The sequence below is a fragment of the Salmo salar genome, unplaced genomic scaffold (genome assembly GCF_965601325.2).
Source record: "Salmo salar unplaced genomic scaffold, fSalSal1 ptg000858l, whole genome shotgun sequence".
Classification (NCBI taxonomy): Eukaryota; Metazoa; Chordata; class Actinopteri; order Salmoniformes; family Salmonidae; genus Salmo; species Salmo salar.
The window spans coordinates 199,765-271,853 of NW_027675524.1; the positions used below are offsets into that span (position 1 = coordinate 199,765).

The 72,089-nt window shown below is 39.9% G+C and overlaps 3 protein-coding genes across 3 annotated transcripts; all 3 read right to left on the reverse strand.

Moving 5' to 3' along the window:
* Positions 1 to 5,062: 5,062 nt before the first annotated feature.
* LOC145877316 (uncharacterized) lies at positions 5,063 to 16,470 on the reverse strand. The gene is made up of 2 exons (XM_082972630.1): positions 16,446 to 16,470; positions 5,063 to 6,030 (listed from the first exon to the last, which is right to left on the reverse strand). The coding sequence occupies exons 1-2, from the start codon at positions 16,468 to 16,470 to the stop codon at positions 5,207 to 5,209; spliced, it is 849 nt and encodes a 282-aa protein (XP_082828756.1). The 3' UTR covers positions 5,063 to 5,206.
* Positions 16,471 to 23,061: 6,591 nt separating this feature from the next.
* On the reverse strand, positions 23,062 to 34,493 carry LOC123734133 (uncharacterized). The gene is made up of 2 exons (XM_082972631.1): positions 34,469 to 34,493; positions 23,062 to 25,137 (listed from the first exon to the last, which is right to left on the reverse strand). The coding sequence occupies exons 1-2, from the start codon at positions 34,491 to 34,493 to the stop codon at positions 24,005 to 24,007; spliced, it is 1,158 nt and encodes a 385-aa protein (XP_082828757.1). The 3' UTR covers positions 23,062 to 24,004.
* Positions 34,494 to 41,825: 7,332 nt separating this feature from the next.
* Positions 41,826 to 46,461, reverse strand: LOC145877315 (uncharacterized). Its single transcript, XM_082972629.1, has 2 exons — positions 45,828 to 46,461; positions 41,826 to 42,737 (listed from the first exon to the last, which is right to left on the reverse strand). The coding sequence occupies exons 1-2, from the start codon at positions 46,168 to 46,170 to the stop codon at positions 42,121 to 42,123; spliced, it is 960 nt and encodes a 319-aa protein (XP_082828755.1). The 5' UTR covers positions 46,171 to 46,461; the 3' UTR covers positions 41,826 to 42,120.
* Positions 46,462 to 72,089: the final 25,628 nt, after the last annotated feature.

Below are 72,089 nucleotides of genomic sequence, written 5' to 3' on the forward strand. Positions count from 1 at the left end.
TTAAAAAAAAATCCAACGCGTTTCGGCTGCATGGCCTTCGTCAGGGAGTACAAAGAAATAATACAATGTCCTCTTTTTAACAGCTTTTCCAATCAGCCCTAATTGGAGAGGGAGTGGTTACAAAATTGATTGGACACACCTAGTAAGCAATACTATACACATTAAAAAGTGAAACACTGTGGCTGTGTCATCACAAAAAAGGAAAGGTAATACAACTCCAAGCTAGAGGCACTAGAACACCCAGCAAGGTAGTTCCAACCCTAAACATGTCTGGGAGAGAAGTCAAGAACAAGAAAGCAATCTATTCCCTAGTACACTTGAACCCAACAAAACATGAACAACAGTCTAAACATAGCTGAGGGCAATTGAGAAGAAAGACCACTAGATGATAGCAAATGGACCTATCACAACCCTACAGGAATGGACCTATCACAACCCTACAGGAATGGACCTATCACAACCCTACAGGAATGGTGAGAAATCCATATCTTCATGTAAACCTGGGTATTTAGTGGCCTGTAGTTTGTAAATCCATATCTTCATGTAAACCAGGGTATTTAGTGGCTTGTAGTTTGTAAATCCATATCTTCATGTAAACCTGGGTATTTAGTGGCCTGTAGTTTGTAAATCCATATCTTCATGTAAACCAGGGTATATCTAATAGAGGCCGGGATATGATCAATACCCACAAAATACAGTACTGAAGCAGAGAACATTAAAATAATCAATAAAAATAATTGGGGAATTATCCAAAGTGATACTCTACTACGCCAAGTCTTTCCTGTGCCACCAGTCATAAGCTTTAAAAGATGTCCTACCCTAAATGATAAATTAGTACACAGTTATCTTCCGGGTGACTCTCAAAAAACTTGGCTTGACCACAAACCCAAGGGCTCTTTTAAATATAACCACTGCAGAAATATTGCACAGAAAAAGTATTTTGTTGATACAGCTTCCAAAATGGAGTATTACGTCAAGCATTTCATTAACTGCAAAACCACTCATGTCATCTATAGATTGGAATGTCCACAGTGCAAGGTGTTCTACATTGGACGGACAAAGAGACGCCTTCAAGACCGCCTAGCGGAACACAAGTACGCCATACGGGTAGGCAATGACGACTACCCCATGGCAAGGCACTATAAGTCCTTACACCAAGGCAACCCTGCCTCCATCTCTTCGCCCCAACCCGGCCTCAAACCAGGGACCCTTGCACACATCAACACCTGACACCCCACGAAGCAACGTTACCCATCGCGCCACAAAAGCCGCGGCACTTGCAACGCAAGGGGAAACCCTACTTCAAGTCTCAGAGCGAGTGACGTCACTGATTGAAATGCTATTAGCGCGCACCACCGCTAACTAACTAGCCATTTCACATCGGTTACACCTACAAGCTGTGGGTATTGATCACATTCCGGCCTCTATTAGAAAAGGGGACCGTCTTAAACAGTTAAACCAAAGGGAAAGTTTTGGGATTAAATATTTATGTCCCCTTAGTGGTTCATCACGTCAGCAAAAGGGAATATGTTCCATTTATGTTTATTTAGTGCAAATTGTCCTCTGGTATTGCTGTATGAAAGTGAATTTCCCCCCAGGCATACATACATGTTTTTTGTTATTACCCGAGCCACTGCCTGTTCACCCCGCTATCATTCAGAAGGCGAGATCAGTACAGGTGCATCAAAGCTGGGACCGAAAGACTGAAAAACAGCTTCTATCTCAAGGCCATCAGACTGTTAAATAGCACAGAGAGGCTGCAGCCTACATATAGACTTGACATCATTGGCCACTTTAATAAATGGAACACTAGTCCCTTTAATAATGTTTACATATCATTTCTCATCTCATATGTATAAACTGTATCTCAGTCTATGCTGCTCTGACATTGTTTATCCATATATTTATATATTCCTAATTCCATTCCTTTACTTAGATTTGTGTGTATTAGGTATTTGTTGTGAAATTGTTAGATATTAATTGTTAGATATTACTGCACTGTGGGAACTAGAAGGACAAGCATTTCACTACACCTGCAATAACATCTGCTGAACACCTGTATGTGACCAACAACATTTGATTTATTATGAAGGTCATTTGTGTCAAATTTACTTTTCCCCTCATTCACCCCACCTCTTTACATTGCTGATGCATAATCAGTGGCCTGACTGTGTCAAAGGCCCATCCTGGTAGATCTGAACCTAATGCAGCTTGGAGTGATCAGATGACAGAAGTCACATTTAGGTGCCAGGTGTAACTGAGGCCATAGATGCTCCATATCCATTACTTTGAGTGTTTTATATAATATGACTAAATGTGTTTCTGTGTTGCAGGGACAGTCAATAAATGGAACAGCAAGGCCACAGAACATGACATAAGCAGAGCTGTGGGAGACCACCTCAAGCCCCTGGTAGAGCCGGGGGTGGTGTTTACCACTCCACCACGCCTTCAGCAGGCTGAAAAAGTGGGATTGATCTGGTTGATCCATTTGTTTGTTTCGGTTTGCAGTAGTTGAATCCTTTGACGTATTGTTTAATTAAACATTTATCTTCAACAAATGCACTGGGTTGGTTGAAAAGTGATACTAAACGTACATACCAGCACTATTTTGACATAGTGGGAGATATACTGAATTTATCCTGTTTTCATAATAAGATGGACCAAGATATGTATTGGTTTTCCAAGAGTCTGTTGATTGTCAGTCATTGGGTTAATTTCTTTTGCAATATGTTCAAATCAAGCTTTATTTATACAGCACATTTCAGACATGGATGCTTCACAGGAAAAAAAATTAAACAATGAAAATAAACAGAAATATTTACCACAACAAACAGAAGATTAACAACTGAAAGACAGATTAGCATTCTAAGGAAAATCCATTGATTAAAATATTAATTGGATGCAACATCCAACCCAAAATATAAGCTTGTTTTATAGGAGGGGCTCTGAAATACACTATGGGGGTGTCCACTGGAAGTTGACTAGTAACAACAACTGGGACCTAAAAGACACCCACCATGAGACCCACTAAATCTGCCCAAGAAGAGGAAAACAAAAGAAAAACCCACACCAAACTTAAAGACAGGAAGCAAACCAAAAAGGTGGAGCAACTAAAGGTGTTGACTCTCCACATGTATCAAGACAACTGGAGCACTGGGCCAGACACTCTTAAATAGAACCTGGACCAGCTCAGGTGAAACACCTTCCCACTAACGAGATGGACAAGCCAGCACAGGTGTAACACATACTGACTAACGAGGTGACACCAATCAGTGCGTCCTACGTGCTAACGAGCTAGACGGGCTAACCAGCTAGACGTGCTAACGAGCTAGACGTGCTAACGGGCTAACGAGCTAGACGTGCTAGACGGGCTAACGAGCTAGACGTGCTAACGGGCTAACGAGCTAGACGTGCTAACGAGCTAGACGTGCTAACGGGCTAGACGGGCTAACGAGCTAGACGTGCTAGACGGGCTAACGAGCTAGACGTGCTAACGGGCTAGACGTGCTAACGGGCTAGACGTGCTAACGGGCTAGACGTGCTAACGAGGTAGACGTGCTAACGAGCTAGACGTGCTAACGGGCTAGACGGGCTAACGAGCTAGACGTGCTAACGAGCTAGACGGGCTAACGGGCTAGACGTGCTAACGGGCTAGACGTGCTAACGAGCTAGACGTGCTAACGAGGTAGACGTGCTAACGAGCTAAAGTTCAACCTCAAAACATAAATGGAAAAACCAAAGCCTGTAACACCTTCCCCCTTAAGACAACAAATATATCCTATATTTCTTTTGGACAAGTTTGCTCACCACCAACAGAAAACAACTTCCATTTCACATTATAATCAACTAAAATGATTCCCTTCTACAATATAAACATGGTGTCTACTGGCTTTCAACAATTAAAAACAAGAAAAAAAATGTCTAAATAATATACAGCATCTTTTCTCCTTCATCTTTCGTTCTATACAATCCTTCCTTAGCTTCTAGAACTCTCGTCCTCTTGGAACGAGCCCAAACAAAACTCATCTCCAATAGGACACAGACATGTCTGATTTCAAGAGGAAACTCCTGCAATATCCGTAGTAACTTTCCACCTCACTGCAGAGCTTCTCTCTTTTCAGGGTTCACTAGATAGGCATGTTGTTGGATCGGGGCCCAGTCCCCAATGTCATGCTCTAGTACATTTGGGTTGGCACATCTGAGAATGAACCCTGATATTCTAAAAACAGGGCAACAATGTCAATATAATTGTACCAAAAAAATTGTCAGTTGGTTGCATAAATAAATATCATTACTAAATGTTACATGAAATGAAAATATGAAATAGCCCCAATGTCAAAACACAGTTTTAACGTGTCCAAATCAATAACCAATATGCAGAAACAGTTTGGGATAAATTGAAAACCTAAACATAACATGTGCTATATACACAAACATCTGCCACAATAATCATATTACTTGTATTTTTTTAAACAAGCACCTTATAAACTGTACAAGCACCAAAAACACTTGTTTTAACGAGTAGCAATAAATCACTGATATCGATTAGGGGGGAAATCAGGTTGTACATGCTGTTGAAACTAACACAACTAAAAAACACATGGAAATGGGAGATATATTTTACCTCACTGGTTAGAGGACAACCTGCAGAAGACAGTCAGCTACATTTTGGAGTGATGCATTTAAATGTCGGGGTCACGGAACAAAGGAACACAACACTGATTTTTCATAACTCATCGATATCATGTTGAGATCAATTGCGTGAGAGGAGGGAGATGAGGTTGCACGTCCTGTTAAAACTAACAGCTCAAAAACCACACGGAATCTGGGAATAATGTGTACATCCCTGGTTAGAGGACAATTTATAGAAAACAGCTATCTACATTTTGAAGTGTTGCATTGTGATTCAAGTGGGTCACCAACATGGTAAGTGTAACACAGCTCTTTTTTTGTTAGTCACTTTTTGTTAAATCTCATAAATAGTACTCTTCCATTTCAGAGCCTGGATTTCCCCCTGAGGCTAATATCCATATCATGTTGAAATCAATAGAACAGGGGACAAACGTTTAGGGTTCTACATTGTGACATAATTAAAATACTCCTTCTACAATGTTAAAACATTCTACATTGTGACATTAATTCATTGATATCATGAAACAACTCCTTCATGTATTTTCTGATGTTTGATCAGAGATCTTTAATCAGATTATCTCTGGTCACAGCTATAAGGTTTCTCTCCTGTGTGTGTTCTCTGGTGTTGAGTCAGATGGCCAGATCTACCAAAACTCTTCCCACATTGATCACAGCTATAGGATTTCTCTCCTGTGTGTATTCTCTGGTGCACTGTCAGATTGCTAGATTGACCAAAACTCTTCCCACATTGATCACAGCTATAAGGTTTCTCTCCTGTGTGTCTTCTCTGGTGTAATATCAGACCCCCAGACTCAGTAAAACTCTTCCCACACTGATCACAGCTATATGGTTTCTCTCCTGTGTGTGTTCTCTGGTGTGATGTCAGATTGCTAGATTTACCAAAACTCTTCCCACATTGATCACAGCTATAGGGTTTCTCTCCTGTGTGTGTTCTCTGGTGCACTGTCAGATTGCTAGATTGACCAAAACTCTTCCCACATTGATCACAGCTATAAGGTTTCTCTCCTGTGTGTCTTCTCTGGTGTTTAGTCAGACCCCCAGACTCAGTAAAGCTCTTCCCACACTGATCACAGCTATATGGTTTCTCTCCTGTGTGTGTTCTCTGGTGTGATGTCAGATTGCTAGATTTACCAAAACTCTTCCCACATTGATCACAGCTATAGGGTTTCTCTCCTGTGTGTGTTCTCTGATGAATTTTAATGCCTGATGAGGAGGTGAATCTCTTCCCACAGTCAGAGCAGCAGTGAGTTCTCTTCCCTGTGGGTCTCTGCAGGTGTTTCTTGAGGAGTTCTGATCTGGAGAGACTCTTCTCTGCCTCGTCAGCATCATGAGGTTGTTGAGGCTCCCCAGAGGATCCACGATAGTCCCATATCGCTCCTGTGTGAACAACAAAGTCAGACAGATGGTTAAAGGCCCACAACAGCGGAAATCCACTGTAAAAGGTGATGCCAACAGCGTAGCCATGATGTTGGACAACAATTGACGTCTGTAATGAATGTTAAAATTATTTGATATTTGCCTTAAAATGAGCAAGAATAGTCATATTTTGTCTTGTTTTCACATTCGTAGTAACATCGATGATTGTAGGCTAGAAATAAGTTATTCATGTTGTTGAACCTCTAAGCAGTGTGCCAGACAAGTTTTGGTCTCCAATATAGGCCCCTTTCTGTGTTTGCTAAAATTGCGGCACGAGGGTAATTTGATTGCAGAAACTCCTCCCTGCTAATGAGGAAACCGATAGTTACGGATGTACGATATCTGCCTGGAGCAAAAATGGTGAGCAAAGATTTTAGTTTTTCACAATGTATTCTGAATGTGAATGGGGGAAACTCAGGGGAGTAACATCCATTTCCAGGTTGATGATGAGTTCATTTCACACTACCTTGGATTATAATTGTAAGGATATTTTTGAATGTCCTGTTTAATAAAATGTTTGCTAAAGCATTAAGAATTATGTGTAATTATTGAAGAACTGCGTTAATGACAGTATCCATTTGGGTGTTGTCAATAAAGTTAAGATTTTATTTATTTATTTAACCAGGTAGGCCAGTTGAGAACAAGTTCTCATTTACAACTGCGACCTGGCCAAGATAAAGCATAGCAGTGCGACACAAACAACACAGAGTTACAAGTGGGATAAACAAACGTACAGTCAATAACACGACAGAAAAATCTATATACAGTGTGTGCAAATGGATTAAGGAGGTAAGGCAATAAATAGGCCATAGTAGCAGAGTAATTACAATTTAGCAAATTAACCTCTATGGGCTAGGCGGGACGAATTCGTCCCACCTACGTAACAGCCACTTGAAGCCTGTGGCGCGATTTTCAAAACCTTAAAAATCCTATTACTTCAATTTCTCAAACAAATGACTATTTTACAGCTATTTAAAGACAAGACTCTCGTTAATCTAACCACACTGTCCGATTTCAAAAAGGCTTTACAACGAAAGCAAAACATTAGATTATGTCAGCAGAGTACCAAGCCAGAAATAATCAGACACCCATTTTTCAAGCTAGCATATAATGTCACAAAAACCCAGAAGACAGCTAAATGCAGTACTAACCTTTGATGATCTTCATCAGATGACAACCCTAGGACATTATGTTATACAATACATGCATGTTTTGTTCAATCAAGTTCATATTTATATCAAAAACCAGCTTTTTACATTAGCATGTGACGTTCAGAACTAGCATACCCCCCGCAAACTTCCGGAGGAATTCGCTAATATTTTACTAAATTACTCACGATAAACGTTCACAAAAAGCATAACAATTATTTTCAGAATTATAGATACAGACCTCCTCTATGCACTCGATATGTCCGATTTTAAAATAGCTTTTTGGTGAAAGCACATTTTGCAATACTCTAAGTACATAGCCCAGGCATCACGGGCTAGCTATTTAGACACCCGGCAAGTTTAGCACTCACCATAATCATATTTACTATTATAAAAGTTTGATTACATTTTGTTGTCTTCGTCAGAATGCACACCCAGGACTGCTACTTCAATAACAAATGTTGGTTTGGTCCAAAATAATCCATCGTTATATCCGAATAGCGGCGTTTTGTTCGTGCGTCCCAGACACTATCTGAAATGGTAAATCAGGGTCGCGCGCATGGCGCAATTCGTGACAAAAAAAATCTAAATATTCCATTACCGTACTTCGAAGCATGTCAACCGCTGTTTAAAATCCATTTTTATGCAATTTTTCTCGTAAAAAAGCGATAATATTCCGACCGGGAATGTCCATTTAGCTAAACTGAGGAAAGTAAACAAAGCTTTCGGTCGACGCGGGCACGCGCCTGAGTCTCACAGTACTGTAACCAGCCACTACCCAAACGCGCTACTTTGTTTCAGCCAGAGCCTGCAAAGCCACGATTCAGCTTTTTGCCGCCTTCTGAGACCCTATGGCAGCCGTAGGAAGTGTCACGGGACAGCTAAGATCCTCACTCTTCAATAAACAGAGACAAGAAGAACGACACCTTGTCAGACAGGCCACTTCCTGCCTGAAACCGTGTCAGGTTTTTGCCTGCCAAATGAGTTCTGTTATATTCACAGACACCATTCAAACAGTTTTAGAAACTTTAGGGTGTTTTCTATCCATATGTAATAAGTATATGCATATTCTAGTTACTGGGTAGGAGTGGTAACCAGATTAAATCGGGTACGTTTTTTATCCAGCCGTGTCAATACTGCCCCCTATCCTAAACAGGTTAACACTGGAGTGATAGATGTGCAGATGATGTGCAAGTAGAGTTACTGGGGTGCAAAAGAGCAAAAAAAGTATATAAAAACATGGGGATGAGGTAGGCAGTTGGATGGGCTATTTACAGATGGGCTGTGTACAGCTGCAGCAATCGGTAAGCTGCTCAGATAGCTGATGCTTAAAGGTAGTGAGGGAGATATAAGTCTTTAAAGTCAGCGATTGTTGCAATTCCTTCCATTTTTTTACATTTTAGTCATTTAGAAGACGCTCTTATCCAGAGCGACTTACAGTAGTGAATGCATACATTTTTTTCCTGTTCCAGTGATTGGCAGCAGAGGACTGGAAGGAAAGTCGGCCAAAGGAGGTGTTGGCTTTGGGGATGACCAGTGAGATATACCTCCTGGAGCGCATGCTATGGGTGGGTGTTGCTATGGTGACCAGTGAGCTGAGTTAAGGCGGCCTAGCAAAGACTTGTAGATGACCTGGAGCCAGTGGGTTTTGCGACGAATATGTAGCGAGGGCCAGTCGACGAGAGCATACTGTTCGCAGTGGTGGGTGCTATATGGGGATTGGTGACAAAACGGATGGCACTGTGATAGACTGCATCCAGTTTGCTGAGTAGAGTGTTGGAGGCTATTTTGAAAATGACATCGCCGAAGTCAAGGATTTATAAGATAGTCAGTTTTACGAGGGTATGTTTGGCAGTGTGAGTGAAGGAGGCTTTGTTTGCGAAATAGGAAGCCAATTCTAGATTTAATTTTGGATTGGAGATGCTTAATATTTTAATATGAGTCTGGAAGGAGAGTTTACCAGACACTTAGAATATGTGGACAACAACAAATACCTAAGTCAGAATCGTCCAGAGTAGTGATGCTAGTCAGGCGGCGGGTGCAGAGAAGATTGGTTGAAGAGCATGCATTTAATTTTACTAGCAATTAAGAGCAGTTGGTGGCCACAGAAGGAGTTTGGTATTGCATTGAATGGCATTGAAGCTCATTTGGAGGTTTGTTAATCTGTTATGGATAGGGGGCAGTATTTTCACGGCCGGATAAAAATGTTACCCGATTTAATCTGGTTATCACTCCTGCCCAGAAACTAGAATATGCATATAATTGTTAGCTTTGGATAGAAAACTACCTAAAGTTTCTAAAACTGTTTGAATGGTGTCTGAGAGTATAACAGAACTCATATGGCAGGCCAAAACCTGAGAAGATTCTATACAGGAAGTGCCCTCTGACCATTTCTTGGCCTTCTATAGCCTCTTTATCGAAAACAGAGGATCTCTGCTGTAACGTGACATTTTCTAAGGCTCCCATAGGCTCTCAGAAGGCGCCAGAATGTTGAATGATGACTCTGTAGTCCCTGGGCTAAAAACAGTAGCGCATTTGGATAGTGGTCGATCTGAGAACAATGACACGGGTGCGCGCATGCACGTGAAGACACCATTTCTTCTGTCAGTCTTTGAACGAAAACAATGTCTCCCGGTCGGAATATTATCGCTATTTTACGAGAAAAATCGCATAAAAATTGATTTTAAACAGTGTTTGACATGCTTCGAAGTGCAGTAATGGAATATTTTGAAATCTTTTGTCACGATACGCGCCAGCGCATCACCCTTCGGATAGTGTCTTGAACTCAAGAACAAAACGCCGCTATTTGGATATAACTATGGATTATTTGGAACCAAAACAACATTGGGTGTAAAGTACAAGTCCTGGGAGTGCATTCTGACAAAGAACAGCAAAGGTAATCCAATTTTTCTTATAGTAAATCTCAGTTTGGTGAGTGCCAAAATTGGTAGGTGTCAAAATAGCTAGCCTGTGATGGCCGGGCTATCTACTCAGAATATTGCAAAATGTGCTTTCACCGAAAAGCGGACACCGCGATTGCATAAAGGAGTTCTGTATCTATAAATCTTAAAATAATTGTTATGTTTTTTGTGAACGTTTATCGTGAGTAATTTAGTAAATTCACCGGTAGTTTTCGGTGGGTATGCTAGTTCTGAAAGTCACATGCTAATGTAAAAAGCTGGTTTTTGATATAAATATGAACTTGATTGAACAAAACATGCATGTATTGTATAACATAATGTCCTAGGAGTGTCATCTGATGAAGATCATCAAAGGTTAGTGCTGCATTTAGCTGTGGTTTTGGTTTTTGTGACATTATATGCTAGCTTGAAAAATGGGTGTCTGATTATTTCTGGCTGGGTACTCTCCTGACAATCTAATGTTTTGCTTTCGCTGTAAAGCCTTTTTGAAATCGGACAATGTGGTTAGATTAACGAGTCTTGTCTTTAACCTCTCTAGGCTAGGCGGTACGAATTCGTCCCACCTACGTAACAGCCACTGCTATCCTGTGGCGCGATTTTCAAAACCTTAAAAATCCTATTACTTCAATTTCTCAAACATATTACTATTTTACAGCCATTTAAAGATAAGACTCTCGTTAATCTAACCACACTGTCCGATTTCAAAAAGGCTTTACAACGAAAGCAAAACATTAGATTATGTCAGCAGAGTACCAAGCCAGAAATAATCAGACACCCATTTTTCAAGCCAGCATATAATGTCACCAAAACCCAGAAGACAGCTAAATGCAGCACTCACCTTTGATGATCTTCATCAGATGACAACCCTAGGACATTATGTTATACAATACATGCATGTTTTGTTCAATCAAGTTCATATTTATATCAAAAAACAGCTTTTTACATTAGCATGTGACGTTCAGAACTAGCATACCCCCCGCAAACTTCCGGGGAATTCGCTAACATTTTACTAAATTACTCACGATAAACGTTCACAAAAAGCATAACAATTATTTTAAGAATTATAGATACAGACCTCCTCTATGCACTCGATATGTCCGATTTTAAAATAGCTTTTTGGTGAAAGCACATTTTGCTATATTCTAAGTACATAGCCCAGGCATCACGGGCTCGCTATTTAGACACCCGGCAAGTTTAGCACTCACCATAATCATATTTACTATTATAAAAGTTTCATTACCTTTTGTTGTCTTCGTCAGAATACACACCCAGGACTGCTACTTCAATAACAAATGTTGGTTTGGTCCAAAATAATCCATCGTTATATCCGAATAGCGGCGTTTTGTTCGTGCGTTCCAGACACTATCCGAAATAGTAAAGAAGTGTCACGCGCATGGCGCAATTCGTGACAATAAAATTCTAAGTATTCCATTACCGTACTTCGAAGCATGTCAACCGCTGTTTAAAATCAATTTTTACGACATTTTTCTCGTAGAAAAGCGATAATATTCCGACAGGGAATCTCCTTTTCGGCAAACAGAGGAAAAAATCCCAAAGGCGGGGGCGGTCGGGGTCACGCGCGTAAGCCAGTGTCTCTTGATCGGCCACTTGAGAAAGGCGATAATGTGTTTCAGCCTGGGGCTGGAATGACGACATTCTGTTTTTTCCCGGGCTCTGAGCGCCTATGGACGACGTGGGAAGTGTCACGTTAGAGCAGAGATCCTTAGTAAATGATAGAGATGGAAAAGAAGTTCAACAAATGGTCAGACAGGCCACTTCCTGTAAAGGAATCTCTCAGGTTTTGACCTGCCATTTGAGTTCTGTTATACTCACAGACACCATTCAAACAGTTTTAGAAAATGTAGGGTGTTTTCTATCCATATGTAATAAGTATATGCATATTCTAGTTACTGGGTAGGAGTGGTAACCAGATTAAATCGGGTATGTTTTTTATCCAGCCGTGTCAATGCTGCCCCCTAGCCCTAACAGGTTAAAATGGTGTAAAATAATCATATGTTTGAGAAATTTAAGTTATAGCATTTTTGAGGTATTTGTATTTCACGACACGCGATTCCACTGGCTGTTGACCTCGCCTAGACAGGTTAACCTCTCTCGGGTATGTGGGACGAATCGTCCCACCTAGTCAACAGCCAGTGGAATCGAGTGGCGCGAAATACGAAAAACCTTAAAAATGCTATTACTTCAATTTCTCAAACATATGACTTTATGTGATTCATATGATGTATGTCGTGACAAAAAAAATTCAAAATATTCCATTACGCTGTTTAAAATCAATTTTTATGCTATTTTTCTCGTAAAATAGCGATAATATTCCAACCGGGCGTAGTTGTTTTCGGTCAAAGGCTGAAAGAAAAACATGGCCACTTCTCGGGGCCGCGCATCTCCTGTCTCTGAGCCACCAGCCTGACCCCTCACAAACAGCACTCCTGTACCTAGCCCAGAGACAGCAGAGATCTCATTCCACTTTCTGGCACCTTCAGAGAGCCTATGGGAGCCTTAGAAATTGTCACGTTACAGCAGAGATCCTGTATTTTCGACAGAGATGCTACAGAAGCACAAGAAATGGTCAGAGAGGGCACTTCCTGTATGAAATCTTCTCATGTTTTGGCCTGCCATATGAGTTCTGTTATACTCACAGACACCATTCAAACAGTTTTATAAACTTTAGAGTGTTTGCTATCCAAATCTACTAATTATATGCATATTCTCGTTTCTGGAAAAGAGCAGTAACCAGTTTAAATCGGGTACGTTTTTTTATCCGGCCGTGAAAATACTGCCCCCTACCCTAGAGAGGTTAACACAGTGTCCAAAGAAGGGCCAGATGTATACAGAATGGTGTCGTCTGAGTAGAGGTGGATCAAGGAATCACCCGCAGCAAGAGCAACATCGTTGGTATATACAGAGAAAAGAGCCGGTCCGAGAATTGAACCCTGTGGTACCCCCACAGAGACTGCCAGAGGTCCGGACAACAGGCCCTCCGATTTGACACATTGAATTCTATCTAAGAAGTAGTTGGTGAACCAGGCGAGTCAGTCATTTGAGAAACCAAGACTGTTGAGTCTGCCGATAAGAATACAGTGATTGACAGAGTCGAAAGCCTTGGCCAGGTCGAAGAAGAGGGCTGTACAGTACTGTCTTTTATCGATGGCGGTTATGATATCGTTTAGTACCTTGAGTGTGGCTGAGGTGCACCCGTGTCCAGCTCGGAAACCGGATTGCACAGCGGAGAAGGTACGGTGAGATTCGAAATGGTCAGTGATCTGTTTGTTAACTTGGATGTTGATGACTTTAGAAAGGCAGGGCATGATGGATATAGGTCTGTAACAGTTTGGGTCTAGAGTGTCACCCCCTTTGAAGAGGGGGATGACCGCGGAAGTGTTCCAATCTTTAGGAATCTCGGACGATACGAAAGTGAGGTTGAACAGACTAGTAATAGGGGTTGCCACAATGGCGGCGGATAATTTTATAAAGAGAGGGTCCAGATTGTCTAGCCCAGCTGATTTGTAGGGGTCCAGGTTGTCTAGTCCAGCTGATTTGTAGGGGTCCAGGTTGTCTAGCCCAGCTGATTTTTACGGGTCCAGGTTTTACAGCTCTTTCAGAACATCAGCTATCTGAATTTGGGTGAAGGAGAAGATGGGGAGGCTTGGGGAAGTAGCTGAGGGGGGTGGGGAGCTGTTGGCCGGGGTTGGGGTAGCCAGGAGGAAAGCATGGCCAGCCGTAGAGAAATGCTAATTGAAATTCTCAATTATTGTGGAGTTATCGGTGGTGAGTGTTTCCTAGCCTCAGTGCAGTGGGCAGCTGGGAGGAGGTGCTCTTATTCTCCATGGACCTTACAGTGTCCCAAAACTTTTTGGAGTTAGAGCGACAGGATAAAAATTTCTGTTTGAAAAAGCTAGCCTTTGCTTTCCTAACTGACTGTGTGAATTGGTTCCTGACTTCCCTGAAAAGTTGCATATCGCGGGCAGTATTCAATGCTAGTGCAGTACGCCACAGGATGTTTTTGTGCTGGTCGAGGGCAGTCAGGTATGGAGTGAACCAAGGGCTATATCTGTTCTTAGTTCTACATTTTTTGAAAGGGGCATGCTTATTTAAAGCATCAGACAAGTTCAGTACATATAGTTGATTTTATTAAAACACATGGAGCGATTGGTAGAAAGAACAGATGACTCTTGGTTGACCAAGATGTATTTTAGGTGAGGACAGCACTAGAACATGATTTTGGGGCTCCCGAGTGGCACAGCGGTCTAAGACACTGCATCTCAGTGCTAGAGGCGTCACTACAGGCTGTATCACAACCGGCCGTGATTGGGAGTCCCATAGGGTGGGGCACAATTGGCCCAGCGTCGTCCGGGGTAGGCCATCATTGGAAATAAGAATTTGTTCTTAACTGACTTGCCTAGTTAAATAAAGGTTACATTTAAATAAATAAGTGTTTTTTGACAAACCGTTTTTTACAAACCCGTCAAGGCTCCAAATTTGAGAAGGGTTTAAAACAAAGGTTTCAAACCAATACATGAATGTTATTGAATCTAGGTATGTTTCGCCTTTAATGTAATGACATGAAAAAAATTGGCTGAATATTATACAATGACTTATCAACAGCTGTAATAATTTGACCTGCACAGGAAATCTACACTGGTAATTCTATAATATACTATATAGCCTAGAAACCTGGTTAAACTATCATTATGACATCATGGATGAATTCTAGAATATACTATATAGCCTAGAAACCTGGTTAAACTATCATTATGACATCATGGATGAATTCTAGAATATACTATATAGCCTAGAAACCTGGTTAAACTATCATTATGACATCATGGATGAATTCTAGAATATACTATATAGCCTAGAAACCTGGTTAAACTATCATTATGACATCATGGATGAATTCTAGAATATACTATATATCCTAGAAACATGGTTAAACTATCATTATGACATCATGGATGAATTCTAGAATATACTATATATCCTAGAAACCTGGTTAAACTATCATTATGACATGGATGAATTCTAGAATATACTATATAGCCTAGAAACCTGGTTAAACTATCATTATGACATAATGGATGAATTCTAGAATATACTATATAGCCTAGAAACCTGCTTAAACTATCATTATGACATCATGGATGGCCAGTCTTTGTATTCATAGTGTAGTGAATTCAGGGGATAGCCTGAAGGTTGCTACAATAGCTTTCTCTATGAATTTGAGAGTTATTACATTTCTCCATCCCTCAGCTGTTTACCAAACCACGTCTCTGAGCAGCCATTTTGTTGCTGTTTAAAAAACCCACACATCAATCAACCAAATCTGCAGTTCAAACACTGTTTTGGTAATAAGATGATGGGGCTGGAGAAATGTAACTACTTTCAAACTCATAGACTGACCTATGGATGCAAGGACTGGCAATCCATGATATCAACATCATAGTTTTAACCATGTTGAGGCTATACAGTGTTGATTTACATTATTTCTAGACGTTGGCGTAAAAAAAGCTTATTTGTGGTTATGATGGGGAACAACAGTTGAACTAAGCTCATGAGACATGTGTTATATTCTTCAAGAATCAATGGCTATAAATAACTAATATAAAAGTCACAATATGGATGTAGCTATTGCATATTTCCACTTTAACACCACACATCAGTTCAACAACTGCAGAGTTTGTACCTCTGTATTTAAGACAGTACTTACTAGTGTTAATCAGGGAACGGTTTCTCAAACCCATCTTATGGCTAAGTTCACCGTTAGAACCATTGGACGCCTTAAGTTGCGTTTGGGAAACCGGGCCCAGATGTCCAGTTTCCTCCTCTATCGACGTAACAGTCATCTCCCCCTCTTCCTCTTTCACTCCATAAACTGCATCCTCCTCTTCTTTTACTGTAACATCCTCCTCCTCTTTCACTCTGAACGCGTATTTTTCTTCTTTCACAGTAACGGCCTCACCCTCTACTTCTTGTTTTACTGTGATATTCTCTTCTTTAGCAGGAGGAGAGTAACTCAGTGACCGCATGGTCGGGGATGTTAGTTAGCTAGGCTAATGCTAACTTAACCAGCCTGCTAGCTGAATAATAACAACAACACCGTAAATATGAAATTAAAACGGATAACTAACTAGACGACAGTAGTGGGTTTAAAACACAGTGGCTAATATACACTAACGTGTCTAAAGAGCTTTATTGGTTCGGCTATTTTGTCTAGCAAGCTACCGTGGTGTCTGACTAACTGTTGCTGCTGTTGTAAGAAGCGTTCCGTCCACTACATTATACGTCACACCAACAGCATCGCCTGAAATTCCCATACCGCCATCTGCTGACTGGAGTGGGTAACGCAGTTGAGTAAAAAGTTAAAGGGTAGGAATAAGGAACATCGCTGGTCCTAAAATATTCATTAGCCCCCCCCCCCTAAATAAATCAATATCAGTCAATATATTGTTTCTGTGATTTTTTTTTCCCGTCAACCGTTCCATCGCATCTTAAACTTCTTACCAGGCCGCACTAGGACCGGGGGAGGCTGCTGCTGCACTAGTGACTGTTAGACTTTCTTCAGCAATACTAGGAGAGAGGGGTACCCCTACACAGAACTGAACTGGATCAAAGATGGAGGACAGAAATACTAGGAGAGAGGGGTACCCCTACACAGAACTGAACTGGATCAAAAAAGGTGGACAGAAATACTAGGAGAGAGGGGTACCCCAACACAGAACTGGATCAAAGATGGCGGACAGAAATACTAGGAGAGAGGGGTACCCCTACACAGAACTGAACTGGATCAAAGATGGCGGACAGAAATACTAAGAGAGAGGGGTACCCCTACACAGAACTGAACTGGATCAAAGATGGCGGACAGAAATACTAGGAGAGAGGGGTACCCCTACACAGAACTGAACTGGATCAAAGATGGTGGACAGAAATACTAGGAGAGAGGGGTACCCCTACACAGAACTGAACTGGATCAAAGATGGAGGACAGAAATACTAGGAGAGAGGGGTACCCCTACACAGAACTGAACTGGATCAAAGATGGCGGACAGAAATACTAGGAGAGAGGGGTACCCCTACACAGAACTGAACTGGATCAAAGATGGTGGACAGAAATACTAGGAGAGAGGGGTACCCCTACACAGAACTGAACTGGATCAAAGATGGCGGACAGAAATACTAGGAGAGAGGGGTACCCCTACACAGAACTCAACTGGATCAAAGATGGAGGACAGAAATACTAGGAGAGAGGGGTACCCCTACACAGAACTGAACTGGATCAAAGATGGAGGACAGAAATACTAGGAGAGAGGGGTACCCCTACACAGAACTGAACTGGATCAAAGATGGAGGACAGAAATACTAGGAGAGAGGGGTACCCCTACACAGAACTGAACTGGATCAAAGATGGAGGACAGAAATACTAGGAGAGAGGGGTACCCCTACACAGAACTGAACTGGATCAAAGATGGAGGACAGAAATACTAGGAGAGAGGGGTACCCCTACACAGAACTGAACTGGATCAAAGATGGCGGACAGAAATACTAGGATGGAAGCAAATGTAAGGGATTATAACGTCATAACGAATCATGCAGAAACATGTACAGTTGACAGGAATGTTAGTTAATGTAGAGACAAACGATTATGCTTTTTCTTATCATAAAGTTTATTTACGAAAATCGCGATTTAGCAAGCTAGCTGACTAGCTAACATTAACCATCTAGCTGACTAGCTAACATTAACCAGCTAGCTGACTAGCTAACATTAACCAGCTAGCTGACTAGCTAACATTAACCAGCTAGCTGACTAGCTAACATTAACCAGCTAGCTGACTAGCTAACATTAGCCAGCTAGCTGACTAGCTAACATTAACCAGCTAGCTGACTAGCTAACAATAACCAGCTAGCTGACTAGCTAACATTAGCCAGCTAGCTGACTAGCTAACATTAGCCAGCTAGCTGACTAGCTAACATTAGCCAGCTAGCTGACTAGCTAACATTAACCAGCTAGCTGACTAGCTAACAATAACCAGCTAGCTGTCTAGCTAACATTAACCAACTAGCAGACTAGCTAACATTAGCCAGCTAGCTGACCAGCTTTATGGGTGTTGTGACATGAGTATGAAATTGTCATTCTGGTTGTTTTAGGGACTCCTGAAACAACCAGCAAACCAGGCCGTCGTTTTGTGAAACAGTGAATGTATAGAATCTAGCTAGCTGCAGAATTTACTGCAAATTGAATGTACAATTGTGTAAGCTTGCCTTGCTGATATTTGCCATGCAGATAGATGAAATAACGTAGCTAGCTATGTTCTTGCTTATTGTGCAGTGGATGATTAAAATACCTGTATGCCTATGGATGTGTAGCTAGCTATCTAGCCGATCTGTGTATGGACCCAAACGTTTGGTATACATATTAGTTCAGAACCTATGAACCTCAGCTATCATAGCCAGTTGTATCAACTTCAAAACAGCCTGAATGACATTAATGAAGCCTATGGATTGAGTAGAATATAATATCATGTTGTGCCAAGGATGCAAGTCGTATATACATGTAGTTATTACCATGCATGAGATCCCCACTTTGTAGCCTGTACATTTAATATATTCACTGATCATGTACTCTACCTTGGCAAATAAAGGTGCAGTTTAGGTATGAATGTCTTTGAGATTATTTTTCAGTCATATCCAATACCAGGAGTATCAAATTCCAGTCTTTGAATGACGCTGTGTCTGCATGTATGTATTACAATTATACACTTCAACAGTGTTTACCAATCTTGGTCCTGGGACATCAATGGTTACACATTGTAACTAATAGACTAGAAACAGGATTTAACTAGTTAATTCATATATACAGAAATATAATGTTAAAAAACAGAACACTACACTTCCTATGCATCATGTAAATACTCTAACACTGGTTCATCTCAACATCTAATGCTCTTCATCTGCATTGATCTGATAAACACAGGATAGGTGGAGTATTTCATCACATTACACTTCATTTCAACCAGTAGAGAATGTGAAATGCTTTATTGAAAAGCTCATTATCCAAGTGTTATAAATACAAGTTTAATCTGTACTTCAATGCACATCTGTTGTGCATTATAAAAACAGAGGAAGAAAGAGGAGGTGGTGAGAGAGGTGTAAAAGACAGAAAGGGAAAGAGGTAAGCACATAGGAGCAGGGAAGGCAGCACATGATTAATGAATCACAGTGCTACATAAATATTCTCTCAGTTCATCACAATTACATAATAGTGTCTCTCGTCGGCCCAAAGGTTCTTAAAAGCAGGTGAGGTGGTGATGATGGGACTGGGGGTTGGCATCCTCTCACATCAAAACATACCTGCAGACGAGAGACAGATGGAGAGAGAGAGAGCATGTTTAAACCTTGTGTTTTTATTTTTTATTCTAACATTGTTAGTCATCAATCAGGAGGTGAAATGCAAAACTGACCTGGGATCATTAACTCTGGGACTACTGCATCTCTGTCTGTATTTCAATGTAAAGCATCTCTTTAATAATACTTCCTGTATAATATAAACTGACCTGGGATCATTAACTCTGGGACTACTGCATCTCTATCTGTATTTCAATGTAAAGCATCTCTTTAATAATACTTCCTGTTGACCTGACCAGGTGATCTCTCACCTCTGATCATGCTGTGCCCTCTATGTAGCCAGTTCAGATGCAGGAGGGGTTCACCGACACAGCTGATATAACCTAGAGGATTTAGGGAGAAGAGGAGAGAGGGATGAAGTGAAGGAGAGAGACTGTTATTGAGAAAATAAGGTAGTTAAAGCGACAGTGTTCACAGGAATCTGTGTGTGGCCTCACCTGGTGTCCACACCACACTAAGTGGTTGCAGAGGACTTTATGCTGAAAAACATGAACGGACACACAAGGACAAACAATACAGCGTAGTTATAGAAATAATGAAGTGTCTTACTATTCTCCATGGTTGGCCCTCTTGCCTATTCTTTGATGGTGGAAGGAGCCACAGTTATACACCTGAGCCTGTTTACTGCACAACACAATCCATCAGATTGATACATGAGTGTGTAGGTGTGGGTTATAAGGGTGTCTAATTGTTCTACATTTTTTCAATATGGGTGATTTAAAATAGTCTGTTTTGTTTTTGTACAGACATCACACACCCTTACCTAAACAGCACCCTCACCTGAGAAGTAGAAATCAAAGGGAGAGAAACTGTGAATTGAATAACTGCAGTTGACATAGCTCAGTAAATGGAAGAATACTCTTATTGCAATGTGAATGGCTCTTAAAAGAGCCTTTGGTTGTGCATAGTGTAGTCTATGGTGTTGCCAGGGAACAGCACCCTCTTTGAAGAAGTAGGAGGTGAAGATCTCCTGCACACGGATTGCCTCTCTTGCTGCGTTGTTGGACCCCATCCTTGAAACATCCTGCAGAGCAGCAGACTCCTCCTCTGGCACACGGCGGCGAGCTGCAGATCCCCTCCTGGTCCTCGTGTCCATCCTCATGAAGTTACGCAGGACACAGGTAGCCTTCACACACCTGAATTCCTCCAGGAGGCAGTCCCAGATGACCCTGGTCACCCAACCTTGCAATGCCCTACAAGGTAACTGTAGGCAACCGTTATGAAGGAATCTCCAGTTACAGGGTCTCTGTAGGAATATGGAAGACAATGTAATTATTAGACTGTTACATCACCAGGTCATTGTGGATTACTAAAGTATAATATCCCTGATAACAAATCATGATAACATTGGATTGATAAATGCATGGGCACACATATGTACATGTGTAGCATGTGACAATAACAGAATCATATCAAGGATGGCATCACAAATGAATACATAAATACCACTTGAAGCTTGATGATGAGTTTGAATCATTTGAATCAGCTGTGCAGTGTGAAGGCAAAAACAAAAATGTGCCCCTCTTTGAGTCCCCAGGACTGAGAACCACTGCTCTTCATTGGGACCTCTTCATATGTAGACTGGCTTTCATAGAGCTCTTTATCTGAGGACAGAAAACCTCACAAGAAACAGACTTCATTATAGTCAAATTACACCACACTGAATATTATGTTACTATTATCTCCGTCCTCACTTCTAGGGACAGGAACTACACAAAAGTACCTGCCCTATCCAGAATAGCCTCCTCTCTCACTGACAGTTGGGGCTGCTATCCTTTCACTCTCCTCCATGGCTGTTAGCTAGCTACCTACAAATGCATTTGGAGTTTGCTTTTTACAGTGATAAATAGATAGCTAGCTAATATGAAGTTCGCTAGCTAAGTGAATTAAATATCACCAGCTACCTATCTATCTATACAGTATTTGAAGTTGGCTAGATAGCTAGCTCATTTAGCAGCTCATTTGAGTTAGCCTGCACTGTAGCTAGTTAGCTAATAATACATCGGGTTTTTTTACATTTTCAAAATCTATTTACTTACTTACTTGAATAGGTTCTTCCAGCCATGTGGACAACTGGAAACAGGGCAGTAAAGTTTGTCACCAGAGCGTTTTAGAGGATATTACTATTGAACTATGTACCCATTTAAGAACCAGACCTTCATACAAACTTGCTCTGCTGAATTCTTGACGGAGTCACAATGGGCGGCCTAAGAGGCATCTAGTCCATCTGCTGACTGGACGCAGTTCAGTAAAATGTACATTTTATCTTCAGACAACAAGTTAAAGGGGTCAAATACTTATTTCCCTCATTAAAATGCAAATCAATTTATAACATTTTTGACATGCGTTTTTCAGGATTTTTTGTTGTTGTTATTCTGTCTCTCACTGTTCAAATAAACCATTAAAATGATAGACTGATCATTTCTTTGTCAGTGAAAGTGTAAGTGGGCAAACGTACAAAATCAGCAGGGGATCAAATACTTTTTCCCCCCACTGTATCTCAGTCTATGCTGCTCTGACATTGTTTATCCATATATTTATATATTCCTAATTCCATTCCTTACCTTAGATTTGTGTGTATTAGGTATTTGTTGTGAAATTGTTAGATATTAATTGTTAGATATTACTGCACTGTGGGAACTAGAAGGACAAGCATTTCACTACACCTGCAATAACATCTGCTGAACACCTGTATGTGACCAACAACATTTGATTTATTATGAAGGTAATTTGTGTCAAATTTACTTTTCCCCTCATTCACCCCACCTCTTTACATTGCTTATGCATAATCAGTGGCCTGACTGTGTCAAAGGCCCATCCTGGTAGATCTGAACCTAATGCAGCTTGGAGTGATCAGATGACAGAAGTCACATTTAGGTGCCAGGTGTAACTGAGGATGTAGATGCTCCATATCCATTACTTTGAGTGTTTTATATAATATGACTAAATGTGTTTCTGTGTTGCAGGGGCAGTCAGAAATGGAACCGCAAGGCCACAGAACATGACATAAGCAGAGCTGTGGGAGACCACCTCAAGCCCCTGGTAGAGCCGGGGGTGGTGTTTACCACTCCACCACGCCTTCAGCAGGCTGGAAAAGTGGGATTGATACAGTTTTTCATACTAAGGTGGACCAAGAGTTTGTTGATTGGTCAGTCATTGGGTTAATTTGTTTTACAATATGTTCAAATCAAAACAAGCTTTATTTATACAGCACATGTCAGACATGGATGCAACACAATGGCTTCACAGGAAAAAACTATGAAAATAATCAGAAATATTTAGTACACAAATATGAGGATAAAAAACAATAATAACAACTGAAAGACTAATGAGCATTGTAAGGAAATGCCATTGATTAAAATATCAACAATATGATGCAATATCCAACCCAAAATATAACTTGTTTTTTAGGAGGGGCTCTGAAAGACACTATGGGGGTGTCCACTGGAAGTTGACTAGTAACAACAACTGGGACCTAAAAGACACCCACCATGAGACCCACTAAATCTGCCCAAGAAGAGGCAAACAAAAGAAAAACCCACACCAAACTTAAAGACAGGAAGTAAACCAAAAAGGTGGAGCAACTAAAGGTGTTGACTCTCCACATGTATCAAGACAACTGGAGCACTGGGCCAGACACTCTTAAATAGAACCTGGACCAGCTCAGGTGAAACACCTTCCCACTAACGAGATGGACAAGCCAACACAGGTGTAACACATACTGACTAACGAGGTGACACCAATCAGTGCACCCAAGACACATTTCAGTTGAATGTATTCAGTTGTACAATCAATCAATCAAATGTATTTATAAAGCCCTTCTTACATCAGCTGATATCTCAATGTGCTGTACAGAAACCCAGCCTAAAACCCCAAACAGCAAGCAATGCAGGCGTCTAAGCACGGTGGCTAGGAAAAACTCCCTAGAAAGGCCAAAACCAAGGAAGAAACCAGGCTATGAGGGGTGGCCAGTCCTCTTCTGGCTGTGCCGGATGGAGATTATAACTGAACATGGCCAAGATGTTCAAATGTTCATAGATGACCAGCAGGGTCAAATAATAATAATCACAGTGGTTGTCGAGGGTGCAACAGGTCAGCACCTCAGGAGTAAATGTCAGTTGGCTTTTCATAGCCGATCATTCAGAGTATCTCTACAACTTCCATTTCACATAATCATCTACAAAGCTTCACCTTCTACAATATAAACATGGTGTCTACTGGCTACACGTATTTCTAAATAATGATATACAATTATACTTTTTTATCCTTTCTCTTTCTATAGAATCCTAAAACTCACGAGCTTCTAGAACTCTCGTCCCCTTGGAACGAGCCCAAACAAAACTCATCTCCAATACATTTATTGTATATATACAATACAGTGTGTTCTCTGGTGTAATGTCAGCTGGCTAGATTGACCAAAACTCTTCCCACATTGATCACAGCTATAAGATTACTCCCCTGTGTGTGTTCTCTGGTGCACTGTCAGATTGCCAGATTGACAAAAACTCTTCCCACATTGACCACAGCTATAAGGTTTCTCTCCTGTGTGTGTTCTCTGGTGTAATGTCAGCTGGCTAGATTGACCAAAACTCTTCCCACATTGACCACAGCTATAAGGTTTCTCTCCTGTGTGTATTCTCTGGTGTAAAGTCAGCTGGCTAGATGTAGTAAAACGCTTCCCACATTGATTACAGCTATAAGGTTTCTCTCCTGTGTGTATTCTCCGGTGTAAAGTCAGAGAGCCAGATGTAGTAAAACTATTCCCACACTGATCACAGCTGTAAGGTTTCTCTCCTGTGTGTGTTCTCTGGTGCACTGTCAGCTGTCCAGAATGACCAAAACTCTTCCCACATTGACCACAGCTATAAGGTTTCTCTCCTGTGTGTGTTCTCTGGTGTAGATTCAGAGAGCCAGATGTAGTATAACTCATCCCACATTGATCACAGCTGTACGGTTTCTCTCCTGTGTGTGTTCTCTGGTGCACTGTCAGCTGTCCAGAATGACCAAAACTCTTCCCACATTGACCACAGCTATAAGGTTTCTCTCCTGTGTGTATTCTCTGGTGCACTGTCAGCTCTCTAGATTGACCAAAACTCTTCCCACATTGTTCACAGCTATAAGGTTTCTCTCCTGTGTGTATTCTCTGGTGTTGAGTCAGATGGCAAGATTGGCCAAAACTCTTCCCACATTGATCACAGCTATAAGGTTTCTCTCCTGTGTGTATTCTCTGGTGTTGAGTCAGATGGCAAGATTGACCAAAACTCTTCCCACATTGATCACAGCTATAAGGTTTCTCTCCTGTGTGTGTTCTCTGGTGTAGATTCAGAGAGCCAGATGTAGTAAAACTCTTCCCACATTGATCACAGCTGTAAGGTTTCTCTCCTGTGTGTGTTCTCTGATGAATTTTAATGCCTGATGAGGTGAATCTCTTCCCACAATCAGAGCAGCAGTGAGTTTTCTTCCCTGTGGGTCTCTGCAGGTGTTTCCTGAGGTGTTCTGATCTGGAGAGACTCTTCTCTGCCTCTTCAGCATCATGAGGTTGTTGAGGCTCCCCAGAGGATCCACGATAGTGAAGTTTCTCTCCTGTGTGAACAATAAAGTCAGACAGATGATTAAAGGCCCACAACAGCGGTAATCCACTGTAAAAGGTGATGCCAACAGCGTAGCCATGATGTTGGACAACAATTGACGTCTGTCATGAATGTTAAAATTATTTGACAATTGTCTTAAAATGAGCAAGAATAGTCATATTTTGTCTTGTTTTCACATTAGTAGTAACATAGATGATTGTAGGCTAGAAATAAGTTATTCATGTTGTTGAAACTCTAAGCAGTGTGCCAGACAACTTTTGGTCTCCAATATAGGCCCCTTTCTGTGTTTGCTAAAATTGCAGCACGAGGGCAATTTGATTGCAGAAACTCCTCCCTGCTAATGAAGAAACCGATAGTTATGGATGTAGTATATCTGTCAGGAGCAAAAATGGTGAGCAAAGATTTTAGTTTTTCACAATGTATTCTGAATGTGAATGGGGGAAAGTCGGGGGAGTAACCTCCATTTCCAGGTTGATGATGAGTTCATTTCACACTACTTTGGATTATAATTGTAAGGCTCGTTTGAATGTAATGTTTAATATAATATTTGCTACAGTATTATGAATTGTGTGTAATTATTAAAGAATCGTGTTAATGACAGTATCCATTTGGGTGTTGTCAATAAAGTTAAGATTTTATTTTTTATTTAACCAGGTAGGCCAGTCGAGAACAAGTTCTCATTTACAACTGCGACCTGGCCAAGATAAAGCAAAGCACTGCGACGAAAAAACAACAGAGTTACACGTGGGATAAACAAAAGTACAGTCAATAACACAATAGAAAAATCTGGAGTACGGAGGAAAAGCAATAAATAGGCCATAGTAGCGAAGTAATTACAATTTAACCTCTCTAGGGTCGGCGGGACGAAATCGTCCCACCTACTCAACAGCCAGTTGAATCCCGTGGCGCGTTATTCAAATACCTTAGAAATGCTATTACTTCAATTTCTCAAACATATGACTATTTTACACCATTTTAAAGACAAGACTCTCGTTAATCTAACCACACTGTCCGATTTCAAAAAGGCTTTACAACGAAAGCAAAACATTAGATTATGTCAGCAGAGTACCCAGCCAGAAATAATCAGACACCCATTTTCAAGCTAGCATATAATGTCACATAAACCCAAACCACAGCTAAATGCAGCACTAACCTTTGATGATCTTCATCAGATGACAACCCTAGGACATTATGTTATACAATACATGCATGTTTTGTTCAATCAAGTTCATATTTATATCAAAAACCAGCTTTTTACATTAGCATGTGACGTTCAGAACTAGCAAACTTCTGGTGAATTTACTAAATTACTCACAAAAAACATAACAATTATTTTAAGAATTATAGATATGCACTCGCTATCTCCGATTTTAAAATAGCTTTTTGGTGAAAGCACATTTTGCAATATTCTCAGTAGATAGCCCGGCATCACAGGGCTAGCTATTTAGACACCCACCAAGTTTAGCACTCACCAAAATCAGATTTACTATAAGAAAAATGTTATTACCTTTGGTGTTCTTCGTCAGAATGCACTCCCAGGACTTCTACTTCAATAACAAATGTTGGTTTGGTTCAAAATAATCCATAGTTATGTCCAAATATCCTCTGTTTTGTTCATGCGTTCAAGACACTATCCGAATGGTAAAGAAGGGTGACGCGCACGACGCATTTCGTGACAAAAAAATTCAAAATATTCCATTACCGTACTTCGAAACATGTCAACCGCTGTTTAAAATCAATTTTTATGCCATTTTTCTCGTAAAAAAGTGATAATATTCCAACCGGGAAAGCGTGTTTAGGTTCAAAGACGAAAGAAAATAAAACATGGGGTCGCCTCGTGCACACGCCTCAGTCAGATTGTCCTCTGATAGAGCACTTGCCAAAAGCGCTAATGTTTTTCAGCCAGTGGCTGGAATTACATCATTCAGCTTTTTCCCACCTTCTGAAAGCCTATGGGAGCCGTAGGAAGTGTCACGTCACAGCAAAGATCCTCAGTCTTCAATAAACAGAGTCAAGAAGCTCAAGGAATGGTCAGACAGGCCACTTCCTGTACAGAATCTTCTCAGGTTTTTGCCTGCCATATGTGTTCTGTTATACTCACAGACACCATTCAAACAGTTTTAGAAACTTTAGGGTGTTTTCTATCCAAAGCCAATAATTATATGCATATTCTAGTTTCTGGGCAGTAGTAATAACCAGATTAAATCGGGTACGTTTTTTTATCCGGCCGTGTAAATACTGCCCCCTACCCCCAACAGGTTAACAAATTAACACTGAAGTGATGGATGTGCAGATGATGATGTGCAAGTAGAAATACTGATGTGCAAAAGAGCAGAAAAAGTAAATAAAAACATGGGGATGAGGTAGGCAGTTTGATGGGCTATTTACAGATGGGCTGTGTACAGCTGCAGCGATCGGTAAGCTGCTCGGATAGCTGATGCTTAAAGTTAATGAGGGAGATATAAGTCTCCAACTTTAGCGATTTTTGCAATTCGTTCCAGTCATTGGCAGCAGAGAACTGGAAGGAAATGCGGCCAAAGGAGGTGTTAGCTTTGGGGACGACCAGTGAGATATACCTTCTGGAGCGCGTGCTACGGGTGGGTGTTGCTATGGTGACCAGTGAGCTGAGTTAAGGCGGCCTAGCAAAGTCTTATAGATGACCTGGAGCCAGTGGGTTTGGCGACGAATATGTAGCGAGGGCCAGCCGATGAGAGCATACAGGTCCCAGTGGTGGGTGGTATATGGGGCTTTGGTGACAAAACGGATGGCACTGTGATAGACTGCATCCAGTTTGCTGAGTAGAGTGTTGGAGGCTATTTTGAAAATGACATCGCCAAAGTCAAGGATCGGTAGGATAGTCAGTTTTACGAGGGTATGTTTGGCAGCGTAAGTGAAAGAGGCTTTGTTGCGAAATAGGAAGCCGATTCTAGATTAAATTTTGGATTGGAAATGCTTAATATTAGCCTGGAAGGAGAGTTTACAGTCTAGCAAGACACCTAGGTATTTATAGTTGTCCACATATTCTAAGTCAGAAACGTCCAGAGTAGTGATGCTGGACGGGCGGGTGCGGGCAGCGATCGGTTGAAGAGCATACATTTAGTTCTACTAGCGTTTAAGAGCAGTTGGAGGCCATGGAAGGAGTGTTGTACGGCATTGAAGCTCGTTTGGAGGTTTGCAAACACAGTGTCCAAAGAAGGGCCAGATGTAAACAGAATGGTGTCTTCTGCGTAGAGGTGGATCAAAGAATCACCTGCAGCAAGAGCAACATCGTTGGTATATACAGAGAAAAGAGTCGGTCTGAGAATTGAACCCCGTGGTACCCCCATAGAGACTGCCAGAGGTCCGGACAACAGGCCCTCCGATTTGACACACTGAACTCTGTCTGAGAAGTAGTTGGTGAACCAGGCAAGTCAGTCATTTGAGAAACCAAGGCTATTGAGTCTGCCGATAAGAATACGGTGATTGACAGAGTCGAAAGCCTTGGCCAGGTTGATGAAGACGGCTGCACAGTACTGTCTTTTATCGATGGCGGTTATGATATCGTTTAGTACCTTGAGCGTGGCTGAGGTGCACCTGTGACCAGCTCGGAAACTGGATTGCACAGCGGAGAAGGTACGGTGGGATTCAAAATGGTCAGTGTTCTGTTTGTTAACTTGACTTTCGAAGACTTTAGAAAGGCAGGGCAGGATGGATACAGGTCAGTAACAGTTTGGGTCTAGAGTGTCACCCCCTTTGAAGAGGGGGATGACCACGGAAGCGTTCCAATCTTTAGGAATCTCGGGCGATACGAAAGAGAGGTTGAACAGACTAGTAATAGGGGTTGCCACAATGGCGGTGGATAATTTTTGAAAGAGAGGGTCCAGATTGTAAAGCCCAGCTGATTTGTACGGGTCCAAGTTTTGCAACTCTTTCAGAACATCAGCTATCTGAATTTGGGTGAAGGAGAAGCTGGGGAGGCTTGGGGAAGTAGCTGCGGGGGGTGGGGAGCTGTTAGTGCAGTACGGCACAGGATGTTTTTGTGCTGGTCGAGGGCAGTCAGGTCTGGAGTGAACCAAGGGCTATATCTGTTCTTAGTTCTACATTTTTTGAAAGGGGCATGCTTATTTAAGGTGGTGAGGAAATTATAATTAAAGAACAAGCAGGCATCCTCTACTGACGGGATGAGGTCAATATCCTTCCAGGAGACCAGGGCCAGGTTGATTAGAAACGCCTGCTTGCAGAAGTGCTTTAGGGAGCGTTTGACAGTGATGAGGGGTGGTCGTTTGACCGCGGACCCATAACGGATGCAGGCAATGAGGCATTGATCACTGAGATACTGATTGAAAACAGCAGAGGTGTATTTGGAGGGCAAGTTGGTCAGGATAATATCTATGAGGCTGCCCATGTTTACGGATTTAGGGTTGTACCTGGTAGGTTCTTTGATAATCTGTGTGAGATTGAGGGCATCTAGCTTGGATTGTAGGATGGCCGGGGTGTTAAGGATATCCCAGTTTAGGTCACCTAACAGAACGAACTCTGAAGATAGATGGGGGCCAACCAATTCACATATGGTGTCCAGGGTACAGCTGGGAGCTGAGGGGGGTCTGTTAACAGGCGGCAACAGTGAGACTTATTTCTGGAGAGAATAATTTTTTTAATTAGAAGCTCGAACTGTTTGGGCATAGACCTGGAAAGTATGATAGAACTCCGCAGGCCATCTCTGCAGTAGATTGCAACTCCTCCCCCTTTGGCAGTTCTATCTTCACGGAAAATGTTGTAGCTGGGGATGGAAATTTCAGAATTTTTGGTGGCTTTCCAAAGCCAGGATTCAGACACGGCAAAGACATCAAGGTTGGTGGAGTGTGCTAAAGCAGTGAGTAAAACAAACTTAGGGAGGAGGCTCTGATGTTAACATGCATGAAACCAAGGCTTGTTCGATTACAGAAGTCAACAAATGAGAGCGCCTGGGGACACACAGGGCCTGGGTTAACCTCTACATCACCCGAGGAACAGAGGAGTAGGATGAGGGTACGGCTAAAGGCTATCTGAACTGGTCATCTAATGCGTTGTGAACAGAGAATAAAAGGAGCAGAATTCTGGGCGTGGTAGGATAGATTCAAGGAATAATGTACAGACAGGGGTATGGTAGGGTGCGGGTACAGTGGAGGTAAACCTAGGCGTTGAGTGATGATAAGAGAGGTTGCATCTCTGGAGGCACCAGTTATGCTAGGTGAGGTCACCGCATGTGTGGGAGGTGGGACAAAAGAGTTCTCCGAGGCATGTTGAGTGGGACTAGGGGCTCCGCAGTAAAATAAAACAAAAGTATACAAGGCATATTGACATTAGAGAGACAAAGCGAGGCATAAAGCAATCACAGGTGTTGATTGGGAGAGCTAGCTAAGACAACAACGGGTAAGACAACAGTTAATCAGCTAAGACAACAACAACAGGTAAAATGGTGATGAATGGGCAGAGAGAGTCAGTTAACTACACACAGGGCCTGAGTTCGAGGCTGGGGCCGACAGATAATTAATCACGGAACTCCGTTTTGTTTAACAGTACAGCAGGCATCAGCTATGTAGCCAAGTGATCATAGGGTCCAGTGAACAGCAATATATGAACCAGGGAAGCCGTTAGGTAGTCGTTACTATGCTAGCCGGGAGACGCGCCTGGCTTGATGCTAACTGGTGCTAGCTTCGGGACAAGGGTGTTAGCCACTATAGCCACTCCGGTGCAAAGGTCCAGAGCTTACGGCAGGAATCCGGTGATGTAGTGGCTTCTAGTTGTGTTAGTGAAGAGTCTAGGAGGCATCAGCTGTGTAGCCGAGTGATCATAGAGTCCACTGAGCAGGCCGGGAGATGGGCTGGGCCACTCGGTAGCAGCTAGCTAGCTGCGATTATCCGGTGTAATGGTCCGCTAGCAGTGGCTAACAATGACTAAATAGCTAGTAGCTAATTAGCTGGTTAGCTTCTGATGGCTAGCTGCTGATGGAGTTTCTAGATATAATGTCTAAAAAAATAGCAGATACGTATCACATTGGGTGAGGCGGGTTGCCAGAAGGAATATTTAATTTAAAAATGGAAAAAGAGATTGAAATATATTGCAATATACATTTGAAGTCGGAAGTTTTCATAAACCTTAGCCAAATACATTTAAACTACATCTTTCACAATTCCTGACATTTAATCCTAGTAAATATTCCCTGTCTTAGCTCAGTTAGGTTCACCACTTTATTTTAAGAATGTGTAATGTCAGAATAATAGTAGAGAATTATTTATTTCAGGTTTTATTTCTTTCATCACATTCCCAGTGGGTGAGAAGTAGGAAATACATTCAATTAGTATTTGGTAGCATTGCCTTTAAATTGTTTAACTTGGGTCAAACGTTTTGGGTAGCCTTCCACAAGTTTCCCACAATAAGTTGGGTGAATTTTGGCCCATTCCTCCTGACAGAGCTGGTGTAACTGAGTCAGAATGTAGGCCTTATAGCTCGCACACACTTTTTCAGTTCTGCCCAAAACATTTCTATAGGGTTGAGGTCAGGACTTTGTGATGGTCACTCCAATACCTTGACTTTGTTGTCCTTAAGCCATCTTGCCTCAACTTTGGAAGTATGCTTGGGGTCATTGTCCATCTGGATGAATCATTTTCGACCAAGATTTAACTTCCTGACTGATGTCTTGAGATGTTGCTTCAATATATCCACATGATTTTCCTCCCTCATGATGCCATCTATTTTGTGAAGTGCACCAGTCCCTCCTGCAGCAAAGCACTACCACAAAATTGTTATACATTTTGTCAACGTTTATGAGTTCTTCTGTAAATTAATGTGCCCATTCACCGATAGTTATGGGGAGAAAACATTTTCTGAACGTCATGCGCCAATGTAAAAATTGGGTTTTTGGATATAAATATGAACTTGATCGAACAAAAAATGCATGTATTGTGTAACATGATGTCCTAGGAGTGTCATCTGATGAAGATTGTCAAAGGTTAGTGCTTAATTTTAGCTGTATATCTGGTTTTGTGATGGCTATCCGTGCTTGGAAAATGGCTTTTTTTTGTTGCTAAGGTGCTATCCTACAATAATCTAATGTTTTGCTTTCACCGTAAAGCCTTTTTGAAATCGGACAATGTGGTTGGATTAACGAGTAGAGTATCTTTAAAATGCCGTATAATACTTGAATTTAAATTTTGAGAATTTTTTGGGGGGAATTTCACGCCGTGCTATCTCACTGGTTGTTGTCCAACCAATCCCGTTAACCTCTCTAGGGTATGTGGGACAAAATCGTCCCACCTACTCAACAGCCAGTGGAATCCCGTGGCGCGTTATTCAAATACCTTAGAAATGCTATTACTTCAATTTCTCAAACATATGACTATTTTACACCAATTTAAAGACAAGACTCTCGTTAATCTAACCACACTGTCCGATTTCAAAAAGGCTTTACAGCGAAAGCAAAACATTAGATTATGTCAGCAGAGTACCCAGCCAGAAATAATTAGACACCCATTTTTCAAGCTAGCATATAATGTCACATGAACCCAAACCACAGCTAAATGCAGCACTAACCTTTGATGATCTTCATCAGGTGACACTCCTAGGACATTATGTTATACAATACATGCATGTTTTGTTCAATCAAGTTCATATTTATATCAAAAAACAGCTTTTTACATTAGCATGTGACGTTCAGAACTAGCATACCCACCGCAAACTTCCGGTGAATTTACTCAATTACTCACGATAAACGTTCACAAAAAACATAACAATTATTTTAAGAATTATAGATACAAAACTCCTTTATGCAATCGCTATGTCCGATTTTAAAATAGCTTTTCGGCAAAAGCACATTTTGCAATATTCTGAGTAGATAGCTCGCCGTCACGGGCTAGCTATTTTGACACCCACCAAGTTTGGCCCTCACCAAACTCAGATTTACAATTAGAAAAATGTGATTACCTTTGCTGTTCTTCGTCAGAATGCACTCCCAGGACTTCTACTTCAATAACAAATGTTGGTTTGGTTCAAAATAATCCATAGTTATATCCAAATAGCGGCGTTTTGTTCGTGCGTTCAAGACACTATCCAAGGGTGACGAAGGGTTACACGGCCGACGCGTTTCGTGACAAAAAAAATCTAAATATTCCATTACCGTACTTCGAAGCATGTCAACCGCTGTTTAAAATCAATTTTTATGCTATTTTTCTCGTAAAAAAGCGATAGTATTCCGACCGGGAGTCGTTGTTTTCGTTCAAAGACGAAATAATAAAAACATGGGGTCGCCTCGTGCACGCGCCTCCAGTCTCTGTTCTCTGATCGACCACTATCAAAATGCGCTAATGTTTTTCAGCCAGGGCCTGCAAAGCCACCATTCAGCTTTTTGCCGCCTTCTGAGTGCCTATGGGAGCCGTAGGAAGTGTCACGTAACAGCAGAGATCCCCTGTTTTGGATAGAGATGATCAAGAAGGCCAAGAAATGATCAGACAGGGTACTTCCTGTACAGAATCTTCTCAGGTTTTGGCCTGCCAAATGAGTTCTGTTATACTCACAGACACCATTCAAACAGTTTTAGAAACTTTAGGGTGTTTTCTATCCAAATCAAACAATTATATGCATATTCTAGTTACTAGGCAGGAGTAGTAACCAGATTAAATCGGGTACGTTTTTTATCCGGCTGTGCAAATACTGCCCCCTATCCCCAACAGGTTAAGCACCAGCTGTTAGAGCAGCTCACAGATCACTGCACCTGTACATAGCCCATCTATAATTTAGCCCAAACAACTACCGCTTCCCCTACTGTATTAATTTATTTATTTTGCTCCTTTGCACCCCATTATTTCTATTTCTACTTTGCACTTTCTTCCACTACAAATCTACCATTCCAGTGTTTTACTTGCTATATTGTATTTACTTCACCACCATGGCATTTTTTGCCTTACCTCCCTTATCTCACCTCATTTGCTCACATTGTATATAGACTTCTTTTTCTACTGTATGTTTGTTTTACTCCATGTGTAACTCTGTGTTGTTGTATGTTGTCGAACTGCTTTGCTTTATCTTGGCCAGGTCGCAATTGTAAATGAGAACTTGTTCTCAACTAGTCTACCTGGTTAAATAAATGACTTGTTCTCAACTAGCCTACCTGGTTAATTAAAGGACTTGTTTTCAACTAGCCTACCTGGCTAATTAAAGGACTTGTTCTCAACTAGCCAACCTGGTTAATTAAAGGACTTGTTCTCAACTAGCCTACCTGGTTTAATAAAGGACTTGTTCTCAACTAGCCTACCTGGTTAAATAAAGGTGAAATAAATATAATGTCTCATCAGAGTAGGAGCTCTGACCTAGGAACAGATCCCACCTGTCCATCTAAAACTGATCTGAGACCAGCCTTCCTACTGAGACGCTTGATAAGAGTAGGAGCTCTGACCTAGGAACAGATCCCACCTGTCCATCTAAAACTGATCTGAGACCAGCCTTCCTACTGAGACGGTTGATAAGAGTAGGAGCTCTGACCTAGGAACAGATCCCACCTGTCCATCTAAAACTGATCTGAGACCAGCCTTCCTACTGAGACGCTTGATAAGAGTAGGAGCTCTGACCTAGGAACAGATCCCACCTGTCCATCTAAAACTGATCTGAGACCAGCCTTCCTACTGAGACGCTTGATAAGAGTAGGAGCTCTGACCTAGGAACAGATCCCACCTGTCCATCTAAAACTGATCTGAGACCAGCCTTCCTACTGAGACGGTTGATAAGAGTAGGAGCTCTGACCTAGGAACAGATCTTACCTGTCCATCTAAAACTGATCTGAGACCAGCCTTCCTACTGAGACGGTTGATAAGAGTAGGAGCTCTGACCTAGGAACAGATCCCACCTGTCCATCTAAAACTGATCTGAGACCAGCCTTCCTACTGAGACGCTTGATAAATACAGCCTTCGGATGGGATTCCTTCTTCTACATGTCAGATGTTCTACAACGATAGATTTATGTCTGGATGAATGGCCGTGTTTGAGAGCATCAAAACTGATGTACCATGGGTAAATTGCGACTGACTGATGTACAAATAATATCGAGCAGTTATACACACGATGCAAGGTGATCAGTCAGTTGACTCAACTTTAAAAAATAAAAAAGTCGGCCGCCATGTCGAACGAACCCAACGTTAATCAACACAGTATGGACCCAACAGACCCATCAGAACAGGGTTTCCTGACCCTCTACTCAGGGACCAGAACCCAACGTTAATCAACACAGTATGGACCCAACAGACCCATCAGAACAGGGTTTCCTGACCCTCTACTCAGGGACCAGAACCCAACGTTAATCAACACAGTATGGACCCAACAGACTGGTTAAATAAAGGTGAAATAAAAAATAAATAAAATAAAAGATCAATGTCCCTGTTTTATAAGATAGTACTCACTGTATTTACTGGTGTTAATCAGATCAATGTCCCTGTTTTATAAGATAGTACTCACTGTATTTACTGGTGTTAATCAGATCAATGTCCCTGTTTTATTAGATAGTACTCACTGTTTTTACTGGTGTTAATCAGATCAATGTCCCTGTTTTATTAGATAGTACTCACTGTATTTACTGGTGTTAATCAGATCAATGTCCCTGTTTTATAAGATAGTACTCACTGTATTTACTGGTGTTAATCAGTTCTCCAGTCTTCTCTTCTTCGTCCTCCTCTAATGTGACAGTAATCTCCCCCTCTTCATCCTTCATTCCAAAAACGTCTTCATCTTCTTTCACTTCATCCTCCACTCCAAAAACTGCATCTTCCTCCTCTTCTTTCACTGAAACGTCTTTCTCTTCTTCTTCTTTCACGGTAACAGCCTCACCCTCTACTTGTTTTTGTATTGTAACAGCCTCCTCTTCCTCCTCTTTCACCAGAGCTTCTTTCTCCGTCCAGCAGACCTCCGCTTCTTTAACAGGAGGAGAGTAGCTTAGTGAACTCATGGTCGGAGATGTTAGCTAGAGATAATAGCTAGTTAGCATTAGCGACTAGACTAGTGCTAACTTAACCAGCCAGCTAGTTGACTTACAACGTAAATATTAAATTAAATGGGGTAGCTAGTTGTTTCCACATAAGTATTTTTAAATCACAGTGGCAATTAAACCACGAAATTGTCCAAACAGCTTGAATGTTCAGACTTTGTTGGCTAGCGAGCTACCGAGGTGGCTGCAGTTGTTGAAGAAGCGTTCCGTCCACTAGATTATACGTCACACTAGAAACATCGCCTGAAAGACACATATCGCCATCTGCTGTCTGGAGGGAGGAAACGCAGTTGAGGAGGGAAAACTATTTTTATTCTTCATTGAATTATAATATTATAAAGCAGTTTAGGGAAACGTTTTTTTCTCTCCATTAAATATTAATATTATATCAACACGTACAAAGAGCAACAAGTGTTTGATTAGTTCAGATTTTTTATGAGAATTTAAAACAAACTCTACATCTACTCCACATCTGTATTTCTGATTCAGTCAAATAACTAGATATCAAAATAAGCACCTAGTTATTGGTACCCTTGATAATGATGAGCAAAAATTACTGTATGAAATAAATAAATTAACTTTACCCACTACCAGGATATTTTAGCCCAAAACCTGGTTACCTCTCTGCTAGGAGGCTGAAACTTGGACATAAGTGGATCTTCCAGCAAGACACATCAACATCCACGAAGAAATGGTTAATTGGGCACAAAATCAACATTTTCAATGGCCATCTCAGTCTTCGGACTTGAACTCCATTGAAAACCTGTGGTTTGAATTGAACAGGGCAGTCCATAAGAGCAGACTAAATAAATCAAGGACCTGGAGAGATTCTGTATGAAGGAAGGGTCTAAGATCCCACCCAATGTGTTCTCTAATCTCATAAAACATTTCAGTGTCGTTATCCTCCCAAGGGGAGGGTGCTGGAGTATTGAAAACATGGGTGGCAATAATTCAGACCCCAACCTTTTGAGAATTACATTTTAAACTATATCTCTTTCTCTAAGCAATTGTATTAGTATAAAATAATATAATTTCCTTTTTTTGTGTTGGTGTAACAATACATCATGTAGATGTATATAATGAACAGACTAGGTCTATACTGCTCCTACATGGTGTAACAATACATCATGTAGATGTATATAATGAACAGACTAGGTCTATACTGCTCCTACATGGTGTAACAATACATCATGTAGATGTATATAATGAACAGACTAGGTCTATACTGCTCCTACATGGTGTAACAATACATCATGTAGATGTATATAATGAACAGACTAGGTCTATACTGCTCCTACATGGTGTAACAATACATCATGTAGATGTATATAATGAACAGACTTGGTCTATACTGCTCCTACATGGTGTAACAATACATAATGTAGAAGTATATAATGAACAGACTAGGTTCTATCCTATTCTACTGTATCTGTCTATGTATTACTCATCACATATGTATATACTGTATTCTATCCTATTCTACTGTATCTCTCTATGCATTACTCATCTCATATGTATATACTGTATTCTATCCTATTCTACTGTATCTGTCTATGTATTACTCATCTCATATGTATATACTGTATTCTATACTATTCTACTGTATTTTAGTCTATGCCACTCTGACATTGCTCGTCCAAATATTTATATATTCTTAATTCCATTCCTTTACTTTAGATGTGTGTATTTGTTGTGAAGTTGTTACATATTATTGCACTGTTGTCCTTGAGTGGTCCAGCCAGAGCCCGGACTTGAACCCGATCAAACATCTCTGGAGAGACCTGAAAATAGTTGTGCAGCGATGCTCCCCATCCAACCTGACAGAGCTTGAGAGGATCTGCAGAGAAGAATGGGAGAAACTCCCCAAATACAGTTGTGCCAAGCTTCTAGTGTCATACCCAAGAAGACTCAAGGCTGTAATCGCTGCCAAAGGTGTTTCAACAAAGTACTGAGTTAAGGGTCTGAACACTTATGTAAATGTAGGATTGGGCCGTTGTCATCAAACTTCCATGATTAGTAAGAATTAGGGTAGATTTATAGGACTATTGTTTTTATGATTCATACATACTTTCCTAACCCTAAAATGTACCTAAATAATCTACAAGATCAGAGTATTTTTAAATCTACCAGTTGGTGTTGAAACAGAGACGAATGATGACTTTCTTGAATTGATCCCTAGTTTCTGACTCCGTGTATTCTATTGAGTCCGTCAACAAAATGAGAATGAAAAGGTATTTAAAGGCACAACATTCTAATTAAAGGTATTACCGTATTTAAAAGAATGGCTTAAGATGAAATGTACTCTAAACCCTATTGAATGAAAACTCCATGACAAAATCTGTTGGCCAACAACTGTGAGGGTTTTCAGCCAGGTATCAACACATGCAGAGTGTGAGTAAGCAAGACATACATTCCTAAATGGGGATCGGCCCCAGTCTCCTGGTAAAACACCAGAACCCTCCCCCTACAGCATTTATGTTCATTTTGAGAAAGTAGCACTACAGTCTCCAGGTAAAAAACTACTTTTGGGTAAAAATAGACGCGACACCTGTCTATGAATTTGAGAGGTTACATTGATGCTCCAGATACTCAACTAGTCTAAAGCAGACCAGTTTTATTGCTTCTTTAATCATAACAACAGTTTTCAGCTGTGCTAACATAATTGCAAAAGGGTTTTCTAATGATCAATTAGCCTTTTAAAATGATAAACTTGGATTAACTAACACAACGTGCCATAGGAACACAGGAGTGATGGTTGCTGATAATGGGCCTCTGTACGCCTATGTAGATATTCCATTAATAATCATCTGTTTCCAGCTACAATAGTCATTTACAACATTAACAATGTCTACACTGTATTTCAGATCAATTTGATGTTATTTTAATGGACAAAAAATTGCTTTCTTTTAAAAACAAGGTTATTTCTAAGTGACCCCAAACTGTTGAACGGTAGTGTACATCTACATCCTCCCATGTTGCTGAACCACTGATCAATAACTCCCTATTACAGGAAAAAACACTATTTCCATTGGTTGTTAGTACTGTACTGACCTCTCGTCCTCTGTCTCTCTCTTACTCTGCCTTGTGTATTTATCTTCAAAATATTCTTATAGTCCCAACATAGAACCAAATAGACTTCCCAAAAATAATATGGCATTTACTTTATTTCACATTTATTTAATCAGATATGTCAATTGAGAACCAATACGCATTTACAATGACAATCTGAATGAAGAAATACTAATATCAATATATTTAATAATTAACATGTTTGAAATATCCCAATGATATAGTGAACAACATTTAGGGGTTTACACCTGCATTCAATCAATCTTAAGTTCATAATCAAAACATTTTTTTTGTACTCTTTTAATCCGATTTTCGACATGATCATGTCTTGAGCTGGAAAAAACATGTAGACCTATTTTTCAGTATGATTTCATTCATACAATATTATTTAATGTAGAATGAACAAAAACACAATTTCTCAATCAAAAACATAAGTCAGAACACAGCCTCTCTATTCTCTCATGTGATTTCAGGTCCTCTGACTGGGAAAATGTCTTTTCACAATGAGAGCAGTGGTATGTCTTCTCCTCCTGTCTATTAGTATGTTGAAAGGCTTTTCTCCTGTGTGTGTTCTCTCATGCTCTTTCAGGTACCTTAACCGGGTAAATCTCTTTCCACTGTGGGAGCAGTGGTAAGGCTTTTCTCCTGTGTGTATTCTCTCATGCTCCTTCAGGCTCCCTAACTGGGTGCAACTCTTTCCACAATGGGAACATTGGAAAGGCTTTTCTCCTGTGTGTGTCCTCTCATGCCTTTCCACGCTCCCTAACCACCTAAAACTCTTTCCGCACAAGGAGCAGTGGTAAGGCTTCTCTCCAGTGTGTATTCTCTTATGTGTTCTCAGGCTCCCTTACTGAGTAAAACTCTTTCCACACTGGGAGCAGTGATGTCGTCCTGCTGGTTTGGACATCTCAGGGTCTGGTTTCTCTGAAGAACTCTTCCTGCTGTCAGAAGGAGAGTCTGGTCTCTCTCCTGTCAAAGACAAACAGATTATATAATTAATTAAACAGAGACCTGAATGAAACCTGATAAAACTTCCTATGATGTTTAATCTCGACTAGATCCCTCAATCACCTGAAGTCAGTTTTCACAAGTATTATTAAACCCACTTCAAAATGCAGGTCTCTGTGTGCTTCTTAGGATGTCCAGGCAGGTGATTCACTTCTAACCGAAGTCTTGCAGGTGTTTACATGGTTTTCACATCTGCCAGATCATCGAAAAATCAAATTTCAGTACAAGTGTATATATATATATATATATATATTTTTTTGTACTTTTACACCTTTTTCTCACCAATTTCATGATATCCAATTGCAACTCCCCTACGGACTCCGGGGAGAGGCGAAGGTCGAGCCATGTGTCCTCTGAAACACGACCCTGCCAAGCCGCACTGCACATCTTGACACACTGCTCGTTTAACCCGGAAGACAGCCACACCAATGTGTCGGAGGAAACACTGTCCAGCTGGCGACCGAAGTCAGCGTGCATGCTGACCACCACAAGGAGTCGCTAGAGCACAATGGGACAAGGACGTCCCGGCCAGCCAAACCCTCCAAACCCTCCCCAAACATAACGCTTTGTATTCAGGATATAAAGTTTGTTTCTTTGCCACATTCTTTTGTAGTATTACTTTAGTGCCAACAGCCTCTCTATTCTCTCATGTGATTTCAGGTCCTCTGACTGGGAATGCTTCCTTCTTTTCACTCTGTCATTTAGGTTAGTATTGTGGAGTAACTACAATGTTGTTGATCCATCCGCAGTTTTCTCATATCACAATCATTAAACACTAACTATTTTAAAGTCACCATTGGCCTCATGGTGAAATCCCTGAGCGGTTTCCTTCCTCTCCAGCAACTGAGTTAGTGACTGGGTATATTGATACACCATCTAAAGTGTAATTAATAACTTCACCATGCTCAAAGGGATATTCAATGTCTGCTTTTTTTTACCCATCCACCAATACATGCCCTTCTTTGCGAGGCGTTGGAAAACCTCCCTGGTCTTTGTGGTTGAATCTGTGTTTGAAATTCACTGCTCAACTGAGAGACAATACAGATAATTGTATGTGTGGGGAACAGAGATGAGGTATTCATTCAAATATCATGTTAAACACTATTATTGCACACAGTGAGTCCATGCAACTTATGTGACTTGTTAAGCAAAATCTTTACTCCTGAACTTATTTAGGCTTTTAATTAAATGTGTAAACATTTCCAAAAACATAATTCCACTTTGACATTATGGGGTATTGAATCTATTTAACCCCAGTATCTCTACTTGCACATTCATCTTCTGCACATCCTACCATTCCAGTGTTTAATTGCTATATTGTAATTACTTCGCCACCATGGCCTATTTATTGCCTAACCTCTCTTATCCTACCTCATTTACACATGCTGTATATAGATTTTTCTACTGTATAATTGATTGTATGTTTGTTTTACTCCATGTGTAACTCTGTGTTGTTGTATGTGTCGAATTGCTATGCTTTATCTTGGCCAGGTCGCAGTTGCAAATGAGAACTTGTTCTCAACTGGCCTACCTGGTTAAATAAAGGTGAAATAAAAATAAATAAAAATATTTTTTTAATTTAGGCTGTAACACAACGAAATGTGGGACAAGTCAAGGGGTGTGAATACTTTCTGAAGGCACTGTATATATAAAACTCCCCCCACACAGCAATCTAATAGCATCAGTAAAATCTGTTGAAATTAAACCACAGATAAATATACCTAACATAGTACATCTATTAAACAATTCATCACAACACATACATCAGAAATAGTTACACATTATAGAGATCCATTCATGGATGTACAGGTCTGTTGGATAAACGTTCAGAAATGTCCACTGCTGATTTTTTCCAGGCGTCCATAGCGGACACCCTGGCCCTATGAATCCTGGCCGTGGACAAATTCTCAGTCAGAAACACAAGTCAGAACACAGCCTCTCTATTCTCTCGTGTAATTTCAGGTCCTCTGACTGGGAAAATGTCTTTTCACAATGAGAGCAGTGGTATGTCTTCTCCTCCTGTGTATTAGTATGTTGGAAAGGCTTTTCTCCTGTGTGTTTTCTCGTATGCTTTTTCAGACTCCCCGACCACCTAAAACTCTTTTCACACTGGGAACATTGGAAAGGCTTTTCTCCTGTGTGTATTCTCTCATGCGTTTTCAGGCTCACTAACCACCTAAAACTGTTTCCACAGTGAGAACAGTGATAAGGTTTCTCTCCCGTGTGTATTCTCTCATGCTTTTTCAGGACCCATAACCACCTAAAACTCTTTCCACAGTGGGAACAGTGATAAGGCTTCTCTCCCGTGTGTGTTCTCTCATGCCCAACCAGGGCTCCTAACTGAGTAAAATTCTTTCCACAGTGGGAACAGTGGTAGGGCTTTTCTCCTGTATGTGTTCTCTCATGCATTTTCAGGCTCCCTAACCACCTAAAACTCTTTCCACAGTGGGAGCAGTGGTGTTGGTTAGGTGTCTCTGGGTCTGTTTCCCCTGAGGAACTCTTCCTGCTGTCAGAGTCTGGTCTCTCTCCTGCAAAAGACAGAGTATCTAGTTAAACAGAGAGACCTGAATGAAACCTGCATTAAATAAAAATGTCTTCCTATGAGGTTTAATCTAGACTAGATCCCTCAATACCCTGAGGTCAGTTTTCACAACATTACATCATTAATAATAAACTTGGTGACGGTGAGATTTAAAAACAAATGATGAAGAGCTCCAAATCTAATCTCTCAGGGAATGTCATGTTTATAGGCTGATCAGAGCTCTATAATAATACATAATGTCATGTTTATAGGCTGAGCAGAGCTCTATAATAATAGATAATGTCATGTTTATAGGCTGAGCAGAGCTCTATAATAATAGATAATGTCATGTTTACAGGCTGATCAGAGCTCTATAATAATACATAATGTCATGTTTATAGGCTGATCAGAGCTCTATAATAATAGATAATGTCATGTTTATAGGCTGAGCAGAGCTCTATAATAATAGATCATGTTTATAGGCTGATCAGAGCTCTATAATAATAGATAATGTCATGTTATAGGCTGAGCAGAGCTCTATAATAATAGATAATGTCATGTTTATAGGCTGAACAGAGCTCTATAATAATAGATAATGTCATGTTTATAGGCTGATCAGAGCTCTATAATAATAGATAATGTCATGTTTATAGGCTGAGCAGAGCTCTATAATAATAGATAATGTCATGTTTATAGGCTGATCAGAGCTCTATAATAATAGATCATGTTTATAGGCTGATCAGAGCTCTATAATAATAGATAATGTTTATAGGCTGATCAGAGCTCTATAATAATAGATAATGTCATGTTTATAGGCTGAACAGAGCTCTATAATAATAGATAATGTCATGTTTATAGGCTGATCAGAGCTCTATAATAATAGATCATGTTTATAGGCTGAGCAGAGCTCTATAATAATAGATCATGTTTATAGGCTGATCAGAGCTCTATAATAATAGATAATGTCATGTTATAGGCTGATCAGAGCTCTATAATAATAGATAATGTCATGTTTATAGGCTGATCAGAGCTCTATAATAATATATATTACTATTCCAGTCAGTGTTATAGGCTGATCAGAGCTCTATAATAATAGATCATGTTTATAGGCTGATCAGAGCTCTATAATAATAGATAATGTCATGTTTACAGGCTGATCAGAGCTCTATAATAATAGATAATGTCATGTTTATAGGCTGAACAGAGCTCTATAATAATAGATAATGTCATGTTATAGGCTGAACAGAGCTCTATAATAATAGATAATGTCATGTTATAGGCTGATCAGAGCTCTATAATAATAGATAATGTCATGTTTATAGGCTGATCAGAGCTCTATAATAATAGATCATGTTTATAGGCTGATCAGAGCTCTATAATAATATATAATGTCATGTTTATAGGCTGAACAGAGCTCTATAATAATAGATCATGTTTATAGGCTGATCAGAGCTCTATAATAATATATAATGTCATGTTTATAGGCTGATCAGAGCTCTATAATAATAGATCATGTTTATAGGCTGATCAGAGCTCTATAATAATATATAATGTCATGTTATAGGCTGATCAGAGCTCTATAATAATAGATCATGTTTATAGGCTGATCAGAGCTCTATAATAATATATAATGTCATGTTTATAGGCTGAGCAGAGCTCTATAATAATAGATAATGTCATGTTTATAGGCTGATCAGAGCTCTATAATAATATATAATGTCATGTTATAGGCTGATCAGAGCTCTATAATAATAGATCATGTTATAGGCTGATCAGAGCTCTATAATAATATATATTACTATTCCAGTCAGTGTTATAGGCTGCAGTTGATCCATTGTTAATAACGTTTTGTTGGTGTCCCACTTCATCTCTAAAGTAATAATGGACATTACTATCTCTCTAAATTATATGTTTTTGTTTAGCCACACCTTTCCTTCAAAATTGTTATTTTGAAGACTTACAAACTGTCCTTTTGCTATTATGTTCAGTCTCCCCAAAACACTTGTCCTTTTGCTAATATGTTCAGTCTCCCCATAACGCTTGTCCTTTTGCTAATATGTTCAGTCTCCCCATAACACGTGTCCATTTCATTTCAATAATGCTTCTTATTGTAACGGGCGTCGTATAGAGGGGACCAAAACGCAGCGTGTTGAGTGTTCATTATTATATTTATTTACTCAAAACACTAATGACAAAATAACAAAAGGAAATTATCAACTTACAGTTCTGTCAGGTACAGAGACTAAACAGAATGCAACTGCCCACAAAAACCCAGGAAGAAAAACCCCTACTTAAATATGATCTCCAATCAGAGGCAACGAGGACCAGCTGCCTCCAATTGGAGATCAACCCCCCCAAAAAACATAGAAATAGAAAACCTAGAACTAACACATAGAAATAGAAAACATAGAAAAACACAAAACACCGCCTGTCAAACCCTGACCTACTCTACCATAGAAAATAACCAGTTACTATGGTCAGGACGTGACACTTATTTGATGTATTTCTCCAACATTATTTAGAAATCTGCTTTTTGCGGGTATACACACTCTACGCAAGGCCTACAATGGACACACGTCAAAAATTTCATTTATAACATGTTTGCCATTCTGTGAGACAATTAAGTTGTGATTTTGTGGTGGGGGGACTCTGATGGTATACACATGTTACAGTTAAGTAATAAGGCCAGAGGAAGTGTGGTATATGGCCAATATAGCACGGTTAAAGACTGTTCTTAAGCACGACTCAACACAGAGTGCCCGGATACAGAACTTAGCCGTGGTATATTGGCCATCTATCACAAACCCCTGAGGTGTCTTATTGCTATTATAAACATGTTACCAACATAATTAGAACAGTAAAAATACATGACATACCCGTGGTATACGGCCTGATATACCACGGCTGTCAGCCAATCAGCATTCAGGGCTTTAATCATCCATTTTAAAATGTAGCTTTAACATTATATTATAACATGAATTCCTATAGTACAGAACAACATCTTCAAGTATAGAATTTCAGTAGCATGCTGCTTTAAAACAACACGTTCGTTCAAAACCTTTGGAGAGTTAGAGCCCGTTTTTAAGACAGTACTTACTGATGGTAATCAGATCTCCTGACTCCTCTGTCAATATGACCGTTATCTCTCCCTCTTTCTCCTCTTTCACCCCATAAACTGCATCCTCCTCTTTCTCTTCCTCCTCTTCTTTTACTGTAACATCCTCCTCCTCTTTCACTCTGAACGTGTCTTCCTCTTCTTTCACTGAAACGTCTTTCTCTTCTTCTTTCACAGTAACAGCCTCACCCTCTACTTGTTGTTTTACTGTGACATCCTCCTCTTCCTTCTCCTCTTTCACGACAATGTTCAGCCCCAGAGCTTCTTTCTCCGTCCAGCAGACCTCCTCTTCTTTAACAGGAGGGGAGTAGTTTAGGGAGCTCATGTTCAGACCTCTTCTTTAGCAGGCGAGGAATACATCAGTGAGTTCATGGTCGGGGATGTTAGCTAGCTAGCTAGTTAGCATGAGCGACTAGTTTAGTGCTAGGCTAACTTATCAAGCCAGCTAGTTGACTAACAATGTACCTATAACATTTAAATGGTGTCTATTAACTAGATGTCAGAAGTATATTTAAAACACAGAGGCAAATATGCACAGAAACAGTCTAAATGTTTCGGCTGTAGGCTACCAAGGTGGCTGACTCGTTGTTGTTGATCCGTTCCGTCCACTAGATTATACGTCACGCTGCAGCATCGCCTGAAAGACGCACATCGCCGTCTGCTGACTGGAGGGAAATGCAGTTAAGATTGTTGTTTTTTTTGCGCACAAATTTATTTTTCATTCCTTTCATGAAATAATAATATTATATTGAGACGTTCAAATAGAGCACTGCATATTTTAAGTGAGAATTTAAAACATACTATCATTGTATTTAAGGCAGTTTCATATTCATATTTATTTTTATTTTATTATTATTTAATTTTTATTATTTTTTTTAGTTTACAGTAATGTATTCGCTAACTATTATTATTTTTTTTGTAGTTTTTTAGTTTGCACAGATCTTTATTTAACTTGTTGTAAATAACAGTAACATGCAAAACATAAACATAACATAACATAACAGCCAGAGGGAATCCAAAGAAATTAGAGAAAAAAATATATATATATTATATCAAATCAAATACAGACATATATCGAATACATTTTTTTGACATATTGTTTTGTATACGTTTTAAAGATTCTACGTACTGTTCCAAATCAGATAATAAAATTAAGAAAAGGGGCTTTTTCTTCATAAATTTTGATTTGTGGATAAAAGATTTTCCTAATAAAATAAAGAGATTTATGACATACTCACGTTCAATTGTGGAATCAGTGTAGTAAAATAATATGTCAAACTTAGTAATATCAATGGTTGTATGCAATTTGCGGCTAAGATATAGTTTTACATCAGTCCAAAACACTTCACTATATAAACAATTACAGAATAAGTGTTCAATAGATTCAGTTTCTAGTTCACAAAAACTGCATTCACTGGTAACGTCAAATATATATTTAGAAATCAAGCTATTACACGGATAGCATCTATGGATTATCTTAAAGGAGATCTCCTTTACTTTATTGGTCACCATAAATCTGTGTGGAGTGAGCCAAGCACGGCGCCAGTTTACATCAAACGATGAAGCCCAACAAAATATAGCAGAGGGAATAGACTTCCTGTAGAAAATATCCCTTATTAAAAGATTGTTGAATTTCGTATCTAGTAGACCAATGCCATTCACCTGAATATCGCTTACAATCGGAGATATTCCAAAATATGCATTATTCTGAAGTAAAGTTTTTATCCCACTAGGTATAGCTTTAATAACAGTGTCATATTCCTTGCTTGAAACCTCAAAGTTGTATATTTCCATAAATTCTCTCTGTGTAAATAGATTCCCACTGTTATTAACCAATTGGCTGACAAGAACAATGTTTTTCGAGAACCATTTATGGTTAAATAACATCTTATTTCTATGTAATATTGACCCATTGTTCCAAATAAAACATTTATGAGGTGAAAAGTTGTGTTTATACAACAAAGCCCAGCACATTAAAGCCTGCTTGTGAATAACTGTTGTTGCTGTTGAAAGAAGCGTTCCGTCCACTAGATTATACGTCACACCAACAGCATCGCCTTAAATTCCCAGACCGCCATCTGCTGACTGGAGTGGGTAACGCAGTAGAGTAAAATGTTTATTTTAGTTTCAGACAAGTTTAATTGTAGGAAGCATAAGTTTTTACTCACCAGTGTAACAACACAGTGTGGTTAAAGACTTAGTAAGCTAGTTGTAGTCACGATATGGTTACCTATAAGTACAAACAGTTATGTTTTTGTGTTATTACATATTTATTCACTTATTTATGGAAATCTTCTAAACTACCCACAATGCACTATTTCTTAACGTCATATGTATTATCAACTCTATGCTACCGAGTTTGTATGCCAGTGTAACGGTGTAATGAAGTTACATTTAAAAAATGTATTTAACCATTATTTAACCAGGCAAGCCAGCTAAGAACAAATGATTATTTACAATGACGGCCAAACCCCTGCCAAACCCCGGCCAAACCCTAACCCAGACGATGCTGGGCCACTGTGCGTTGCCCTATGGGACTCCCTATCACGGCCTGTTATGATACAGCCTAGTTTTGAACCAGGGTCTGTAGTGACGCCTCTAGCACTGAGATGCAGTACCTTAGATCGCTGCTCGTGTGTTTACATTACAGTCAGTGATAAAGGATGTTATTCTGGGTAACCCAATGTGATTCTGGGTAACCCACAGCAGATTTCTGGAGAAATTGGAAATTGAGTGGTCCTGGGATACAAATGTATAAAGTTGACATTACATCATAAAATCCACCTTTTACATCATAAATTAGCAATTTATGTTTTAGTAACTTCTGTTGTTGGTTTGGCCTCTCTTTATATGTAATTTGCCGAATCTCAGTTTTCCATGTGGGTTTTATGCTAAAGTTCCCTCTTTCAAGTTGGTAGCAAACTGGAAAATGCATCATCTTTAGGAGTGCTATTTATATCCTGAACATTCATCCACACTGCATCTTCTTTAGGAGTGCTATTTATATCCTGATCATTCATCCTCACTGCATCTTCTTTAGGAGTGCTATTTATATCCTGATCATTCATCCACACTGCATCTTCTTACATTTACATTTTAGTCATTTAGCAGACGCTCTTATCCAGAGCGACTTACAGCAGCGAATGCATACATTTCATAGATTTTTTTTTCTGTGCTGGCCCCCCATGGGAATCGAACACACAACCCTGGTGTTGCAAACACCATGCTCTACCAACTGAGCTACAGGGAAGGCTAATTTATATCCTGATCATTCATCCACACTGCATCTTCTTTAGCAGTGCTATTTATATCCTGATCATTCATCCACACTGCATCTTCTTTAGGAGTGCTATTTATATCCTGTTGACTACTGATCATTCATCCACACTACATCTTCTTTAGGAGTGCTATTTATATCCTGATCATTCATCCACACTGCATCTTCTTTAGGAGTGCTATTTATAACCTGTCATTACTGATCATTCATCCACACTGCATCTTCTTTAGGAGTGCTATTTATATCCTGATCATTCATCCACACTGCATCTTCTTTAGGAGTGCTATTTATATCCTGATCATTCATCCACACTGCATCTTCTTTAGCAGTGCTATTTATATCCTGATCATTCATCCACACTGCATCTTCTTTAGGAGTGCTATTTATATCCTGTTGACTACTGATCATACATCCACACTACATCTTCTTTAGGAGTGCTATTTATATCCTGATCATTCATCCACACTGCATCTTCTTTAGGAGTGCTATTTATAACCTGTCATTACTGATCATTCATCCACACTGCATCTTCTTTAGGAGTGCTATTTATATCCTGATCATTCATCCACACTGCATCTTCTTTAGGAGTGCTATTTATATCCTGATCATTCATCCACACTGAATCTTCTTTAGGAGTGCTATTTATATCCTGATCATTCATCCACACTGCATCTTCTTTAGCAGTGCTATTTATATCCTGATCATTCATCCACACTGCATCTTCTTTAGGAGTGCTATTTATATCCTGTCGACTACTGATCATTCATCCACACTGCATCTTCTTTAGCAGTGCTATTTATATCTTGATCATTCATCCACACTGCATCTTCTTTAGGAGTGCTATTTATATCCTGTCGACTACTGATCATTCATCCTCACTGCATCTTCTTTAGGAGTGCTATTTATATCCTGTCACTACTGATCATTCATCCACACTGCATCTTCTTTAGGAGTGCTATTTATATCCTGATCATTCATCCACACTGCATCTTCTTTAGCAGTGCTATTTATATCCTGATCATTCATCCACACTGCATCTTCTTTAGGAGTGCTATTTATATCCTGTCGACTACTGATCATTCATCCACACTGCATCTTCTTTAGGAGTGCTATTTATATCCTGATCATTCATCCACACTGCATCTTCTTTAGGAGTGCTATTTATATCCTGTCACTACTGATCATTCATCCACACTGCATCTTCTTTAGGAGAGCTATTTATATCTTGATCATTCATACACAGTGCATCTTCTTTAGGAGTGCTATTTATATCCTGATCATTCATCCACACTGCATCTTCTTTAGGAGTGCTATTTATATCCTGATCATTCATCCACACTGCATCTTCTATAGGAGTGTATTTATATCCTGATTATTCATCCACACTGCATCTTCTTTAGGAGTGCTATTTATATCCTGATCATTCATCCACACTGCATCTTCTTTAGGAGTGCTATTTATATCCTGATCATTCATCCACACTGCATCTTCTTTAGCAGTGCTATTTATATCCTGATCATTCATCCACACTGCATCTTCTTTAGGAGTGCTATTTATATCCTGTCGACTACTGATCATTCATCCACACTGCATCTTCTTTAGCAGTGCTATTTATATCCTGATCATTCATCCACACTGCATCTTCTTTAGGAGTGCTATTTATATCCTGTCGACTACTGATCATTCATCCTCACTGCATCTTCTTTAGGAGTGCTATTTATATCCTGTCACTACTGATCATTCATCCACACTGCATCTTCTTTAGGAGTGCTATTTATATCCTGATCATTCATCCACACTGCATCTTCTTTAGCAGTGCTATTTATATCCTGATCATTCATCCACACTGCATCTTCTTTAGGAGTGCTATTTATATCCTGTCGACTACTGATCATTCATCCACACTGCATCTTCTTTAGGAGTGCTATTTATATCCTGATCATTCATCCACACTGCATCTTCTTTAGGAGTGCTATTTATATCCTGTCACTACTGATCATTCATCCACACTGCATCTTCTTTAGGAGAGCTATTTATATCTTGATCATTCATACACAGTGCATCTTCTTTAGGAGTGCTATTTATATCCTGATCATTCATCCACACTGCATCTTCTTTAGGAGTGCTATTTATATCCTGATCATTCATCCACACTGCATCTTCTATAGGAGTGTATTTATATCCTGATTATTCATCCACACTGCATCTTCTTTAGGAGTGCTATTTATATCCTGATCATTCATCCACACTGCATCTTCTTTAGGAGTGCTATTTATATCCTGATCATTCATCCACACTGCATCTTCTTTAGGAGTGCTATTTATATCCTGATCATTCATCCACACTGCATCTTCTTTAGGAGTGCTATTTATATCCTGATCATTCATCCACACTGCATCTTCTTTAGGAGTGCTATTTATATCCTGATCATTCATCCACACTGCATCTTCTTTAGGAGTGCTATTTATATCCTGTTGACTACTGATCATTCATCCACACTACATCTTCTTTAGGAGTGCTATTTATATCCTGATCATTCATCCACACTGCATCTTCTTTAGGAGTGCTATTTATAACCTGTCATTACTGATCATTCATCCACACTGCATCTTCTTTAGGAGTGCTATTTATATCCTGATCATTCATCCACACTGCATCTTCTTTAGGAGTGCTATTTATATCCTGATCATTCATCCACACTGCATCTTCTTTAGGAGTGCTATTTATATCCTGATCATTCATCCACACTGCATCTTCTTTAGGAGTGCTATTTATATCCTGATCATTCATCCACACTGCATCTTCTTTAGGAGTGCTATTTATATCCTGTCACTACTGATCATTCATCCACACTGCATCTTCTTTAGGAGTGCTATTTATATCCTGATCATTCATCCACACTGCATCTTCTTTAGGAGTGCTATTTATATCCTGATCATTCATCCACACTGCATCTTCTTTAGAAGTGCTATTTATATCCTGATCATTCATCCACACTGCATCTTCTTTAGCAGTGCTATTTATATCCTGATCATTCATCCTCACTGCATCTTCTTTAGGAGTGCTATTTATATCCTGTCACTACTGATCATTCATCCACACTGCATCTTCTTTAGGAGTGCTATTTATATCATGATCATTCATCCACACTGCATCTTCTTTAGCAGTGCTATTTATATCCTGATCATTCATCCACACTGCATCTTCTTTAGGAGTGCTATTTATATCCTGTCGACTACTGATCATTCATCCACACTGCATCTTCTTTAGGAGTGCTATTTATATCCTGATCATTCATCCACACTGCATCTTCTTTAGGAGTGCTATTTATATCCTGTCACTACTGATCATTCATCCACACTGCATCTTCTTTAGGAGAGCTATTTATATCTTGATCATTCATCCACACTGCATCTTCTTTAGGAGTGCTATTTATATCCTGATCATTCATCCACACTGCATCTTCTTTAGGAGTGCTATTTATATCCTGATCATTCATCCACACTGCATCTTCTTTAGGAGTGCTATTTATATCCTGTCGACTACTGATCATTCATCCACACTACATCTTCTTTAGGAGTGCTATTTATATCCTGATCATTCATCCACACTGCATCTTCTTTAGGAGTGCTATTTAAAACCTGTCATTACTGATCATTCATCCACACTGCATCTTCTTTAGGAGTGCTATTTATATCCTGATCATTCATCCACACTGCATCTTCTTTAGGAGTGCTATTTATATCCTGATCATTCATCCACACTGCATCTTCTTTAGGAGTGCTATTTATATCCTGATCATTCATCCACACTGCATCTTCTTTAGGAGTGCTATTTATATCCTGATCATTCATCCTCACTGCATCTTCTTTAGGAGTGCTATTTATATCCTGATCATTCATCCACACTGCATCTTCTTTAGGAGTGCTATTTATATCCTGATCATTCATCCACACTGCATCTTCTTTAGGAGTGCTAATTATATCCTGATCATTCATCCACACTGCATCTTCTTTAGGAGTGCTATTTATATCCTGTTACTACTGATCATTCATCCACACTGCATCTTCTTTAGGAGTGCTATTTATATCCTGATCATTCATCCACACTGCATCTTCTTTAGGAGTGCTATTTATATCCTGATCATTCATCCACACTGCATCTTCTTTAGGAGTGCTATTTATATCCTGATCATTCATCCACACTGCATCTTCTATAGGAGTGCTATTTATATCCTGATCATTCATCCTCACTGCATCTTCTTTAGGAGTGCTATTTATATCCTGATCATTCATCCACACTGCATCTTCTTTAGGAGTGCTATTTATATCCTGATCATTCATCCACACTGCATCTTCTTTAGGAGTGCTATTTATATCCTGATCATTCATCCACACTGCATCTTCTTTAGGAGTGCTATTTATATCCCGATCATTCATCCACACTGCATCTTCTTTAGGAGTGCTATTTATATCCTGATCATTCATCCACACTGCATCTTCTTTAGGAGTGCTATTTATATCCTGTCACTACTGATCATTCATCCACACTGCATCTTCTTTAGGAGTGCTATTTATATCCTGATCATTCATCCACACTGCATCTTCTTTAGGAGTGCTATTTATATCCTGATCATTCATCCACACTGTATCTTCTTTAGAAGTGCTATTTATATCCTGATCATTCATCCACACTGCATCTTCTTTAGCAGTGCTATTTATATCCTGATCATTCATCCTCACTGCATCTTCTTTAGGAGTGCTATTTATATCCTGTCACTACTGATCATTCATCCACACTGCATCTTCTTTAGGAGTGCTATTTATATCCTGATCATTCATCCACACTGCATCTTCTTTAGCAGTGCTATTTATATCCTGATCATTCATCCACACTGCATCTTCTTTAGGAGTGCTATTTATATCCTGTCGACTACTGATCATTCATCCACACTGCATCTTCTTTAGGAGTGCTATTTATATCCTGATCATTCATCCACACTGCATCTTCTTTAGGAGTGCTATTTATATCCTGTCACTACTGATCATTCATCCACACTGCATCTTCTTTAGGAGAGCTATTTATATCTTGATCATTCATCCACACTGCATCTTCTTTAGGAGTGCTATTTATATCCTGATCATTCATCCACACTGCATCTTCTTTAGGAGTGCTATTTATATCCTGATCATTCATCCACACTGCATCTTCTTTAGGAGTGCTATTTATATCCTGATCATTCATCCACACTGCATCTTCTTTAGGAGTGCTATTTATATCCTGATCATTCATCCACACTGCATCTTCTTTAGGAGTGCTATTTATATCCTGTTGACTACTGATCATTCATCCACACTACATCTTCTTTAGGAGTGCTATTTATATCCTGATCATTCATCCACACTGCATCTTCTTTAGGAGTGCTATTTATAACCTGTCATTACTGATCATTCATCCACACTGCATCTTCTTTAGGAGTGCTATTTATATCCTGATCATTCATCCACACTGCATCTTCTATAGGAGTGTATTTATATCCTGATTATTCATCCACACTGCATCTTCTTTAGGAGTGCTATTTATATCCTGATCATTCATCCACACTGCATCTTCTTTAGGAGTGCTATTTATATCCTGATCATTCATCCACACTGCATCTTCTTTAGGAGTGCTATTTATATCCTGATCATTCATCCACACTGCATCTTCTTTAGGAGTGCTATTTATATCCTGATCATTCATCCACACTGCATCTTCTTTAGGAGTGCTATTTATATCCTGATCATTCATCCACACTGCATCTTCTTTAGGAGTGCTATTTATATCCTGTTGACTACTGATCATTCATCCACACTACATCTTCTTTAGGAGTGCTATTTATATCCTGATCATTCATCCACACTGCATCTTCTTTAGGAGTGCTATTTATAACCTGTCATTACTGATCATTCATCCACACTACATCTTCTTTAGGAGTGCTATTTATATCCTGATCATTCATTCACACTGCATCTTCTTTAGGAGTGCTATTTATATCCTGATCATTCATCCACACTGCATCTTCTTTAGGAGTGCTATTTATATCCTGATCATTCATCCACACTGCATCTTCTTTAGGAGTGCTATTTATATCCTGATCATTCATCCACACTGCATCTTCTTTAGGAGTGCTATTTATATCCTTTCACTACTGATCATTCATCCACACTGCATCTTCTTTAGGAGTGCTATTTATATCCTGATCATTCATCCACACTGCATCTTCTTTAGGAGTGCTATTTATATCCTGATCATTCATCCACACTGCATCTTCTTTAGAAGTGCTATTTATATCCTGATCATTCATCCACACTGCATCTTCTTTAGCAGTGCTATTTATATCCTGATCATTCATCCTCACTGCATCTTCTTTAGGAGTGCTATTTATATCCTGTCACTACTGATCATTCATCCACACTGCATCTTCTTTAGGAGTGCTATTTATATCCTGATCATTCATCCACACTGCATCTTCTTTAGGAGTGCTATTTATATCCTGATCATTCATCCACACTGCATCTTCTTTAGGAGTGCTATTTATATCCTGATCATTCATCCACACTGCATCTTCTTTAGGAGTGCTATTTATATCCTGATCATTCATCCACACTGCATCTTCTTTAGGAGTGCTATTTATATCCTGTTGACTACTGATCATTCATCCACACTACATCTTCTTTAGGAGTGCTATTTATATCCTGATCATTCATCCACACTGCATCTTCTTTAGGAGTTCTATTTATAACCTGTCATTACTGATCATTCATCCACACTGCATCTTCTTTAGGAGTGCTATTTATATCCTGATCATTCATCCACACTGCATCTTCTTTAGGAGTGCTATTTATATCCTGATCATTCATCCACACTGCATCTTCTTTAGGAGTGCTATTTATATCCTGATTATTCATCCACACTGCATCTTCTTTAGGAGTGCTATTTATATCCTGATCATTCATCCACACTGCATCTTCTTTAGGAGTGCTATTTATATCCTGTCACTACTGATCATTCATCCACACTGCATCTTCTTTAGGAGTGCTATTTATATCCTGATCATTCATCCACACTGCATCTTCTTTAGGAGTGCTATTTATATCCTGATCATTCATCCACACTGCATCTTCTTTAGAAGTGCTATTTATATCCTGATCATTCATCCACACTGCATCTTCTTTAGCAGTGCTATTTATATCCTGATCATTCATCCTCACTGCATCTTCTTTAGGAGTGCTATTTATATCCTGTCACTACTGATCATTCATCCACACTGCATCTTCTTTAGGAGTGCTATTTATATCCTGATCATTCATCCACACTGCATCTTCTTTAGCAGTGCTATTTATATCCTGATCATTCATCCACACTGCATCTTCTTTAGGAGTGCTATTTATATCCTGTCGACTACTGATCATTCATCCACACTGCATCTTCTTTAGGAGTGCTATTTATATCCTGATCATTCATCCACACTGCATCTTCTTTAGGAGTGCTATTTATATCCTGTCACTACTGATCATTCATCCACACTGCATCTTCTTTAGGAGAGCTATTTATATCTTGATCATTCATCCACACTGCATCTTCTTTAGGAGTGCTATTTATATCCTGATCATTCATCCACACTGCATCTTCTTTAGGAGTGCTATTTATATCCTGATCATTCATCCACACTGCATCTTCTTTAGGAGTGCTATTTATATCCTGTCGACTACTGATCATTCATCCACACTACATCTTCTTTAGGAGTGCTATTTATATCCTGATCATTCATCCACACTGCATCTTCTTTAGGAGTGCTATTTAAAACCTGTCATTACTGATCATTCATCCACACTGCATCTTCTTTAGGAGTGCTATTTATATCCTGATCATTCATCCACACTGCATCTTCTTTAGGAGTGCTATTTATATCCTGATCATTCATCCACACTGCATCTTCTTTAGGAGTGCTATTTATATCCTGATCATTCATCCACACTGCATCTTCTTTAGGAGTGCTATTTATATCCTGATCATTCATCCACACTGCATCTTCTTTAGGAGTGCTATTTATATCCTGATCATTCATCCTCACTGCATCTTCTTTAGGAGTGCTATTTATATCCTGATCATTCATCCACACTGCATCTTCTTTAGGAGTGCTATTTATATCCTGATCATTCATCCACACTGCATCTTCTTTAGGAGTGCTATTTATATCCTGTTACTACTGATCATTCATCCACACTGCATCTTCTTTAGGAGTGCTATTTATATCCTGATCATTCATCCACACTGCATCTTCTTTAGGAGTGCTATTTATATCCTGATCATTCATCCACACTGCATCTTCTTTAGGAGTGCTATTTATATCCTGATCATTCATCCACACTGCATCTTCTATAGGAGTGCTATTTATATCCTGATCATTCATCCTCACTGCATCTTCTTTAGGAGTGCTATTTATATCCTGATCATTCATCCACACTGCATCTTCTTTAGGAGTGCTATTTATATCCTGATCATTCATCCACACTGCATCTTCTTTAGGAGTGCTATTTATATCCTGATCATTCATCCACACTGCATCTTCTTTAGGAGTGCTATTTATATCCTGATCATTCATCCATACTGCATCTTCTTTAGGAGTGCTATTTATATCCTGATCATTCATCCACACTGCATCTTCTTTAGGAGTGCTATTTATATCCTGATCATTCATCCACACTGCATCTTCTTTAGGAGTGCTATTTATATCCTGTCACTACTGATCATTCATCCACACTGCATCTTCTTTAGGAGTGCTATTTATATCCTGATCATTCATCCACACTGCATCTTCTTTAGGAGTGCTATTTATATCCTGATCATTCATCCACACTGTATCTTCTTTAGAAGTGCTATTTATATCCTGATCATTCATCCACACTGCATCTTCTTTAGCAGTGCTATTTATATCCTGATCATTCATCCTCACTGCATCTTCTTTAGGAGTGCTATTTATATCCTGTCACTACTGATCATTCATCCACACTGCATCTTCTTTAGGAGTGCTATTTATATCCTGATCATTCATCCACACTGCATCTTCTTTAGCAGTGCTATTTATATCCTGATCATTCATCCACACTGCATCTTCTTTAGGAGTGCTATTTATATCCTGCCGACTACTGATCATTCATCCACACTGCATCTTCTTTAGGAGTGCTATTTATATCCTGATCATTCATCCACACTGCATCTTCTTTAGGAGTGCTATTTATATCCTGTCACTACTGATCATTCATCCACACTGCATCTTCTTTAGGAGAGCTATTTATATCTTGATCATTCATCCACACTGCATCTTCTTTAGGAGTGCTATTTATATCCTGATCATTCATCCACACTGCATCTTCTTTAGGAGTGCTATTTATATCCTGATCATTCATCCACACTGCATCTTCTTTAGGAGTGCTATTTATATCCTGTCGACTACTGATCATTCATCCACACTACATCTTCTTTAGGAGTGCTATTTATATCCTGATCATTCATCCACACTGCATCTTCTTTAGGAGTGCTATTTAAAACCTGTCATTACTGATCATTCATCCACACTGCATCTTCTTTAGGAGTGCTATTTATATCCTGATCATTCATCCACACTGCATCTTCTTTAGGAGTGCTATTTATATCCTGATCATTCATCCACACTGCATCTTCTTTAGGAGTGCTATTTATATCCTGATCATTCATCCACACTGCATCTTCTTTAGGAGTGCTATTTATATCCTGATCATTCATCCTCACTGCATCTTCTTTAGGAGTGCTATTTATATCCTGATCATTCATCCACACTGCATCTTCTTTAGGAGTGCTATTTATATCCTGATCATTCATCCACACTGCATCTTCTTTAGGAGTGCTATTTATATCCTGATCATTCATCCTCACTGCATCTTCTTTAGGAGTGCTATTTATATCCTGATCATTCATCCACACTGCATCTTCTTTAGGAGTGCTATTTATATCCTGATCATTCATCCACACTGCATCTTCTTTAGGAGTGCTATTTATATCCTGTCACTACTGATCATTCATCCACACTGCATCTTCTTTAGGAGTGCTATTTATATCCTGATCATTCATCCACACTGCATCTTCTTTAGGAGTGCTATTTAAAACCTGTCATTACTGATCATTCATCCACACTGCATCTTCTTTAGGAGTGCTATTTATATCCTGATCATTCATCCACACTGCATCTTCTTTAGGAGTGCTATTTATATCCTGATCATTCATCCACACTGCATCTTCTTTAGGAGTGCTATTTATATCCTGATCATTCATCCACACTGCATCTTCTTTAGGAGTGCTATTTATATCCTGATCATTCATCCACACTGCATCTTCTTTAGGAGTGCTATTTATATCCTGATCATTCATCCACACTGTGTGTCTCATCAATGCAGGTAATTTATGACATGTATAAAGTATGTGTTTTATAAACTCATGAACACCAGCCAGTTTATCAGCCCGGTTCTGTTAGTTTAGGTGGATTATACTTCTTCACCACCAGAGGGGGACGTTGAGTAATATTCCAGGTTAATTTGATATATTTTAATACTAAAATGGATGACAGTTTATTCTGATGTTGTGAATATGAGATTACACATGGAAACAATGTATTTATTTTATCATAGTAAATTAGGAATTATTAGGAACTGTTAAATCCACTATATGATCATAATAACTTTGACAGACATCTTGATAGTTTTTTGTTAGTATATTATAGGGCAGATTTATGGAGAATTACTATCGGAGTGCTATTTATATCCCGTCACTACTGATCATTCATCCATACTGTGTGTGTCCCATCATTGCAGCTTTGGAAATAAATGAACTGTCCATCCATTGCTCCTTCCTGTGTTGACTCACTGACTTGAGGGACCAGGAAGGTCACACTAGGTCGATATCTAGCTCAAGCTTGCAAACGTTAAACACATCTCCATCTCCATTAACTACATCACACCTGGCCAGACCCACTAGAACACCCCCATCTCCAGCGCCCGAATCAGCACCATTTTATTTCTCTCCGTCACTTTCATCTTTTAGATAATAAAGCATTATACCTTTCTATTGAATTAACAACAGAGGATTGGTTGATTTCCAGGTTTTAATTAAGTATAATATTTAGGATGATTGACGAGAAAAGTATCGTCCAACTCTGGGGGTATCTCACTGCACCCTCAAATGCCATGTCTTGAAATATGCAGACAGACGGATTAAAAGTAAGTTTACATTATAATCCTGTACTTCTGACAGACAACTTTCTAACTCCTCCCATAACTTTATGACATCATCACATTCCCAGAAGGATTATTGAGTCATTGTTAGTTTTACACTGAAGACATGACTCTGCCGTTGTGCTGTAGAATTAGGGGATTTTGTCTCTTGTATAATAAGGGACTATCATCTGTCCCAACATCACAGGCAACAGACTTTGATACAGTTAAAAACTTCCACAAGTTTTTCCGCAGTTTAAGTGTCACGTCCTGACCAGCAGAGGGCGTAATTGTGTTAGTCTTGGTCAGGATGTGGCAGGGGGTTTGTGTTTGTTAAATGTTGTGTGGGTGATTGGACTTCCAATTGAAGGCAGGTGTGTTGAGTTGCCTTTGATTGGAAGTCCTATATAGGTGTGTGTGTTTTTCTTTGGGGTTGTGGGTAGTTGTTTTTGCACTGCATGTTGTGTGCATGCAAAACGGTTCCTGTCTTCGTGAGTAGCGTTTATTGTTTTTGTTTGTGAATGCTTTACCTAAGTTTATTATTAAAAAAACATGAGTATCTACATACCTGCTGCGCCTTGGTCCATTTTTGAAGACAAGCCTGACATTAAGATCATCTGAGTTTTTTTAATGGGGTTTCTCCCTGTGCACCTGCCAATGTAAATCTATTGAACGAGACAAGTTACCAGACAGGACATATTGCTAATGCTCTTCCTATTGATAACCTGAATGACAATTATCTTGTTGGCGGTGGTGGTGGTGATGACGGCCTATTGGATGACGTCCTCCATCGGGATTCTCCAAAAAAGAAGACGCTCTGGATTGATCACTGGGAGGAGGAGGTTGATCATCAGGAGTCAGATGTGAAGGAGGAGGTTGATCATCAGGAGTCAGATGTGAAGGAGGAGGTTGATCATCAGGAGTCAGATGTGAAGGAGGAGGTTGATCATCAGGAGTCAGATGTGAAGGAGGAGGTTGATCATCAGGAGTCAGATGTGAAGGAGGAGGTTGATCATCAGGAGTCAGATGTGAAGGAGGAGGTTGATCATCAGGAGTCAGATGTGAAGGAGGAGGTTGATCATCAGGAGTCTGATGTGAAGGAGGAGGTTGATCATCAGGAGTCAGATGTGAAGGAGGAGGTTGATCATCAGGACTCAGATGTGAAGGAGGAGGTTGATCATCAGGAGTCTGATGTGAAGGAGGAGGTTGATCATCAGGAGTCAGATGTGAAGAAGGAGGTTGATCATCAGGAGTCAGATGTGAAGGAGGAGGTTGATCATCAGGAGTCAGATGTGAAGGAGGAGGTTGATCATCAGTGAACCTCTAGGATTGTGGCTGGGCTGGTGTTTACACTTCCAGCTTGGTCATATATTTTGATACATTGAATGTTGATATTGTGAACCTATGTTATATATTTGTACCTCCTGTTTAATGAAGTGATGTCACTAAGTACTTCCCCAATATATACAGTGCAGTCGGAAAGTATTCAGACCCCTTCACCTTTTCTACATTTTGTTACGTTACAGCCTTATTCTAAAATGTATTAAATCATTTTTTTCCCTCATCAATCTACACACAATACCCCATAAGACATCACATTGCCCCATAATGACATCACGTTGACCCATAATAACATCACAATACCCTATAATGACATCACAATACCCCATAATGACAAAGCAAAAACAGGTAAATAAATGAAACATTTTGATTTTCTTTCAAAAACAAGGACATTTCTAAGTTCACCCATACTACGACAGGTCAGCTAGACCACTGCCACCACTGATCGACGGAGAGTCAGTTAGAATCCAGGAGCATGGCCTCTGGAAACCAGCAGTCGTCATCCAGCCAGCTGACACTGAACGTTCATATCACGTCCGCACAGCAGAAGGAGCAGTGTACCGCCGCAATCGTCGTCACTTACTGAACACAAAAGAACAACACACTGATGAGATGAACTGTTCCCCTGAAAGAGAACGTGATGGACTAAACACACACACAGCACAACATACACCACACTTACCTGCAACACCACAAGAGCTGTTGACTGACACAGAAGCATGCTCAACATCATATCGCACAAGGTCAGGAAGAGAGGTCAAGCCCAGAGCTGTCCTCGACCTGTGAAATGTCAAAGGGTGTAGGCGGATCGCTGCCCTAAAAGAGTTCCAGACTGTAAACTTGTTATTGAAAGTTCACTTGACATGCTTTGGTATTGTATTTGTTTGAAATGTTAAGATGTAATTTCTACAGTGAAGCTGAGTTGCTGAGAATCCCTTGTTTGAAAAGTAACAGTATGTTGGATCATTGTTTCAGAGTCTATGTTGATTAGGTTGGTGTATTATGCAATATAAATGGTTACTTACCTTGAGTTCAAACTACAGAGCATGTATCCAAAAGAAAAGCTTAGAATATGTAAAACATTTGTATTTTGTTTTAAAAGAAGGGGGATGTAATATTCATATGTGAATACATACTGAATTATAATTGGATGCATTTTACCGCCGTATCATACTGTGCGGTGATTGGTTAAGTCGTTCAAAGAGAAGCATGTGTTGATTGATTCGTGTTTAATGAGTGAGAATTTAAAACCAACTTTACACCCACTACATATTTGCATTGAACCATACTTCTGACATGGATCATTTTGACCCCAGAGGCATATCTTTTATCATAGACAAAATGTGGTTTAATCAATTCTTCCAATTTTCATGACTTTGTCAATCAACTTGTTCTTAATAAATATAAATCATGTTTTAGTGTTTCTATATCAATATGGACTTTTAACAAATTAAAATCCTTTGGAGTCATTTTGACTCCAGCCAAAAGCACCTTTGATAAATAGGATGTTTATTTCAAATCAAAATCACATACACGTGTTTAGCAGATGTTATTGCGGGTGTAGTGAAATGCTTGTGTTTCTATCTCAGACGGTGCAGTAATATCTAACAAGTAATATCTAACAATTTCACAACATATACCCAATAAACAAACATCTAAGTATTTGAATCTAGGTTTCTCTGTAGACATGATCCATCCCACCAGAGGGTGGAGGGGCTCCTGTATCAGTGGTTTTGATCAGTTAGACACCTGCAGATATAGTGCCTCCCATGTACTCTCCTAAGATTGGACTTTTCTATACCACGTATCACATGACTGTGTACAAAACTGCCAATGATAGAAAACTCTGCCAGCGGTTTACAATGCATTCGTTAAGTATTCAGACCCCTTCACTTTGGAGGAGAGAGCAGCTGTAACACAGTACCTGGTCTAGTTCATGACATTGAGGAGGAGAGAGCAGCTGTAACAGTACCTGGTCTAGTTCATGACATTGAGGAGGAGAGAGCAGCTGTAACAGTACCTGGTCTAGTTCATGACATTGAGGAGGAGAGAGCAGCTGTAACAGTACCTGGTCTAGTTCATGACATTGAGGAGGAGAGAGCAGCTGTAACACAGTACCTGGTCTAGTTCATGACATTGAGGAGGAGAGAGCAGCTGTAACACAGTACCTGGTCTAGTTCATGACATTGAGGAGGAGAGAGCAGATGTAACAGTACCTGGTCTAGTTCATGACATTGAGGAGGAGAGAGCAGCTGTAACACAGTACCTGGTCTAGTTCATGACATTGAGGAGGAGAGAGCAGCTGTAACAGTACCTGGTCTAGTTCATGACATTGAGGAGGAGAGAGCAGCTGTAACACAGTACCTGGTCTAGTTCATGACATTGAGGAGGAGAGAGCAGCTGTAACACAGTACCTGGTCTAGTTCATGGCATTGAGGAGGAGAGAGCAGCTGTAACACAGTACCTGGTCTAGTTCATGACATTGAGGAGGAGAGAGCAGCTGTAACACAGCACCTGGTCTAGTACATGACATTGAGGAGGAGAGAGCAGCTGTAACACAGTACCTGGTCTAGTTCATGACATTGAGGAGGAGAGAGCAGCTGTAACACAGTACCTGGTCTAGTTCATGACATTGAGGAAGAGAGAGCAGCTGTAACAGTACCTGGTCTAGTTAGTGACATTGAGGAGGAGAGAGCAGCTGTAACACAGTACCTGGTCTAGTTCATGACATTGAGGAGGAGAGAGCAGCTGTAACACAGTACCTGGTCTAGTTCATGGCATTGAGGAGGAGAGAGCAGCTGTAACACAGTACCTGGTCTAGTTCATGGCATTGAGGAGAGAGAGCAGCTGTAACACAGTACCTGGTCTAGTTCATGACATTGAGGAGGAGAGAGCAGCTGTAACACAGTACCTGGTCTAGTTCATGACATTGAGGAGGAGAGAGCAGCTGTAACACAGTACCTGGTCTAGTTCATGGCATTGAGGAGGAGAGAGCAGCTGTAACACAGTACCTGGTCTAGTTCATGACATTGAGGAGGAGAGGGCAGCTGTAACACAGTACCTGGTCTAGTTCATGACATTGAGGAGGAGAGGGCAGCTGTAACACAGTACCTGGTCTAGTTCATGACATTGAGGAGGAGAGGGCAGCTGTAACACAGTACCTGGTCTAGTTCATGACATTGAGGAGGAGAGAGCAGCTGTAACACAGTACCTGGTCTAGTTCATGGCATTGAGGAGGAGAGAGCAGCTGTAACACAGTACCTGGTCTAGTTCATGCCATTGAGGAGGAGAGAGCAGCTGTAACACAGTACCTGGTCTAGTTCATGACATTGAGGAGGAGAGAGCAGCTGTAACACAGTACCTGGTCTAGTTCATGGCATTGAGGAGGAGAGAGCAGCTGTAACAGTACCTGGTCTAGTTCATGACATTGAGGAGGAGAGAGCAGCTGTAACAGTACCTGGTCTAGTTCATGACATTGAGGAGGAGAGAGCAGCTGTAACACAGTACCTGGTCTAGTTCATGACATTGAGGAGGAGAGAGCAGCTGTAACACAGTACCTGGTCTAGTTCATGACATTGGGAAAGGGACAAGGGGGATACTAAGAGGGACCAAGAGTCTGTTGATTGGTCGGTCATTGGGTTCATTTGTTTCGCAATATGTTCAAATCAAATCAAGCTTTATTTATACAGCACATGTCAGACATGGATGCAACACAATGGCTTCACAGGAAAAAACTATGAAAATAATCAGAAATATTTAGTACACAAATATGAGGATAAAAAACAATAATAACAACTGAAAGACTAATGAGCATTGTAAGGAAATGCCATTGATTAAAATATCAACAATATGATGCAATATCCAACCCAAAATATAACTTGTTTTTTAGGAGGGTCTCTGAAAGACACTATGGGGGTGTCCACTGGAAGTTGACTAGTAACAACAACTGGGACCTAAAAGACACCCACCATGAGACCCACTAAATCTGCCCAAGAAGAGGAAAACAAAAGAAAATCCCCCACCAAACTTAAAGACAGGAAGTAAACCAAAAAGGTGGAGCAACTAAAGGTGTTGACTCTCCACATGTATCAAGACAACTGGAGCACTGGGCCAGACACTCTTAAATAGAACCTGGACCAGCTCAGGTGAAACACCTTCCCACTAACGAGATGGACAAGCCAGCACAGGTGTAACACATACTGACTAACGAGGTGACACCAATCAGTGCGTCCTACGTGCTAACGAGCTAGACGGGCTAACGAGCTAGACGTGCTAACGAGCTAGACGGGCTAACGAGCTAGACGGGCTAACGAAGCTAGACGGGCTAACGGGCTAGACGGGCTAACGAGCTAGACGTGGTAACGAGCTAGACGTGCTAACGAGCTAGACGGGCTAACGAGCTAGACGGGCTAACGAGCTAGACGTGCTAACGAGCTAGACGCGCTAACGAGCTAGACGTGTTAAAGTCCAACCTCAAAACATAAATGGAAAAACCAAAGCCTGTAACACCTTAAGACAACAAATATATCCTATATTTTTGTTGGACAAGTTTGCTCACCACCAACAGAAAACAACTTCCATTTCATATTAAAATCAACTAAAATGCTTCACCTCCTGTCAACAATTAAAAACAAGAAAAACACACGTATTTCTAAATAATAATATACAATTGAAATATTTTTTTCTCCTTTTTCTCTTCTTTCTATAGAATCCTAAAACTCACTAGCTTCTAGAACTCTCCTCTTCCTAAAACTCACTAGTTTCTAGAACTCTCCTCTTCCTAAAACTCACTAGCTTCTAGAACTCTCATCTTCCTAAAACTCACTAGCTTCTAGAACTCTCGTCTTCCTAAAACTCACTAGCTTCTAGAACTCTCGTCTTCCTAAAACTCACTAGCTTCTAGAACTCTCGTCTTCCTAAAACTCACTAGCTTCTAGAACTCTCGTCTTCCTAAAACTCACTAGCTTCTAGAACTCTCGTCTTCCTAAAACTCACTAGCTTCTAGAACTCTCGTCTTCCTAAAACTCACTAGCTTCTAGAACTCTGGTCCACTTGGAACGAGCCCAAACAAAACATCTGCAAAACGGAAAAAGTCAAAATGAATTGTGATCAAATGTACACCCTTTTGTTAATATGTATTGGCAATAATTAACTTAAAGGTCAGGCATGGAATAATAAAACGTATATTTTGTCAGGCTGAATGTTTGAAATATGAGGTGATTTGAGACATGATTCTTCAGTAGTGGAATAAAGACAATTAACGCTTGAATGTTGTGAAGAAATACTGGAGTGATGTAGGATTGTTAATAAAATTGATTACAGACCAAATGATTATACTGCGTCCATGTGTATTTATTTCTTTATTTTAACCTTCATTTAACAGTAACCGAAAGGTTGCTGGATTGAATCGCGAGCTGACAAGGTAAATCTGTCGTTCTGCACCTGAACATGGCAGTTAACCCTCTGTTCCCCGGTAGGCAATAATTGTCAATAAGTCAGTTATGAACAAATTCTGATTTACAATGACGGACCAACGCTCTAACCACTAGGCTACCTGCAACTAAGTTGAAATTAAGTTTTTTTCAAGTCACTGAAAAAACGGGGCATAGTCTTCTTTTCAATTACATTTTTCTAGGTGGGATAGCCCGATGTCAAAACACAGTTTAAACGTGTCCAAATCAATAACCAATAAGCAGAAACAGTTTGTGATAAATTGAAAACCTAAACATAACATCTGCTATATACACAAACATCTGCCACAATAATCATATTACTTGTAATTTTTAAAACAAGCACCTTATAAACTGCACCAGAAACGCTGTTGTTTTGACAAGTAGCAATAAATCACTGATATCGATTAGGGGGGAAATCAGGTTGTACGTGCTGTTGAAACTAACACAACTAAAAAAACACATGGAAATGGAGATATATTTTACCTCATTAGAGGACAACCTGCAGAAGACAGTCAGCTACATTTTGGAGTGATGCATTTAAATTTAGGGGTCACTAAACAAAGGAACGTATTTGTCATCACTCATCGATATCATGTTGAAATCAATTATGCAAGAGGAGGGACATGAGGTTGCACATCCTGTTAAAACGAACAGCTGAAAAACCACATGGAATCTGGGAGTAATGTGTACATCCCTGGTCAGAGGACAACTTGTAGAAAGCTGCTAGCTACATTTTGAAGTGTTGCATTTTGATTCAAGTGGGTCACCAACGTGGTAAGTGTAACACAACTCTTTTTTTGTTTGTCATTTTTTGTTAAATCTCATAAATAGTAACTCTTTCAATTCAGAGCCTGGATTTTCCCCGAGGCTAATATCCATATCATGTTGAAATCAATAGAACAGGGGACAAACGTTTAGGGTTCTACATTGTGACATCATTAAAATACTCCTACTACAATGTTTAAACATTCTACATTGTGACATCATTAAAATACTCCTACTACAATGTTAAAACATTCTACATTGTGACATCATTAAAATACTCCTACTACAATGTTAAAACATTCTACATTGTGACATCATTAAAATACTCCTACTACAATGTTAAAACATTCTACATTGTGACATCATTAAAATACTCCTACTACAATGTTAAAACATTCTACATTGTGACATCATTAAAATACTCCTTCTACAATGTTAAAACATTCTACATTTTGACATTAATTCATTGATATCATGAAACAACTCCATCAATTCCTTCATGTATTTTCTGATGTTTAATCAGAGAACGTTTTTGAGAGTATCTCTTCCCACATTGATTGCAGCTATAAGATTTCTCTCCTGTGTGTGTTCTTTGGTGTCTGGTCCACATGCTAAAGTAAGCAAAACTCTTCCCACATTGAGCACAGCTATAAGGTTTCTCTTCTGTGTGTGTTCTCTGGTGTGATATCAGAGCGATTAAAATAGGAAAACTCCTCCCACATTGATCACAACTGTAAGTTCTCTCTCTTGTGTGTGTTCTCTGGTGTATAATAACATTCCTAGATTTATAAAAACTCTTCCCACATTGATCACAGCTATAAGGTTTCTCTCCTGTGTGTGTTCTCTGGTGTGATATCAGGCTGGTTGACAGAGGAAAACTCTTCCCACAGTCAGAGCAGAAGTAAGGTTTCTCTTTTGTGTGATTTCTCAGGTGTATTTTGAGTTCTGATGAAGATTTAAAAAATTTCCCACAATCAGAGCAGCAGTGAGAATTATCCCTTGTGTGAATTCTCCGGTGTGATATAATGCCTGATGAGGTGCATCTTTTCCCACAGTCAAAGCAGCGGTGAGATCTTTTCCCTGTGGTTCTCCGCTGGCGTTTCTTGAGGTGTTCTGATGTGGAGAGACTCTTCTCTGCCTCATCAGCATCATGAGGTTGTTGAGGCTCCCCAGAGGATCCACGATAGTCCCATATCTCTCCTGTGTGAACAACAAAGTCAAACAGATGGTTAATGGCCCACAACAGCGAAAATCCACTGTAAAAGGTGATGCCAACAGCGTAGCCATGATGTTGTACAACAATTGACGTCTGTAATGAATGTAATGATTACTTGACATTTGTCTTAAAATGAGCAAGAATAGTCATATTTTGTCTTGTTTTCACATTAGTAGTAACATCGATGATTGTAGGCTAGAAATAAGTTATTCATGTTGATGAAACTCTAAGCAGTGTGCCAGACGACTTTTGGTCTCCAATATAGGCCCCTTTCTGTGTTTAATAAAATTGCTGCATGAGGGCGATGCAATTTGATTGTAGAAACTCCTCCCTGCTAATGAGGAAACCGCTAGTTATGGATGTAGTATATCTGGTAATGAGGAAACCACTAGTTATGGATGTAGTATATCTGGTAATGAGGAAACCACTAGTTATGGATGTAGTATATCTGGTAAGGAGGAAACCACTAGTTGTGGATGTAGTATATCTGGTAAGGAGGAAACCACTAGTTATGGATGTAGTATATCTGCTAATGAGGAAACCACTAGTTATGGATGTAGTATATCTGCCTGGAGCAAAAATGGTGAGCTAAGATTTTAGTTTTTCACAATGTATTCTGAATATTACAGCTCAATGTCAGGACAAGATCAGGAGTGCTACTCAAGGAAACTCACATTAAGCTCTGTGTCTATTCACTAATTCACCACCATGGGGGAAAACTCAGGGGAGTTCTCATAGGCTGACAGCAAAAATAGCCTCCATTTCCAGGTTGCTTATGAGTGCATTTCACACTACTTTTGGATTATAACTGTAAGGCTCGTTTGAATCTCCTGCTTAATATGTTTGTGTTATTGTCGCAAATCAACTAATTTATACTTAAAAAACACTTCAACCAGTAAAATGCTCTTTGGCTAGCTTTAACATCAGCCTGACAATGAGGGTTTGTACATTTGCATCTAGACGTTCCGCTAGCGGAACGCCTCACTAATATCCAACGGTAGAGCGTGGCGCGGAATACAAAAACCTTAAAAATGCTATAACTTTAATTTCTCAAACATATGACTATTTTACACCATTTGAAAGATAAGACTAAGTATCTCTGTGTCCAAACAGACTGACGAGACCCCGCTGTAAATCAAGCAGACAATAACACACTATAAACATCAATTTGTTAGGGATGTTGGATCCAACGTGGAGCACGGCATAACTGTCTTTACCAGAGTGTGACTTTTTCATGTGACTGTCATTCAGAAAATGATTTCCTGGATCAGCTGATGATAGTTGAACATGTGACTGGAACTAAACAGCTACAGTATTAAGAATGATGTGTTATTATTGAAGAACCACGTTAATGACAGTATCCATTTGGGTGTTGTCAATAAAGTTAAGATGACTCTTGGTTAGAACCATTGGATTTAGCAAACTCTGAAATGATTTAGGATTTCTGTGCCCATGAAAACTATTTTCCCAGCGTAACATAAGGAGACACTAAATGTTACGTAATTAGAGAGCATTTCAGAGATCTGAATACAAAAAACTGTCTGACAGCAAGATTCAGTATTTAAGTTGAAGTTCATCATATGACAAGCTTAATGTTATGACTATAACTACTGTTCCCTGAAGGAGGGAAACTAGGTACAACATACAATTAAATCCTCATGTTATGACTATAACTACTGTTCCCTGAAGGAGGAAAACTAGGTACAACATACTATTAAATCCGTGCCTCTCTGGAAGCCCCGCCTTCCACAGGTGATGACCGTGAGGCTCGGATTTATTCCTTAAATTTAATACCGCTCTTCACCGACCCAGGAAAGGGCAGCGCCAAACACGTGTTGCACCTCGTTTCCCTCCTTCATGGAAGAGTAATTATAATCAAAGTTACACTCCCTTTCAGTCGGTCAACTTCGGTACAACATACTATGGGACAATACAATCATTCCTCATGCCGACCCAAACGGACACTAAATGAAACGGCCCCTGGCAGACCACCCAGACCTGACCCCGCAAGATGCTTCAGTTGTCAATTTATTAATTGTCTTTTGTTTGAAACACTCCTGTCAATGTTGAGTAAGGACGCACACCTGAATACACATATAGAAGTAGGACTAGTCTACCTGGTTACGCATATAGAAGTAGGACTAGTCTACCTGGTTACACATATAGAAGTAGGACTAGTCTACCTGGTTACACATATAGAAGTAGGACTAGTCTACCTGGTTACCCATATAGAAGTAGGACTAGTCTACCTGGTTACACATATAGAAGTAGGACTAGTCTACCTGGTTACACATATAGAAGTAGGACTAGTCTACCTGGTTACCCATATAGAAGTAGGACTAGTCTACCTGGTTACCCATATAGAAGTAGGACTAGTCTACCTGGTTACACATATAGAAGTAGGACTAGTCTACCTGGTTACACATATAGAAGTAGGACTAGTCTACCTGGTTACACATATAGAAGTAGGACTAGTCTACCTGGTTACCCATATAGAAGTAGGACTAGTCTACCTGGTTACACATATAGAAGTAGGACTAGTCTACCTGGTTACCCATATAGAAGTAGGACTAGTCTACCTGGTTACACATATAGAAGTAGGACTAGTCTACCTGGTTACCCATATAGAAGTAGGACTAGTCTACCTGGTTACCCATATAGAAGTAGGACTAGTCTACCTGGTTACCCATATAGAAGTAGGACTAGTCTACCTGGTTACACATATAGAAGTAGGACTAGTCTACCTGGTTACCCATATAGAAGTAGGACTAGTCTACCTGGTTACCCATATAGAAGTAGGACTAGTCTACCTGGTTACACATATAGAAGTAGGACTAGTCTACCTGGTTAACCATATAGAAGTAGGACTAGTCTACCTGGTTACACATATAGAAGTAGGACTAG

Coding starts and splice junctions, on each gene's coding strand:
- LOC145877315 (XM_082972629.1), bottom strand. CDS start 46,170: ATGAGCTCCCTAAACTACTCCCCTCCTGTTAAAGAAGAGGAGGTCTGC. Junction 42,738..45,827: donor AGGAGATCTGATTACCATCA/GTAAGTACTGTC, acceptor TGTCTTTTGCAG/GAGAGAGACCAGACTCTGAC.
- LOC123734133 (XM_082972631.1), bottom strand. CDS start 34,493: ATGGACAGGTGGGATCTGTTCCTAG. Junction 25,138..34,468: donor CAGGTGGGATCTGTTCCTAG/GTCAGAGCTCCT, acceptor TTGTTCACACAG/GAGAGAAACTTCACTATCGT.
- LOC145877316 (XM_082972630.1), bottom strand. CDS start 16,470: ATGGGAATTTCAGGCGATGCTGTTG. Junction 6,031..16,445: donor AATTTCAGGCGATGCTGTTG/GTGTGACGTATA, acceptor TTGTTCACACAG/GAGCGATATGGGACTATCGT.